General features: G+C 46.9%; 1 long non-coding RNA gene across 1 annotated transcript; it reads right to left on the bottom strand.

Moving 5' to 3' along the window:
- Nucleotides 1-17514: 17514 nt before the first annotated feature.
- Nucleotides 17515-36908, bottom strand: LOC126501250 (uncharacterized). Its single transcript, XR_007591602.1, has 3 exons — nucleotides 35126-36908; nucleotides 32337-32410; nucleotides 17515-20309 (listed from the first exon to the last, which is right to left on the bottom strand). It is a non-coding gene; the product is annotated as an uncharacterized lncRNA (long non-coding RNA).
- Between the last annotated feature and the right edge of the window lie 35181 nt (nucleotides 36909-72089).

The raw sequence follows: 72089 nt of genomic DNA, 5'->3' as shown, positions 1-72089 counted from the left end.
ACTGGGCTTCCTACTGCCTAGCGTCTTTGTTTCCTTTCCTATTGCTGCAATAAAGTGCTCTGAGGAAAGCCACTTAAGAGAGGAAGGGTTTGTATTAGCTCACAGTTCAAGACACCATCCACCACAGTGAGGAAGTCAAGGCAGGGACAGGTGACACATGCCCCAGTCAGAAGCTGAGCAGTATTTGCATAAGTAGTTAGAGCTCCCTTTCTCCACCATCCAGGATCCCAGCCAGGGAATGGCCCCACCCTCAAGTAAGACAGGCCTTCCACATCCATCTCCCACAGACATGTCCAGAGAGCCACCTCTCAGCTGTTCTTAACTCTATCAAGTCTACAGGTACCACAACCATCATCATCACACCTCTTCACTATGGAGTCAAGCAGGCACTCTGCATCAGGTACCTGCAAACTTGCAAGGTAAGCTCATGCAGTTTCCTGGAGACAGATTCTGGTAGGCCAGCTTTCGGGAGCAGGCAAGTCTCTGGGCCATTACGAAGTGCCTCATTCAGTCTGCCTTCTGAGGACATTCTAGACCAGGAAGTTGACAAACCAAAATTATATAGACAAATCCAAGGACAAGGTGCAAAAAAAAAAAAAAAAAAAAAAAAAAAAAAAAAAAAAAAAGATAGAATTTGAGATGATATGGGTCGATGGTCTTTCTCCTCGCATCTATGGGATTACCCAACCTCAGGGGTTCAGAAGACACCCCAAAGTGCACAGTATCACAGGATGAAGCCACTACCCTCCTCCGACCCATGTTTCTAAATCAGGTCCAGTCCACCAAGCGCTCTGGTCTCCTATGAGGTGTCAGTGGAGGTGTCTTGATGCTCATCCATCAGAGAGACCCAGGCCACGGCCTTCTATAAGTCTTTCCTGCCTGGCATCCTTCTATGTACAATAAATCCCATGAAGATCCCAGACCCCGACACTGCTTCCAATATCCTTGGCTCCCAAGTTCAGTTGCAGTAGATTTATATTTGTGTTTTGCAAACACTCTGTTGATGGACACGGTGTTCTTAGCAATGTCTCTTAAGGGCCAGACCTTTAGAACCAGCAAATAACCTTGTTTGCTGCTAGCCTGTGTAGTGTTCTAGGTGGGTGTGGACACTACAGTTGAAATCACAAGCCAGCGTTCTCCTCGCAAGTGTTTATAAGTGGGCCTCAATAAAGAATACATGGAGACCACCACCACTTTTCTCTGAAAAATAACACCAGGGGCATTGGCAAGCTGGGCCCCAGCCACAAGCAGATCTGGAAAGGATGCATTTCCACAGGTGACTTCCCTTTGTGAGAAATGGAACTGGATTTTGTGTACACCAGGTCCAGGAACCAGATATGGCTTGTCTCTCCTCACCCCTGACACATCCCAGCCTCTGGTACCACACAAGACCATCCACCTTAGGCATCCACGGAGAACACATGCCCCTGGCTCTCTGATACCATAGGCTAAATGGGCTCCAGGGCTGCCTTCCTGGATAGTGGGAGCTTGCAGCTCACATCATTTTAGTCCTCAGATTTGTTTCTTCCCTCAAGGGCTTAGTTGTCCAGAATCCAGGTATGATGGTCTCTGCCAGCCTGAGATGCAGGCCACCCTGTGAGTTTCCTGTCCTTCCCTGATCCCTCCCGCAGCAAAGCAGAGGAGTCCACAACCCATCCCACCAGCTCCCCACACACAATCGTTCAGAACCCACATGCGGGACCCCAAATACACTGGAATTTATTGCATTGCCCTGTGGAGCCCCAGAGCAAACACAGGGCCACAGACTGCATGTGTATCTCTACACTCTTAGCTCCATCCTTACCAGGAGGCTGTGTCAGGGCCTGCCCTGGAGGGCACCATCATGGGAGGATCAGAGCTCAGGGCTGCGTGGTTCCTTCCATTAGGTGAACTCCCCACCCCCACACACCCTCTTCTATTTGCTGTTGAATTTAATTTGCAAGCTCCTGGTCTCACAAAAGCCACTCTCTGTTACCAGGAATTTTCCAGCTTGTTTTAGGTTCTGATCTGATTGTTGTTTTTCTCTCCCCAGAGCATCTGTATTTGGCATCAGGGTTTACTGACAACACCCTCTCAAAGCAAAGAGGACTCACTGTCTGACAGGATGTCTGTTTCAGAAAGGAAAAGGTGAATGTTTCCGTCATTGGAGGCTTTATGCTCGCCTGTAGGCTCAGGGGCTCGTGCCACAGCCAGGATGGTTGGGAGGAAAATGCTACATCTGGGACCTCACTTGACACTGATTCAGGCAGCGCCACTCCTAGAGGAAGGCCTCTGGGCTGTTCATCCAATCTCTGACCATCATCCCATGCCGCTCTGGAGTGTGGCCACCAGCAGCATCGGGTATGGTTTCTGGAACTGAGCTACCTTCATGAAGTCTGGTCTCCCTCTCAGAGTGCCATGGCCTAGACCAGCTAGTGCCAGCTAGACTCTACGTGTCGTGGGTAACGTGCTGACGGTCACACTGCTTCCAGCCGCAAGCTTTCCAGCCAAGTTGCCGAGCCAGGCTGAGGGGTGATGTCAGATGTTCCTGCCCTGAGCTGAGCTGGCTTTTGACTAGACGGTAATGTGTAACCAGAGCTCAGCTTCCCATTCTCCAAGTGGGAATCCTGGTGGAGACTGGAACCCTTCAGGAAGCTTTTACTGACTTTTTCCAGAGATACAAAAGACAGCTGACCCTACTCATTGCAGCCTACATAAGAACTAAGCAAGAGGGCTAGGATCAGATGGCTCAGGGCGAGCACTTGCCACATCTATGCATACCAGGACCTGAGTTTGATTCCCAGAACCAGCATAAAAATATCAGAACTGGCAGCGTGAATTAGCAGCCTCAGTTCTGAGGATACAGATACGTGGGAATCCCTAGGCCTTGCTGGCCAGTCAGCCTAATGGTCCTGTCAGAGAAAAGCTGTATGAGCCCTGCGGAATCACACCTCTTGTACCCTGCAATACATACTTGTACATATACACACATATATGCATCCACATACACACATACAGGCATTCACATACATGCACACACAAATACATCCACATAGGCACACACAGAGATACATACACACATATGCACATATTCATACACATCTACATCCACACACATCCATACATACATACATACATCTATGTATATATGCATGTATATACACATACAAACACATGTATATACATGTACATAACATACACACATGTAATGGTGTTCTGTAGAGCCCATCTTTTCACACACACATGTACATCCACATCTACACACATACATACATATACGTGCACATATATACACACACATGCAAACACACAGCTAAGAACGTTATGAAGAATCCATCTTCTCACACACACATACAAAAACATCCACATACACCCACACATATGTACATACACATGCACATACACACACCACACACACAAACATACACATAAACATCTGTTATGTAGCATTCTCTCACCTGCCCTTATGAGTATAGTTCTTACCCTTCATCAAGGAAGCTTCATTTTGTAGCAGGTGAAGACAGAGAGGCCCACAGCTGGTCAAATGGCAGAGAATACGTGTGTGTGTGTGTGTGTGTGTGTGTGTGTGTGTGAGTGAGTGTGTGTGAGTGTGTAGTGCTCAAACCCAATTAACCATCTGCAATTTGGGCTCAGAGGAAATCACTGAAAAGAGTGCAGGAAGATTGTAAGGTCAGAGTGAAAGAGAGAGAGAGAGTTTTCTCTAGTGGCAATTCCCACACAGGATGTTCAATTCCAAGTGCTCATCTGTGGGATATGTATATAAGAGCAATGCTAAATGAATTCAGTAGTTTGAATATACATGATATACATATGTGCGCATCTATACATACATACATGTATATGAATATACATGTAACAAAAATAATTAAAGACGAGAACATGAATTGGGGAGGGAAACACAGGAAGAATTTGAGAAGGGGAGAAGGGCAGGGGTAATTACACACACTGTTTATCTAGGAAGTTCTCAAAAGAAAAATAACTTTAGAAAAATGTAGCTTTAGTATCCATCATCTGCTTAGGTCACCAAATGGTCTTAGCAACCATTTGAAGAAAATAGCTTCTACGCTCCCCAAGATTCTATGTGGTTTTTGGAAAGACAATAAAGTATGACGCTCCCTTGAGAAACCCACACTGTGCTCCCATGCGTGCCTTATTTCTTCTCTCATCACCTCCTTTTATAATTTCTTTTAAATTTTGATTACTTTTCATGTGTTCAACATGTGCACCGCAGTGTATGTGTAACAAGTCAGAGGACAGCCTGTAGGAGTCCGTTCTCTTCCTTCCGCCGTGTGGGTCCCAGAGATTAAATGCAAGTCATCATAAGGATGGTAGCCTTTATCTACGGGGCCATCTCGCCTGCTCCACCCACTTTCTAGTAACCTTCCTAAATCTCTCTTTTTTAAAAAAAAAATGCCATTTCTGAACATGTGTGATCCACAAGCCAACTCACAGCAGCTGTGGTCCCCTGTACAAGACCTGCAGAAGGTCAGTCCAGTCAACTTCCAGCACAGGTGGAGGAGGGGAACATGGATCTTCCCCACACACACACACACACCAGTGGAAGAGGAATTTGCAGTTGATGGCTGTTGTGTGAGGAAGGCTATGGTCCCTAGTAAGTTGCCTATTCCCAAGAAGATAGTCCCAAAGCCATTCATGCATGTTCAGCACTAGTTGAATCCAGGAGGCTATTGATGATGATGATGATGATGATGATGATGATGATGATGATGATGATGGTGGTGGTGGTAGTGGTGATGATGATGATGGTCATGATGATGATGGTGTTGATGATGATGGTGTTGATGGTGGTAATGATGGTGGTGGTGGTGATGATGATGATGTTGATGATGATGGTGACAATGACATCATGAAATCATGAGGAAAATAGGTTCGTGTGTCACAGGGCAAGTTAGAGGGAGGCAGTGGGTATTAGATACAATCAAAACAAACTATATAAATGTATGTGGTTTCCAAAGAATACATTTATTTTAAAATTATTGTTTTGGATTTTTTTTTAAATAAACTAACTTCTTTGAGGACTGGCTCCTTATGGAATTCTACTCTGCTTCAAAGTCAATGATACAACTGAGTCATGGTTCCTAAAGGGTTAAGGGAATGCCTCCGGCTGCTGTGCACAGCAGTTTAGGGCTGTGCATCTCCTGCCGCCACTGAAGAATGATGAGGAGCGAGAGCTGTCCCACCCTCCTTAGTGCCTCTCTCTCTCTCACTCCCACTCTCTTGGACTATATTAAGACCAGAGGAATCCCACTACCACAGGGTTTTGTTTTTTGTTTTTCTTACTTTGTAATTTTTTAAAAAATGGATTTTTTTCGCATAATATATCCCGATTACTGCTTCCTCTTAATTCCCCCTCACCTCACCTCCCATTCAGATCCACTCCCTTTCTGTTTCTCATTAGAAAAAAAAATAAGGGATAATAATAAATATAATATTAATATAACATAATAAAAACTAACACATCTGAACTGGACCAAAAACAAAAAACAAAAACTGATGTGGGAGTGTCATATATCAATCTGTTGATTTCATTGGTTAATTAAATAAAGAAACTGCTTGCCCTGATAGGTTAAAACATAGGTGGGAGGAGTAAACAGGAGGAAGATGAGAGGAGTAAACAGAATGGAATGCTGGGAGAAAGAGGAAGTGAGCTCAGACTCTGCTCTGCTCCCGGAGAGACTCGACAGCTCTGCTCTGGAGCAGAGACGCCATGATCAGCTCTTCAGGGTAAGCGAGATAGCTCTGCTCTCAGAGCACACGCGATGAAGCTCCGACTCAGGATGGACGTAGGCTAGAATCTTCCCGGTAAGCGCACCTTGGGGTGCTTACACACATTATTAGAAATGGGCTAGTCCAGGTGCGAGAGTTAGCCAAGAAGAGGCTAGATATAATGGGCAAGCAGTGTTTAAAAGAATACAATTTGTGTGTTGTTATTTCGGGCATGAGCTAGCAGGCGACCGGGGTTCTGGGGACACAGCCCCGCCGCTCCTATTTCAACAAAAAAATGACAAAAGGAAGAGAGCCCCAGAGAAGGCACAAGGATCAGAGACCCGCTCAGGTGCACACTCAGGAGTCCCATCAAAACATGAAACTGGAATTTATAACACGAACGAAGAGGATGTGGTGCAGACCCGTGTGGGCCTTGTGCATGCTGCCTCTGACTCTCTGAGTTCATATGAGCTCTGCTCAGCTGGTTTAGAGGGTCTTGTTTCCTTGCTATCCTCCAGCCCTTCTGGCTCTTACACACATTCTGCCCCCTTACTCACAAGGTTCCCTGAGCTCTGAGGGAAAGATTTGATGGATGGAGACAATCCATTTAGGGCTCATTGTTCCAAAGTCTCTCGCTCTCAGAAAGTATCTACCTGAGTCTCTATTTGATCCCATCTGCTGCAGGAGGAAACTTCTCTGATGATGGCTGAGCAAGGCACTGATCCTTTTCCCTAGCTGGAGTACTATCATAAAAGTTTTAGTTCCTAACTTAATGTGCCATGACAGTCACTGTGTGATCAACTTCTGCGTATGAGCATTGTACAGAGAAGAAAAATGATCATATGTGCTTTAGAAAACTGGACAATTAGTGCTTTGACCTTCAACGCTACTGAATGAAGCAGGAAGCAGAGTCTTAAGACATACTTTTTCAAAAGTAAAGTCGTCCAAAGGTGAGACTTGGGGTGAGGGTTAGGTTACATGACATGGGTTTCAGGTACCACCAGAGTCTGAGATCTGGGGTGGGGTGGGTGGAGGGACTCGGGTGGGAGAAATAGTCGAAATTCATTGTATGCAAGTATGACATTCTCAAAGGATAAAATATGTATTTTAAATATAGAAACTGGGTACACTCAAATGAGGTGCCTCTATGAACAACTTCCTTATTCCCTGCTCAGAGGGAGACAGCCAGATCAGTGCCCACATGTGTTCAATAAAATCCAGTTGGAGACACAATGTTGGGTGTCATGGGCAAGGTGGTTTGCCAGCCTTCCAGAAATAGACACCACAGTGATTAAGTCTCTCCCCACACCTACTCTTCATGGATAAGCTATCACCCCCAAAGGACTGCAGTGTGATAACAGCTCTCCTGCTTGTACCCCTAATATTTGACCACACTCTCAACCCCCATCTTCCCATGGGCCTCTCTTACCCAGAGCCCAGTCCTCTAGATTATAATCTCTCAAATGCTTTGGGCAATAACTTGTGTGGTCACATTGAGAAAAATGCCCTGGTTTTTTTTGTTTGTTTGTTTCCACACATAACTTGTTCAACTGGGAAGTACTAACTCTGACTGACACTGTGGAGAATTGCTTTAGCCCAGAGATCAGGAATAGACCCCTGATGAAGGAAGGTCATTGGTTAATAAAGAAACTGCCTTGGCCCATTTGATAGGCCAGCCCTTAGGTGGGTGGAGTAGACAGAACAGAATGCTGGGAAGAAAGGAAGTGAGGCAGATGCCATGCCTCTCCTCTCCAGGTCAGACACGATGAAGCTCCGGCCCAAGATGGACCTAGGCTAGAATCCTTCCTGGTAAGCTACTGCCTACTGCCTCGTGGTGCAACACATATTATTAGAAAAGGGTTAGTCGAGATGTGAGAGTTAGCCAAGAAGAGGCTAGATATAACAGGCCAGGCAGTGTTTAAAAGAATACAATTTGTGTATTGTTATTTCGGGTAAAGCTAGCCGGTGGCTGGGAGCCATGTGGCAGGAACACAGCCCGCAGCTCCTTCTACAGATCCCACTTATACTGACAAGTGACAGGGATCCAGCAGTGCCATGCAGAGACCCCTTCCCTTCCCATAAAACACTCTGGAGCTTGGCTATCCTTCATCAACTGGCACAAAATAGCGGGTAGCTCCCAACAAGAACTAGAAACCCTGCCTCTCTTCAGTCTCTACTACCTACAGAGAATCATTTGCTGGTGGTAGCATGGCTGGTCTCCCTAATGGACTTTGTGTCAACCTGTTTCTATGCAGTCAGTTCTTCTTGTCAAGACAGCATCCAGGCACGAGAGAAGGTAGAGATGACGGCTGCTTTTAGAGATAACTGTCTTGGGGCTGCCTACCTCCTCACACTGATGCTCCTGGAAACTGAGTACCATAGAAAGAGGAGCTCCAGAGAGCAGGGAACTTCATCCAGCACTATTGCAACCATGCCCCTTGGGGCTCCCTCCTGGAGCCCTTTATCTGAAGGACTTCATCAGCAAAGTGCAAAGTGCTCCAGCAAATAGCATGCACTGTGAAACTTCTGTGTCCAGAGACAAGCTGGTACCCAGCAATCAAAAGCATCTTCATTCGCTATCTTAGCTAGGGTTACTATGACTATGGTGAAACACCATGACTGAAAGCAAGATGGGAAGGAAAGGGTTTATTTGGCTTACACTTCCACATCACAGTTCATTATCAAAGGAAAGTCGGGGCAGGAACCTGGAGATAGAAGCTGATGCAGAGGCCGTGGAGGGGAGCTACTTAATAGCTTATTTCCCATGGCTTGCTCAGTCTGCTTTCTCATAGAACCCAGGACCACCAGCCCAGGGATGGCACCACCCACAATGGGTGGACCTACCCACATCAATCACTAATTAAGAAAATGTACTATTATCAGCTTGCCTACAGTCCAGTATTATGGAGGCATTTTCTCAACTGGGGTTCCCACCTCCCAAATGACCCTAGCCTGTGCCAAGCTGACTTAAAATCAGGCAACACACTCAGCCCTCTTGTCTACTTGACACAAAATACTTTTGAAGGCATAACCTTTCCCTTTCTTGGTTCATCCCTAAGATTTTAAATGAATATCACAAATATATTACAAACTTAAAAGTCCCACAGTCTTTACCAATTGAAACAAATTAAAAGTTCAGTCTCTGTCAAAATCCATAGTCTCCTTTAAAATCTAAAATCTCTTTTTAGATTTTAAATCTTTCAACTGTGGACTACTATAAAGTAAAAAGAAAAAAAGTTAAACACTTTCCTACTTCAAGAGAGAAGAACCAGGGCACTGTTACAATCTGAACAAAGTAAAAACAAACTCCATCAGTGTAAATACTTCAATTTCCAATACCTGGGATTGACTCGTGATTTTCTGGGCTCCTCGAAGGGGCGTGGCTCACTTCTCCAGCTCCACCCGCTGCAGCACACACAGCCTGTCTTCTAGGCTCCAGCTGGCTCCACTCCACAGCAGCTTTGCCTCCGGTGGTCATCCTGTGGTACTGACATCTCCAAAAGGCTTGGTAAAGTGCGCTGTCCCCAATAGCTCTCTCCGTGCGCAAGGCCTCAGCTTTCTCCAGGACCCCTCCAATCCCTCATCTTCTACCACTACTCCAGCTGTGGCTTCACCAACGGTCTCTCCTGGCCTCTCTAAGGGCCAAGTCTCAGCATTTCTCCAGGACTCCCTCTTGCCTTCGAAACCAGTACCACCTGGGAGTGACTCTTACACTTTACCAAGTTCAGCTGCTAGCATGAGGTACAACCTTGCCCCCCTCTGAGCACAGTCTGCGTGTGCTGAGCCTGAGGAAACACTTCCCAGAAGACTTCACCTCATTGATGCTGGTCTCTTCTTAAGCACAGGCGATTCTTTGACTCCAGCAGACCGACATCCATTGTCCCAGAAAAACAAAGCTTTTACTTCTGTGGTTCTGTGCTCTTGCTAATCACAGCTAATTCCTCAGCCTCAGCTGACTAATCACAGATTCTCCACAAGAAATGGCCCAACAGAGTCTTTGCTTCCTTCTGAAACTTCTCAGGCCAGGCCTCCATGGTCTGCACTAATCTCAACCTTTTTATCCAACATAACAACCCACCGAGCTTTTGACACTCAGTTAACTTTTCTAGCCCCACGTCCTTCCACAATCCTCCTCAAAATGTCAGTCAGGCCTGTCAGAACAATTCTCTTCCTTTCTGGTACCAATTTCTGTCTTTGCAGGGTTACCATAGCTATGATGAAATACCATGACGAAGAAACGTTGGGGAGTAATGGGTTTATACATCCATAGACCATCACTGAAGGAAGCCAGGACAGGAACTCAAGCAGGGCAGGAACCTTGAGGGAGGAGCTGATGCAGAGGCCATGTAGGGGTGCTGCTTACTGGCTTGCTCAGTCTGTTTTCTCACAAAACCCCGGAGCACCAGCCCAGGGATGGCTCCACCCACAATGGGCTGGGCTCTCCCCCATCAATCACTAATTAAGAAAATGCTCTACAGGCTTGCCTACAGCCTAAGCCAGGCATGTTCTCAATTGAGGTTCCCTCCCCTCAGGTGACTCTACCCTGTGTCCAGCTGACATAAAATTAGCCTGCGTGTTTGCTCTTACTGAAACTCGGGAGCCTGGGTCATCTTATTCTTATCTTTGTTTTGACCAAAGGTAAGTTTTTTTTTTTTTCAAAATGACACTGTTGGTTGATGATCTGCCTAATTCAGCATTTTTTTAAGGCAGGAAGGGTGTATACTTGCAGCATGAAACAGAGCCACCCAGGGCTCCTGTCCATCTGGCCAGGAGTTGGGCCGTCTTGGTGTGCACTACAACCAATGGAATCAGAAGTTTCAGGTTCATGGGGTGGGGGCTTCTCCCTGTGTCACTCTTGTGTCTCTTAAGTCTTCCAGCCTAACCTGCTATCACTAGCTGGGGCACCAGGGTGTAACAGAAGCATGGGCAGGTACTTGCTCATGTCTTGGGGATCCTACACCTCGTTTCAGCCTGCATGGGATCCCAGCCTAACCTGCTATCACTAGCTGGGGCACCAGGGTGTAACAGAAGAATGGGCAGGTACTTGCTCCTGTCTTGGGGATCCTACACCTCGTTTCAGCCTGCATGGGATCTTCTGTTTCTATGCTTTTCCAGATGGCATGGTCACTCTCTTTCCCTTCCTCCCTTTCTGAGCTGCAACGGTAATGTCTATAGCCTGGGAGCCATGTCTCTTCATGTGACCTTCCCTCCCCAGACTTGCCACCATGACCGAATCTACAAGAAATCTCTAAGGATACTGGTCGTGTTGAATTAGTGCCCACCTTAATAACCACATATTCACTTGCTGCTCCAGTCAAGACACTTTTCCCGACTACCATCACTTTGCAAGGTAGAAGGTAGATGATCATAACATGTGAGTTTAGGTGAACACATTTCAACCCCAGATACTTATGATATAGCCTCACTGGCACCTGGACCTTCCCAGCCATCTCTACCTGCTCACAGTCTACCCTGAGTCAAGCATGCTGCACACTGCTTCCTGCAGTCCCACAATCCCCCATAAGTTCCTCATTGCCATCTCCTTGTCCACCTAGGAACTCACCTCCCCCCCCCAGCAAGGATGAACCCTAAGGTTCTCCCTCTCCAGCATTGCCTGGACTCCAGTTGCCCCACCCCACCCCATCTCTCAGTTCATCACCCTGGATGACTTTGCATACATAGACCTGGGGGTGGGACCTCCTTTCCCACTGGCCAGCGCATCTCACTTCACCTCCCTTCTGACTGGTACCTGGGTAGTCCTCTTTCTCCAACAATGTGGATGATAGAGGGAATGGAAAATCACCCCACCCCCATCCCATCCCCCAAATCATGGAGAAAGGCTGTGGTTTCTCCATCTACTCTTCAGCAGCTAGAGTGGAAGATATTCATCCTGAGGACCAGATGCTGTTCTCTGTAGCGCTCACAATTCTGGGCTGTTCTGGGGAGTTACCTGCCAGGGAGGGAAGAGCTGGGGGGGAGGGTGGAGAGGCTGCCCAACTTGCACTCACTTCTTACCTCACCCTTACTCTGTGTTGTGCAAACCCTCACATTAATCCTGAGATTGGTCTTTCAACTCGTGGAACAGCCTGAAATCACTGCTGTTCCAGAAATGACAAGATGCTGACCCTTTCTGGTCTCAGCTCTTCCACAGAAGCCTGGCTTCACTGAAGGTACCTGTGCCTAAAAGAGACTCCGTGTTTCTACTGGTCTGTCCCTTGGAAGATCAATGACCTGGAGGTCATGGGTTCCCTTGGGGTTTATTACTGGCCATGCCAAACAACTGTTTCAATTGCCAAAATCCAGAAGTTTTTGCTCCAACCCAATCTCAAAGTGACCATTTTGTTTGTTTGGTTGTTTGGTTTGGTTTGGTTTTGGTTTTACCCGCTTACAACTTGCCTCCCCCTCACACCAGAGACGATTTGATACGAGGCACCAACCAACACGGAGCTCATGGGTGTCTGGTGGCAGGCACACTTCTAAAAAAGAAATTGGAAACTGCAAAGGAGAAATGAAAGATAACGTGGGAAGGATCAACAACAGGCCGAGAAGCTGAGTGCCTCTCCAGGCACAGAGACGTGAAGAAGGAGCCACAGTGACTGTCGCTATCTCTGGCTGCTGCACTGCCCGCTGAGGCCATACCCACGTGGTGGCTGCTCTGTGAGGAGCATGGTTCTCCCATCTCCCTTGTTTTCCCAGAGATAAGACACGTCCCCCTGCAGAGAGATGCTTCTCGCTGAAGGTGTAAAGCCTTTCCCGCTGGGAATTGGTGCCATGTGCCAGGTGGGTTCTCACTCTCCCCTCTGGCAAAAGGCACTAGGACACAGATCGGTTTCTGTTGCCCTCTCTGAGCCCATCTTCTCAGCCTTTCCTCCCTCTCCTTCCCCAGCAAAGGGCCTATGCTCTGGGGAGCTGATAGACAAGAAAAGCTTGAGCCGGTAGCACTTAAAATGCCTCAGGGAGTCCACGCTGCAACACCACCACACAGAATACATGCCCTTGGAGGGAAGAAGCATGCGGGACGACATGAACCTACTTGGAATTCAAAAACATCAGACTTACTCTTGGCTCTGAGGACAAGCCCCCTCCCCATTCATCCCTGTCATCAAGACAGCTATTTTAGAGGTCACTGTGCGGAAGAACATTGCTTTAATCTCTCCTACACCCAAGCCATAAATATATCTTCTTCGGGAAGGGGGCAAGAAAAGCAATAATGCTGTCTCTTTTCTTTGCAGCAAAAAAAAAAGCAGCTTTTTATTTTTATGTAAAAGAGTTGTCAAGACACTAATATTTTTCTAGCATTAAAAGTTATTTTTTATTCTGTTTAATTGTTCATTGAGATTTCAAAACCAAATCTGCCTTCTTTGCCAAATATCTTTGTAATATGTACATTTCCCACTGGCTTATTATAATAGGTTTTCTCATGGGATTCAACCACCCCGGCATCTGCTTTGTTATGATATTATAACAATAATTAACATTTCGCACTTTTACTGTATAGCCAGCCTTTGATCCATATTTTAACAAAAAAATATAATAACAATGCTCTTTCAGAGAGCATCCTTCATCCCAGAGCCTCAAAGCCCGTGGCAGCATCATATTATAACCAGAGAGAGCTGCATTCAGTCCTGAAACCCTCCCGACACCCCATGGGGTCCAGACACAGCAGGCGGCTTCCCTGGGGGAAGGAAGGAGAAAGGTCAGTGAGCTGCCAGGCAGTTCAGAGGGTGGAAGCAAAGTCTGGATGGAAAGGAGATAGGAGAGGAGGGTTCAGCGTTTGGGGTCAGGGATCCCCATTCAGTCCGATTTGCATTTAAAGAGAATTGAGAGGCACTGAGCTTCCTGGGATGGGGATCTGGACGAATATCACAAGTCTGACTCCGTAGGAGCAGCCTGTTCCACCGACGCAGATGAGCACCAACTTCCTGCTTGGTCCACATCCGCTAGACAGGACCCAAGAGACAGGACCAGCTGAGAAGTTCCTGAAGCTCCAAAGCTGATGTTCCCTCTTCCTCCCAAGCGCAGTTGGCAACCACCAGGAGGCACTGTTTGTACTCAGGCCCAGAGCTATCCCTGTGCTCTGAGCTTCGGAGAACAGTGACCTTAACTCTCTGGCTTCTTCCTGTGGGCCCTGGCCCCTAACTCTCAGGCTTCCTTACTGACTGAAGGAGTTAAGTTCTTTCTGAGGGTAATGCATTGTGATGACAAGCCGAGAGGGGCCAGGGGTCACTCTTAAAGCCAGAAAAGGTGAGTGTTACTATTAGAGAAACATGCGCTGTCTCAGCACTCGCCGAGCACCTGGTAAACACGGAACACTGTGCCTTCTCTTTGGCCTATGAAAAGATGGGCCCGCCATGGCGTACATGATGGAACCAGCATGCTCCCCAAAGAGAAGAAACTCAGAAGGTACCTGGTGTGAGCAGAAACAAGGGCTGCAGTGTGAACATAAAGGACAGCATGAATCCAGTATGAAGGTGGTACCTCAGCAGTCAAGGTTCCCAGGCGTCACCAGGGTTCCACGGAGCTCACCCTGGGCTGAGAAGCTGAAGGTGGCAACAGCCTTATGAGACGGTGCTATCGCATCCCTTCATAGATAAATAAATGGAAGCCTGCAAGTTTGAGATTCCCCAGGGCAGGGATAAGAAAAGGCACGAAAGCAGTAAGGTACACCAGAGCTGTGGGTTTCCACAGCTTCTGATGACATGTATGCAGACTCCAAAATGCTTCAGATATGAGTGAGGGAGAGAAGGAGAAAGAGGGAAGGGAGGATTCGAGGAGGACCGGTGAGGGTAGAAGGAGAGGAGATGGGAGGAAAAGGAAGGACCGGAAGAAGACAGAAGAGGGACGGGAGGAGCAGGAAGAGAGTGGCTAATAGCACGTTTCCGTTCTAGCCACCGGCTGGCTCTCTCTCTCTCTGTCTATGCATTGCCATAATGCCAATTCCGTGAGCCCTCACTGTCGTCCCCTATTCAGGGAACAAAATTCCAAGTTAGCTCAACTAGGAGTCATCTCTAGAGAAGACACAGCTGCCTGGAACCATCTCTTGCCCCTCCCATTCTCTGTCAACAAGGACAGAGGGAAAGTGTCAGCGTGTCTGAAATGATTGTGGTGAAGTAGAAGCTGGTCCATCTCCTGTCGGTTCTTCAAGAGTTCCAACCCCACACAGCAGCAAAGACACCCCTCTACTGAAATAAGAGCAAGCATCATGGCACGGGTGTTCCCATGATGGAGGTTTCAAGCCAGTCCAGAAAGCAAACACTTGGCTCGATTTTAAAACCAACTTAACCCATCTCTGCACTTCACCGTAGGTATCTCAGTGGGGCCTTCTTTTAGTAGGTTTTTATTTCACGTGCAAATAACAGTAGCAGGGCCTGGCTGAGCAGACAGCCCAAGAGAGCACCTCTCACAGCACAACACACAGTAGGAACGGGTTTGGCTCTCCTCCCACGCCTGGAGATTGAGGATGCCCATGGCGCTGTGCGCTTCCAAAGCCACTGTTCGAGTTTTGTTTCTGTCGGTGCGATAAACACCAGGAGAAAGGGGCTCCTTGCACTTACACTTTAGGGTTACACTCCATCACTGGGGGAAGTCAGGGCAGGTACTTGAAGCAAATATCATGGGAAAAGGTTCTTTGAAGGCTCCCTTCCAGCTTAGCTAGCTTTTTCTATACAGCCCAAGACCACCTGCCCAGGGAATGGTGCTATCCACAGCGGGCTGAGCCATCCTGTGTTTATATCAATCAAAACAACCTCCCACAAACACACCAACAAATCAGTCTGTACCCCCTCTCAGGTGACTCTAAGGCTGTGTTGCACTGGGGGATGTAACAGTCACCATCCCACACACAGCCCTGGCCACTTGGCTCCGCAAATGAAAGCCCGCAGCATTGAGAAACTCAAATCCATTGTCTTTTCTTAAAAGTTGGAACAGGAGGCTAAAAGTGTATAAATATGTTAATTTACACCCTGGTGCCAACAGGAGATGCTGAGCCAAGTCTGTTTTCACTGCAAAAAGAATTCTTTTCATTTGTGTGTAAATGATTCCAATACTGCCTGTCCCCGTGGGGTGGGTCCCTAGCTCTCACCCTCCTCAGCCACATGGCCACATGGCCTGACCTCAAATACTTTTTTTTAAAACCATTGTCTTTCTAGAAAAGGAGCTAATCCAATAACAATGCTGGATCTCAAAAGCTTTACCGTAAAAGCAACAGAGGGAATCTAGGATTGTCTAAATAAGAACCACGCGCTCTCAGCACAGCTATGCCGAGAAGGCCAGTCCTAGAAACACATTGGTGATTAATTCAGTCAGAAGAAAAATAAAACCTGCTGCAAAGCCGCATGTTGGAATGGAGGTGGTGTCCTGGAACGCGGAGTCCTGTGCCATCAAACATCTGAGCTTCCTGTGTTTGAAGCTCAGATACTCATCCAGATCCTTTGGAGAGGTGTGAAAGTTCTGTCCCCTCCCCGTCAAACGCACACCAGTGACATTGGCTACATACACAGCTGGCAGTGCCTTCCCCAGAGCCTTCCAGGGCTGAGTCCCATCTTCCTGGCTGAAGAAGGGAAATGAATACATCCGGAGAATACCCAAAGCACCCACTGTCTCTCTGGCTGCTCAGACATCCTATGGGGAAATGCAAACACGTGCATGGTTCGCTCAACTTTCTGTAGTTTCAGAGGGCAAATGCTAGCCAGTGGGAGAAATGAGAGAAAACAGATGAAAGGGAATGAAATGATAAAAGCACGCGAGGCCCGGGCCTCCCTGAGGATCTGCAGGTAGCTAATGGTTTGCTGGGTAAACGGAGACATTTTCTTCAGTGGTGTCGCCACTGGTACATCACCCGTGTTCCTGCAAATAACCCCCAGCCTGGAACATGAGCCTATAAACCAACCCTAAGGGAATCACTGGGATGTGCATACAGATACACACACACACACACACACACACTCATACACACAGACTCACACAAAAATAAACCCATGAAAATTAAAGGGGTCTAGTTGGGAGGAAAGGGTTAAAGGGGGTGAGAAAGGGTGGTGGGAAATGACCTTGACTCTGCCCCAAAGCATAGCAACTCCAGTGACGCCAGAGGACACCCAGTTTTCAGCAGTCGATATCTGGGTGTATATATAGACCTCAGTATTCTGGTCATCTACATGGCTTGAGATCTGGGGACCCCAACTCCTGACATACTTCCTCAGCAGAGGGCAAGGTGGGGTGAAGGAGGAGGAGGAGGAAGCTCCCTGGCACATGACCTATTAATAAAAAAAAAAAAAAAAACCGTGCAGTGTGAGAGAGGAAAGAGCCTTAAGATATTATTTTGTGGAATGCTACTGCTTCTCTCTCCAGTTCATAGCCCTGGGGAGACTGGGGGAAAGTACAGCTTCTGATCTGAGCCATAACGAACTGGTAAAGGACACCGCTCCTGGCTATATAACGGCCGCATTAATTCACCAGCCCTGATGTTAAAGCCTCAGCAGAGGCCCTGAGGTGACAGGATGGTTATCTTAGCAACAATTAATATTCTGAAAACGTGGTTCAGAAATAGCCTCACTGCTTACTCTGGTACTGTGAGAGTAAGTTTTGTTCTTGGGCATCTTTATCAATTCTCATAAAAATGCAGTAAATGTGATATATGTGTGTGTATGATATATATATATAATTTACTACATTATATGTGTATATATACATATGTATGTCTGTTATATATGTATATATGTGCATGTATATGAGATATATGTAATTTACTACATTTATATATGTATATATACACATGTGTGTCTATGTATATATGTATATATGATATATATATCATTTACTGCATTATATATGTATGTCTATTTATGTGTGTATATATAATATATATACACACACATAGAGCAGTTCCTATTTACAAACAAGTACAGTTTCAATTTAATTTCTAATCTCCAACCTGAAAATCACATTGAAAGTAAAAAGACATTTCTATATTATTTTCTTGGCTGTGATGAAGAGATTGGGTATCTACCTGAGCTTGGCATTTCATCAGCTGGCAGACCCTTATCTGTTAATTCACCCAAAGATTATTCCCCTACCATGACACTTTTTCCTCCTCGCAGTAAGAGAAACGCCTTTCCAGTTTGAGAGTTGAGAGACAGTTGCCTGCCCACGATGCAGCTGAACTTGTGTGTGATGAGGTTTACCACACTGTTGGCCCAGTTAACAGAGTCAGTATAGACAGGGCTCCTGTGGGGCTGTTTGAACTTTATAGAACTATGGGGAAAGACATCCTGACCTGCTCAAGGGGCAGCAGGTCAACCACAGTCACGTGGTGTGATTATTCCTTAGAGACAAGGGGGTTTCCATCCCTGCCTGAGTTTAGCTGGGTTATGTTGAGAGTGGCCTACCAAAAGACGTGTTAGAGCCCCAAGTGTAGAGCTGCGCCCTTAGGAGGGTGGTGGAAATCAGTGCCTAAGTTGGGCCCCCCTTCCTGCTTCCAAACTCTGGTCAAGGTCCTATTTTAGAAGTCCCCTACGAGGATTCCGCTTTCCAGGCTACTGACAGTGGTCTCAACAATCTTCCATCAACCTGCCTTCCCTCTAGAAGGATCAATCACAGTCAAAAACAAGGTCTTTCCCTGGGGCCTCACCAGGACCCCGTGAACATCATCCAGGACAGAGTGTACGCTGCAGCAACAGGAGACCACTCGATCTCCTGTGGGCAGAAAGATCAGCATATGTAACAAAACCAGTTTCGAAACTTAAAATCAAACCCGAGGTCTGTCATGATAACCAAGTTATTCTATGCTGCTTATTCTAAGATGAGAAGTCCATGGTTTTGGTTAAAATCTCAGGAGATGGTATGTCTTTCAAGGAGCCATGCATATAGTCAGCATGGAACCTTCTAGGTTTTAGTCCCAGGGTACTCTTCCGCACAGCTGGATGGACGGAGCACTAGCTTTCTCTCTGGCTCATCCAGTTTGGCACAGTGGGTATTCTGTCTTTAAAATTCTGGATTTTGCATTAAATTAATTGACTCCGGCAGTTGACTGATGTGGGAGGTAGTGCATCCTGTGAATATGTCTTATTGCCATTGGTTAATAAAGAAGCCGCTTTGGGCCAATAGCTTAACAGAGTAAAGCCAGGCTGAAAGAGATATAGAGTAGGCAGAGTCAGGGAGAAGTCATGTAGCCCCAGAGACAGATGCTGGACCCAATAGGCCATAGTCACATGGTGATGCACAGATTAATGGAGATGGGTTAGTTTAGGATTTAAGAGCTACCAAAAAATGTGCTTAAGCTATTGACCAAACAGTATCACAAATAATATAGTTTCTGTGTGGTTATTTCTGGGCTGGGCATCCAGGAATGAATGAGCAGCCTCCAACAACAGTTGACATGACAATTTTTCTTTAAAAAAAAAAATCATTAAACTGTCTTAAAAGAAAAACAACTTCATTTGATGAATGTAATCAAAGTGTCAATTAAAGCACAAATGTGAACACATGCTCTTGCTACAACGCCAGCCCACAGGGAACTGTTTCAGAGCGCACCAACCAATACAACAAACAACACCTTGACTAAGAAAGTCTCATCAGATACACACAGCGTACCTGGGCAGAGTGCTGCACCTGAGTCCTGTAAGCCACGACACAGGAAACTGCTTAAAATTAATAAGTAAGTGAAAGCAAACTCCTCGCAGCTCCTAAGATAATCGCAGAGGAAAGCAGAGCAAAAGCACAGGTTTCGTCCTACGGAAATCCTGAACGGAGCAGGCGCTAAGGCCTACTCTTTCTTTACTTGATGCTCAGTCGTAGTACAGGAAGGGAAAACAGAATCATGAGATGACGCCGGCGGCAACCGGTTTCAGGTACCATCTGTATATATTCCTGGCACTATTAATTTGCAATTAACAAGGGCCTTATGTTTTATCCCCTGCAACTCCCTGTCTTGAAGTGTGAGGGAGGGAGCTTAGCGAAAAGGAACATGCAGGTGGTTGGCGAGCCTGCTCAACAACAAATAATAGTGAATCACTGGTATGTAAGCTGCTCTCTCCAGCTAATAAAAGGTCATCTGTGGATGGGGGATGGAATTTTCCGTTATGCTAAGACGTGAAACAACCCTTCATAGTGGAGTCGAATATCATAGAGGTAGATGATACACAGTCCCACTTGGGTCGGGGGACGCCCTTTGCTATACCAGACACAAGCCCTGAGAAAAGTCTTGTTGAGTATCCAAGCTCCTCCCCTCCCAGAATAGGCAGAGAGGACCCAGATCTTCTGGGAGTGCAGAAAGAGAGGAGTGAGGCTAGAACTTCAGTCACCCCTGGCTTCTGAGTCCCAGTCTGTCATTGGTCAGTTGTGGGACCCTAGACCAGCTGCTTAACCTCCCAGTAGGTCCATTCCCTTGTGCATCTAATCATATAAATGTTCACTTTGAGGATTTACTAGAAAGATCAAGAGGGGTCTGACACAGAGGTGGAGCAAAACTGTGAGTCACTGCGTCATCATGCTTGCATGGCAAGCATTTTATCATCTTAAGCCGTCTTCCAGATCCTGGGATTGCACATACCAAGAGAATAAAATGTTGAATCACATCAATCTGGGACCTAGAAGTAAGCAGAGGATGGAAACTGATCATTTTTTTGTATGACATTGGTTATACATGAGCATCACAAGCCTGAGAGAGTTGATTGGGTGTGAAAGCCAAACAATTCATCGTGGGCTAGAAAATCATAGCCTACTGTGACTCAAGAAAACAGAGACCCCCTTCAAGGCAAACCCGGAGCTAAGTAATACATACAGCTTAGTAGTGGAGGACCTGCTTAGCATGTGGAAGGTTCTGGGAACTGCCCCCAGCACTGAAGAATAATAAAATAATTGTATCATGTTCTGAACAAGCTGAGAAGCTCTGTCCTTTGGGCGTAGATGTAGCTCAGTGGTAGAGTACTTCTGGGGCACGCACAGAGCTCCAAGTTCAATCCTCCCCACTGTGATGGTTTAGATGAGACAGGCCCCAGTAGACTCATACATTTGCTGGCTGAGGCCCCAGGTGGTGAACTGTTTGAGAAGGGTTAGAAGGCGTGGTCTTGTTGGAGGAAGTACGTCACTGTGGGTGGGCTTTGAGGTTTCTAAAGCTCATGCCAGGCCAGGTGGTCTTCTGCCTGCTGCCGTATGGGTCAGGATGTAAAACTCTCCATCACTGTCCCAGTACCATGCTTGCCTGTATGTGGCCATCCCTTCCACATGATAATGGACTAACCCTCTGAAACTATAGGAAAGCCCCTAATTAAATATTTTGTCTTACAAGAGTTGCCTTGGTCATGGTGTCTCTTCACAGCAATAGAAACCTAAGAAACCCATCCAAAAAAGAGAGAGACCAAAAAAATCAGAAAATATATATATTGGACTTTCTGTACCATCCCTCAACTCAATCTCACCACTTCGAAAAAGAGTATTTCACAGTTGATCGAGATGGGACACAATTCTCTAGAACTTCCAACCACTCACTTCTGGGCCAAGACTTGGAGCCACGACTCATCCCAAGTGAACGAGGCCCTATTCTGTGGACACAAAGTCTCCACACCCCAGATGTCAATCAATTCCTGCTTAATGACCTGAGACTCTGCACTGGCACATATCCGAGCAAAAGATTCGAGTTCTGTAAAAGCTGTGAGGAAGACAGGAGAGGCAATGGGTGTGTGTGTGTGTGTGTGTGTCTGTATCTGTGTGTTATGTGTTTCATATCCATGGGGATCCTATGAGTCTCTATGGACTCACGGGAGAATTTTATGTTTTACAATGAAGTCAACTGAATTCAAGATGTGTTGATGTATCATCTACTCTCTACAAGAAGATTCTAGGAGAAAATGTGGGAGGGGACTGATAGGTAGAAATGTAGTGAGCTATAAAGAAAGAAGATGGGAAAATGTCAGTGAAACAATCCTTGAACAAGAAATGCTAAACACTAGAGGATGCAGAAGGTCTGACTGCAGGTGATGGACACAAGATGTTGTGAAAGGAGATAAAAGTCATTGCTTTTCCAGTTCTAACTCTGTCATGGTTTTTTGTTGTTGTTTTGGTGGTGGGTAAGCACATTTGATAGTGAATGTGAAGCTGACTTTGGGAGGGTTATTCTACCTGTACAGAAGTTTACCGGGATATATAGTCTTTGGGTCTGGTTAATTTCGGCGTGTACTGCTTTTTAGTTGCAAGTTTTTTATAATAAAGTTTATAATAAAGAAAGAAAGTGATTCTTTCTACCAAGCTTTCTTTGTTGTGATAATCTACCACAGTAACCATTACACATGATCAATATGAGGGAGATAAAACGTAACGAGACCTTCCACAGAGGGATAGAGGGAGAACTCAATAGTTCTCACTAGAAAGAGCTGGAGGGTTCCAGGGAGAGCATCACACGAATATGGCCTCTGCTGCTTGATGTCTTTAAAACCTGTGGCTACTAGCTCATGACTGCAAGCATCGACATTTTCAGATGAATCATTAACTGACCCAGGACTTTTGAATGAGATTATCTCAACAACGATACACTGAGATCCCTGTCTCCAGAGCCTTCGATTTGCCTGTATTTGGAAACAACGTCTACAGAGGTGGTACAGTTAAAATAAATGATCCAGAGTGGGTCTGGATGGAGTGACATTTCAATTGTATTTTAATAAACAAAGACTGCCTGAAGATCTGAGAGTAAAACAGCCCCACTGGTCAGCCTTACAGACCAGACTATGGTAACTGACACACACCTGTAATCTCAGCAGCCACACTAGTTGCCATAGAAACTGGGCCCTGCGTGCCTTTAATGATGATGCTGCATTCCTTTAATCCCAGCCCTAGAGAAAATTATAAAATGGGAGGAACCATCTCTCAGGCACACAGTCTCATTCCGAGAGATTCTGGGAGGCAGGATCGCCATTTCCATCTGAGGTCAGAGCTAGTGGCTGGCTGTTTTACTTTTCAGATCTTCAGTTGAACCCCAGTTTCTGACCCTGAGTTTTTATTAATATGCTTCATCTGAAGAGGAGATAACCCGTGTCCTTGCATTAGTCTGGTGCTCTAGAGGATCACAACCCACATAATGAATCTATGTGAAATGGGGATTTATTACATTGCTTGCACGACATGAGCTGGGCAGTCCAACAGTGGCTGTCTTCATACTGGAAAGGCTGAGAACCCAATTCAGTCTATTGGGCTGGATGCCTTAGCACTCCCAAGTTGATGCTGAAAGCTTAGAAGGATATTCGGGGAGCCACTGGTCTTCAGTTCATACTGAAAGGCAATGAGGCTAAATAAATAAATAAAAGAGGTGAGTTTTTTCCCTCTGACTTCCTTCTATTTGGACTGCTTGAAGGGCTACTCATTCTCAGGATGGGTCCTTCCACTTCAAATAATCTGGTTAAGAAAATGCCTCCCCGGTCTACCCAGGTATCCTTTCCAGATCCCATCAAATTAAACCAAGTTTAATCGCAGTTCTCATGGAAGGGAAATCGGATTGCAGGGACAGAGCTGCACAGGGGGATGCTGGTGGGTGAAGCAGGAAACCCTCATGGAGATGAAGGCACAGAAGGAGGTGATGCCTACAGTCAACAACCACCAGAGACAGCCAAGATGCCACCAGAAGCCAGGGGACAGGTTGCAACTGGTTCCTCCTTGGATTCTTTGGAAAGAAACAAGGTCACTAATCCTTGACCTCTGACTTCTAAACTCCATTCTGCTGCATAGGTGACCCAATCTGTGGTCCATGCGATGACAGAACTAGCCAACTAACACAAGAGGTTTGCATTCTGGAAATCCATCCTCCTGCATCTAAAGCCCAGATCAGTGTGCTCTGAAATCATGTGAGGGGCAGCATCTAGAGCTTTCCCAGGCTCTGCACAGCTCTTGGGATTATTATCTCTAGCACTGCCTTTTAAAGTCCTAAATTTCCCCTTTGGTTATGGAGTTTTGCTCTGTATTTTGTTTTTGCATATTGCAACCAAATATTGTGTTGAAATCTGTCTCATTTCATCTGTCGTGCCTTCCTTAGCTCTTTTAACAAGTTGATTGACAGTCCTTCGATGTCCTGGTCTCCTAACTTCATCCATTTCTTTCTGCCAACTGCTTATTTAAATATTGAGTTTTGACCCTTTCTCCTGTTATTTTGTTTTATTGTCGTTACGGTGTGTCTGTGCGTGCACACGCACATATATGCACACGTGCCTAGGAATTGGTTTGTGTGTACAATGATAGTCCACACAAGTCTGAATGAAACCCCTTCCTAGAGGGTAGAGTTTTGTTCTAATGGACTATCAACCACAAGCCCAGCAAGTCTGTTTCTACCTGGGCTTACATCCTGGAGTTTACCCCTTAATCCCACAACCATCCTTTCTGGCACTTCATATAAATATCTGGGCATATTCGGGCAAGTCTTATCCACAAACTGAAGATATCATCTTTCTTGCACATCTATGATCAATTTTATTGAACAGAAAGATTTATTTAAACACAGGAAACCAAGGTCTATATGTCTATTCCTTTGCCTTTCAAGAACTTGCTTCTTCCAGATACACACAACCTTCTGTGCATCTATACTCTAAGCTTTCATAGTCATGGCCCTAAAATCTATTATGATTATGCTTTTAGTGACCAAATTGGATGAGCATTACCTCCTGGAAGACCTAAGAATGCATACCAGGCTGTTCCTCAATTTCTGGAAAGTAAGAGCAACAATTCCTACCTTGGAATAGAGCTCGAAGAATGAATACAAGACACCCCAGTGTCTGCCACAGACCCTCTCTTCCCCCCCAAAAATCTCAGAAGGCAACATAAAAGACACCCCCATTGAGTCAAACCTGTCATCTCTCCCAAGTCCCGCAGGCTGCTCTGAATTCAAACTTAAGTCTATATATCTCAGCATTATCGTATTGTGAATGCCAGGACCCCGTCTCCCAGCTGGCCTCAAAGTGTTGAGAAGCAACTGTGAACAGACAAAGCTGTCACCTGAAAACCCCACCCACGGAGTGAACTTGTTCTATACTTTCAGTTACCAGAAAGTGAGCGACCTGTGGAACCAGAGAAGGGGACACTTTGCCTCTACACACACACACACACACACATACACACACACACACACACTCAGACATCGACCTGTACTGTGGCCCTCTGGAAAACGGGACTGAGCATAGAGGGCTGGAGGGACATATTCTTCGTTCTCAGATCGATGTTGATATAAACAGTTTCTGCAGAGTGACTGCAAACCCAAGAATATTAAACATCCCCTCTGGGAGGCTGCATTCGGAACAGGCTCTGAATTTGACGTAAATGAAACTAAATAGCATTGTTTTTCATCAAGATACAGGGCCAAATAGTTGTTTCAGAATTTGTGCAAGCTTTGAATTAGTTCTGAAAGACACAAATTGAAAAATATGAGATCCAACAGCTCAGCAGTTACTGAGTGTCTGCTTTACTCTTAATTCTAGGGAGTCAAAAGGATGAATCTGATCCAATTTCAAGGTGGCCCTAAAGAGTAAGGACAATGATACTGTGTAAGGAGCCGGTCAGCAAGGGGCCCACGCGCTTCTCCGCTCCCACGTTCCTGTCACCCTGAGACGCACATGTTGACATGACTCACCATCTTGCCTTCCATAGTATTTGTGTCTGGTGTAAAGTTGGTATCATGGAAGGCCAAGAAGTGACCATTGAGGACAAGGTACCTCGGATAGCTTGTGGAACAGACAGAAGGGGCTAGAAACAAGAAGACTTAATAGCTGACCTCACCATCTCAAAATGACACTTTCAAAGATTTTATTTTTAATATGCATATGTGCAGGAAGGAGTAGCCATACATGACTAAAGGTGCCCGTGGAAGCCAGAAGAGGGCGTTGAGTCTCCTGGAGCTGGGATTATAGGTGGTCGTGAGTCACCCAAAGTGGGTTTAGGGAATGGAACTCAGGTTCTCCCTAAGAGTGGTACACAATCTTCACCTCTGGGCCATCTCCAAGTGAGTCTTGAAAACCAAGCCAACTGTGGTTTACATTTGCTGTTATTGTCATTTCACCCTTGTGGTCAGGCTCTCTGACCAGTGCCACTGCCACCAACAGAGAGACTTGTGACTTTAAAAAGCTGTATGTACCCACAGGACGACTGGTGGACGTGAACCCTTAGTTTGTCTCAGAGTTCTGGCCCGTTCATGACCTACACACACAAAAATGATCAGATCACCCCCAAAACATTCAGGACCAATTTGATTGAGAAAGCTCACCCACTGCAAGCTCACAGAAGCCACTGCCCTGGCTTCTAGTATTTAGCCGGGGTACCCCCACATCCCAGTCCCCCCCCCACACACACACCCGGTGGATGTCAATGGGGAGTTGTTTGGGGAAGACAAAAAAACACTCTTCTCGGCTCCTGTCAGAACATTTGCATTTCTGGAAGAATGTCTTTCTTTTTAAGTCTCGGAGAGAGTGAGAAGCCTTTAGAAAAGCTAAAAATATCTGTTAAACAAGAAGGGAACACCCGCCAGCCCGCTGTTCCTTCCGAGCAAAAGGCTCTCGCCAGCCTGAGTGTGAAGTCCTCTGCTGGGCTGCAAGGGCCTAGACGGAGGGAGCTGTGTCATCTGCTCGGTTTCTTAGAAGAAACAGGGAGGTGAAGCTGGAGGTAAATAAAGATAGCTAACAGAAAGCCACGAGTGGCCACCAAGTCGCAGCCACTAGAAGCTGAAAACGGCCTGTGGAGCTCACTGTGTGCACATTCCTCATGCCATACCCAACAAAGCCAAGATAAGAATGGACTGAGGCCTTCGTCCAGAGCCTCCACAGGGGGAACTGCACCTGGTGGGAAGGAAGACCAGGCTACCCTTGCCTGTGGGTCTCACTGTCATACCGGAGTACCCACAGCCCTCAGAGGACTTACGGAGAGGAGGAAAGAGATAACCCTGACTGGGGGGTGTACTCATTTTTGCTTGAGTTTGCCAGGTAGCCTGGATGGGCCATAGAGACCTGCAGTTAGGATTCTGCTCCCAGGGATCACAGGGACAGACATTTTTGAATATTTGAGGTCTTCCTCTGGCCTATACATGGGTGTATCTAGGCATAGGTAGCCTTGAGTGTGTACATACACGCATGTGTGCACATGCAAATACACACACACACCTACTTTCACAGACACATCAAAAATGGTGTTTTACCATTGATCTGGGCATCCCTAACCCATCAGATCCAATTATCCTGCCAACTCTAAGTATTAGCAGAAGCCCAAGGAGCCCCCTGCATGTCTGCCCAACACTGATCTAATGTGACAGGGAAACATTTGGAAATGGTGTCCTGGGTCTCACAAAAATGTCAAAAAGGAGAGGCAAGAGGAAAAAGTGACTGAATTCCTCAGCAGCCCTATGTGCCCTTACCGGCAGGGCTTATCACTTTTAAGTTCCTCATGGTGGATTGGTTCATGACCCATTTGCTCACTAGGGGCACACACACACACGCACACACACACACACACACACACACACACAGCTTAATCCCCGTATCATTGGCTGCCACTGGTTCCCTAAGAAGCTTAACAGGGTCACTTCAACAACGACCCACTAATAGCTTTACATTCCTCCCCAGCCTTACAAGCTCCTATCTCCTAATGAAATCAAGAAATCAAGGGGACAGCAGGAGAGCAAGCAAAGGCACAGCAGAGCAAAGGACACGCTGGGACTCTGCGGAGCCACAGATCACCTGCGAACAATGGTCCAGCCTTAGCTTCCTCTTAGGAAAAGAGAGTTGCATCTCTTGGGGTGAGGCAAACGTCTTTCCACTGTGCTTGAAAAAGGGTAGTGCACCCACGGGGCTGTGATCTGGCCAACACCGAGCATGTTCTCCTCCGTGGGGAGGGTTGCTCAAGTGGCTTTCAGTTGGCTGTCAGTTTACAGTGTCTGGGGCCCAGGTCCTCCTCCGGGTGCTCATGTGACCAGTGCCCGGGACAGAGGCTCAGGGCTAGCTAATGCTCACTTTGCCTCAACCTTTGCAAGAGGCTCGTTCTTCACAAATCTCTCCCTCCTGGTTACACTTTGGTTCTGACTTCCTGGTGTTCTCTGCTTGTGTTTTCCTGATTTCCTTAGCCATGCAACACATCTGCCGTGCGGCTGCTAGCCACCACCTTTTGTTTCCATTCCCTCGGTAGCTGCTCGCCACTGTGAGAGGGAACAAGAAAGGTTTATCACAGGGCCCTACCTACTTCCCCTGCCCAGTTCCCCTTCCACCCCCAGCCGCATGCTGCCCTGTCCACCATGAGACCTGGCTAACTGATACTCTCGCATCTCCATCGCCCAAACCAGGGTAACTCCCTCCATTAACCCCTAGCCCTCTGTACCCGTCTCCTGCATTCCCCCTTTCGCCCCTCACAGTAGCCATGGTCTCCCATCGACTTCATCCTCTGCACTGGACATCAAGTGACCTGTAGATCGTGTGGTAGACAGATTAGGTACAGATCCAAGCGTGGAACGTAAGGGCAAGCTCAAAACCGGACAGAGACTTGGGACTCTATAGCTTATAGACAGTGTTTGGAGCCTTAGTGAAGACCTTTGGGAAAATTTGCCTAGAGAAGACTATGGGGCCAAGGACTAAGTTCCATGTGTTCCAAAGTTGATGGGGGAAAAAAAATCCCAGGGAGAAAGACAAGTTAGCGTCTGACTGAATAATGAACCACCACAGATGTCCACACACTCATCCTAAGAGCCTGTCACTGTGCTATCTAAAAGGGCAAAGGGATTTTGCAGACTTGATCAAATTAAGGGTGCTGAGGCAGACCTGGTGGCATAAGCCCTGGCAACATGGGAGTCTGAGACAGGAGGATCCCAGGTTCAAGTCTTCAGTGAGTTGTTGGGTGAGTTCAAGGCCAGCTGGGGAACTTAGTAAATAAGCTTGCCTTAAAAGAAAACCACAAGCAGAGGGTTGGGCATCCAGGCCAGTTGCAGGGTGCTGGCAGAGCACTGATGAGGCCCTGAGTTCAATGAAATAATAAATAAATAATAAGTAAAATTCAGGGTGTGAGTATGGGGAGGTATCTGGGGTTGTGTGTGAGGGTTAAAAATAATAGCAATATTCTGAAGTCCCCAGAAATGTGAGCCAGCATAGACCCTTCTCTCCCGTTGTTTGTGTTAGTGGTCTGGCCACAGTGGCTCAAAAGTGCTATAGTCTGTGTGAGCTGAAAATAATGGTAAAGTTCTCTGTAAGGAACTTGGAGAGCCACAGACAGACAATGACAATGACGTAAGCGGAAACCGTGGTTGGGGAGGAGAGACGATGTTGGGTCTATACAGAGACTGTTGATAGCAAGAGGGGCAGTCCTATAGAATGAGTGCACATAGCGGACTCACGATTCCTGAGGCAGCGTCAAAACATTTTAAACTTATTTTTCAATGTAACCGTATTTTTAAAATCAATATAAAGCACAGTCATCAGCCATATAAATCTATTATCTTTTCTTTCTCTTTAGAGATTCCATTTAATTTAGATGTTCAACTACATTTAATTTCCCTCAGCCTGCATTGCTGACCGTATGTTTCTTGAGGGTGAGGTTCTATTTTCACTGCCTCTCCTACCTAACGAACTATTTTACAACCATGAAAAATGTGGTCAGTTTATTTATATTTAAGCAAAATATGCCACAAAAACTCAATAACTTGCTCCCAGGAGCTTTGCATCATTGGTGACAGATGAAGGGGAGAGGTGGAAGCATTCGGCAACTTAATCTGATTTTACCATCATAAATATTCAGATCATATATATTTGTTTCACAAAATAGTTGTTTAAATGGTTTTAATTTATTTTCAATTTTATTGTCTCAACTGTTTTGTACAAATCAATTGCTGAAATAGTTTGGTAACATCATCACCCAATAAATGCTGAAGCCTCTCTCTCCAATTTATCTATCTATTTATCTATCTACCTATCTATCCATCTATCTATCCACCTATCTATCTCTCCTCTCTCTCATATATACAACTGGACCACCTGGAAATTCAGCAAACATTGACCAAAGGTAACTAGGGGAGAAAAGGATTTCTTTCATCTTGCCCCTTCCCTTACAGTCTTCCTTGAAGGGAAGTCATGGCAGGAACCCCAGGCAGGAACCTAGAGGCAGGAACTAAAGCAGAGGTCACAGAGGGACACTGCTTATTAGTATATTTCCTCCTTGTTTGCTTAGCTTGCTTTTTTATACAACCCAGGACCCAGGGATGGCACTGCCCTCATTAGGCTGGCCCTCCCCCACATCAGTCATTAATCAATAAAATGCCCCCACAGACATGTCTACAGGCCAATCTGATAGAGGCAATTCATCAAGATCCATAGATGAGGTTCCTCAGGTGACTCTGGTTCATGCCAAATTGACAAACATTGATCAGCATGGCATCCTCACAATCTAAAGTGGTTGCTATGACAATACCTGCTCCCTACAGCATCCATGTGAGTAAGATGTTAAATCTCAACATTATCAATAATTGGGGGGCTAAGAATTCGCCTCTGGGAATTCCGTGTTGTTGTGTGTAAGGCTGTGTACTCACAGTAGCACTACCTATGATGGATAACTTAGGGAGTTTTTTTTTTGTTTTGTTTTGTTTTGTTTCATTTTGTTTTTTCGAGACAGGGTTTCTCTGTGGCTTTGGAGCCTGTCCTAGAACTAGCTCTGTAGACCAGGCTGGTCTCGAACTCACAGAGATCCGCCTGCCTCTGCCTCCCAAGTGCTGGGATTAAAGGCGTGTGCCACCATCGCCTGGCTAGGGAGTTGTTTTAATTCTCAAAATAAGGACACTCTAAGAGGAAGCCAGAAACAGAGGTGAAGAGATCCCTGAAGTCACTGTTGCCTCAAGAGTGACTGGTAAGCTGTTATTTTCTCTCTTTTTAATTTTAACATTTATGCATTGTGTGTGTATATGCAGGGGCATGAGAGAGTGTGTGTATGTGTGTATATGTGTGTGTGCACACGTGTGTGCGCGTGGGGGGTGTATGTATGTGTGCATGTGTGTGCATGTATGTGCATGTGTATGCATGTGTGTATGTGTGTGTGCATGCATGTGTGCATGCATATGTGTGTGTGTGCATGCGTGTGCATGTGTAAATCAAAGGACATCTTTCGGGAGTCATCACTTTCCTTTTACCGTGTGGATACCATCAGGGCTAGCAACAAACACCATTACCTACTGAGGTATCTCTGGCCCAAGTTGTCATTTTTACAGCCACTGTGAGTAGAATAGAATAGGAGATTCCCATCTCTGGGAATCTGGGGTCCCAGAGGACTTTAGTCTCAGCATTAGGGTATGAGAACATGCTTCACGCTTACACACAAGAGCAGGGTGCTGAGAAGTCGAACCTAGACAAGGAGGCTTTGAAAATTTCTAATAAGGCAGAATTTCCTACCCAAATAAACACTAACTAAAGCAAACCTTCTAACATGAAGTTCCTTGGACTTAGAGCAAAACCCCTCAAGTTCCAGCAGAGGAGCTGTGTTAATATCAGACAAAAGTAGATTATAAAGAAAAAAAGCCATTGGGAGCACAGAAGGGAAGAACATAAAAGAAACGTGACTGCAGGATTTGTCTACTAAGTTTCAGCATTTAGTTGCTAGAGAGGGTCTATGGTTACTCTTGCTTGTGATCTGTCCCACCCTAAACCTTATACATTCTACAAACCTCTTACATTCTGAAGGCCTGGCCTTTCAAACTCTGAAGCCAGCATAGGGTTCCTGGGAATGGATTCTGAGATGCAAAGCTACAAGAAAATCTCTTGGGAATTCCTGTTCCATCTCCTCAGGAGAGAAGAAGGCAGATTCAAGCTAAGGAAGATGGCTCTGGGGAAGGCCAGACCTCAGAATTCTACAATACACTCTGGAGCAGGGGAGCCATAAGATCTGCTCCAAGCTGCGAAAGAACCAGGCCTCTCTATCCCTTCAGCAGCCAGTATCTGAACATGGTGCACGCTCTGGAAGGAGATTTATCCTCGACTGAGGCGCTTCCTCGTCTCAGTGGAGGGAGCTGAGCTACCAGAAGCCTGCCTGTCACCATGGTGCAGTGGGTGTGGAGGCTGTGGAGACAGGTTTGGGGAGATCCCATAGTTTGTACCTGTTTCTTCTAACACATGTGCTCCAGAGGGGAGCAGCTGCTTAGACTCTTGTTGGGAGTAGTTCCCAGAGAGCTCGCAGCTGACTAGCAAAGGCAATGGCAGCCTGCCCCCCGCCATTACCACCCAGCTCTCTCTGATACATGGCATCGCTTTCATAACAAGTTCAAATCCCTGTCCCATGGGCTGGGAAGACAGAACTGTCAATGAAGGGCTTGGCATGGTGCTTAGTTGTTGCAAGGTCAGGGTCAGGGAAGAGACAGGCAAAACCCTGAAACTGGCTGGCCAGTCAGCTTAGCATACTTAGCAAGTGCTAGGTCAATGAGAGATTCCGTCTCAAAATAGAAGGTGGGCATAACCAGTGATGAACCACATCTAAGGTTGTCTTCTGGTTTCCACACTCAGGTGCACACATTTGCGCACGTGCGTGTGCACGCGCGCGCGCGCACACACACACACACACACACACACACACACACACACACACACACAGATTCCCCCTTCCTTCAACTTACACTATGTCTGGTCTAGGACACTTACCTGTGGTCCAGATCATCATTTCTGACTTTTGGTTATCCCTCCAATGCTACTTTTCTTCTGCTGTGACCAAACACCTGAAAAAGAAAATAAAGAAACAGTGATGTATGTGGGCTCATGGCATTATACAGAAGGGCAGAACCTTCCGTTATGATGGTGGCAGAGGCTACAGTCTATGCTGGCAAGAGTGTAAGGCTGCTGCCAACCAGGAATAGTGGGCAAGATGTGGGGCAGAGATGTTAACCTCAAGACCCTCCCACAGTGATCCACTGTTTCCCATCTAATGTTTTCCAAAACACTGCCACCTATGGGGGCATTTCATGTTCGGAGCTCAGCAGCTCCCTTCTCAGGCTCTGGTTCCTGTTGTTGGCCATCGTTAGGGGCAGCTGGGCCTGAGGACAGAGAGGAGACACCTGGTTTACCAGCTGAGCATAAAACGCATCCCCCTAGTGCTTAGGACCAGATCTGTCTGCCAGATGACATCACCTTTTCTTGCCCACTGGTCATCATCATTGGGGGACTCTCAGTGACCAGGTGGCTGGGGTAAATTAAACTTCAATGGGACTCTTACTGCATCTTCCTCTGGAGGCCTTGTCCTTGCAGAGAACTGTACCTCCCCACCCACAGAGTCAGTCTTGGCAGAGGGGAATGGGCAGATCCTCACGTAGGGCCCTCGGGGCGATGGTGAGCATCACTGGTCCACTAGTCTCCCTTGGTTCCCTGGCCCATGTAATCTCCCTCCCAGGAACACAGCCAATACGGGTATCATGTATACACTGTCCAGCAGGGTAACAGCTACCCTTCATGGGTAGCATTCCTGCCTTCCTTTCTCTTCCATTTGCTGTAATGAAAACTACTCCAATAGAAGCACTTTAAAGGAGGAAGGGTTTGTGGCTCACAATTCCAGATTGTAGTTCAGCGTGGAGGGGAAGTCTACACGGCAGAAACTAGAAGTCACGGGTCACCTCACACTCACAGGCACGAGCAGAGACAGATGACTGAATGGGTCCGAGCTGCTGCTCTCTCCCTTCTTCTTAGACAGTCCACGAATGGAATGGTATCATCCCTGGCTAGGGGTGAGGGGTCCTCTCTTACCAAGGTAATCCTTCATAGACATTCTTAGAGACCCTTCCCCCAGAATGTGTGTCAAGCTGGTGTTTGAAGCTAACCAAGACAATCCCTAGCCTGGCACCTCTGTGCCATTTCCAGAAAGCTCTCCCCACATCCCGGTCAGGCTAGCCATTTCCAGGTAATGCCACAGAGAAACCGTGGATCTTGTGGCCATGTGTCTGCAGCTGTACTTCCCTTGTGATAGAGTGAGTCACTCGGCCCCTGTTGATGGAGAGTGGTGGTAAGGATGATGTCCCTGCAGGCAGGAAATGTAAACCTATACCAAGACAAGCTGGTGACCCCAGTCAAGAGGAGTCTCTATTCCTCACACATATTCAACTTCCTCCTTGAAGACTGATGTGGAAACTTGGCATTGTTGGTCTCTGTGGCTGGCAGGTTAGACATTTGGAAGCAACGGTATGTGCAGATAAGGCCTACATAATTGAAGCCTCTACCAGTTACCAATGAAGTCATGCATAGCCTTCCTCTCCGCCACTGGGACACCCAGACCTGTGCTGGGGTGGCTGATGACAGACAAGACGGTATCAGCTGCCAGTCGGCCTGTTTTCTTGATGACTTGTTGCCATTTCTACAGAGGCGGCACACGTGTGGCACACAGATCTTTACACTCTCTGCTCACTTCCAGGGGTTTTTGCCAAGACCGCTTCGCTGTCTGCTTTCTATAAGGTTCTGTCTTCAGAGCATTGCACCGACAATAAGGTTTGCTACAAACACCTCACACATATAACCTTAGCTTGAGGTACTTCGTTTCTCCTACAAAGAGGATGATCAGATGACCTCCCCAGATACGTGTCCCCGGAGGATTTCTCCTAGCCACCATCCTTCCTGGCAGTCCTTGGGAGGAGCTGCACGCGGTCCATTTCCACATACACAAATGAGTCAAGCCACCATCCTCACAGAAGCTGATGGGGATGAGCTTATGGGGAAATACCAAGACCAGAGTGGGTGATAGGAGGGATGGACCAACCCTCTGCAACTTCCTTGTTCTCTCTGGCTTGCCTTGTTTCCAGTCCTGGAGAACTTACTTCTCTTTTTGATGGACCCACCCAATCTTCCAATACAGTGATTCTGACAGTTCCCAGTGCAGCCGTGTGCTATTTAACACCCCAAAGTTACATGCGACATCACTGCCACGGCCAAAAGCCATGCCAGGGGCCACTCATCACATGGTGCTTCTACTTTACTGGAGCTGATGACTTGGCCCTTCTCCAGAATGCAAGTGGTTATGTTGACTTATCCTCCAGGCTTGACCAAAGGCTCCCTTTGGTGTCCATCATGGTTCATATGGGTTGACAGTTTGATACGAGCTTGGACCACCTGGAGACAAACTTCTGGGTATGTCTGCAAAGTGTTTCTAAATTAATTGAGGTGGGAAGAAGCACCTTTAAAGTGCCCAGCCCCATTCCCTGTTCTAGTGTCTCTGACTTAGCAGAATGCAGAAACCGAGCCGGGTACCTGCATTCATCTCACTCTGCCTCCTGACTGCAGACCCGATGTGACCAACCGCCTCCTGTTCCACTTGTGATGGCTTCCCTGCGATAGCAGACTGGAAGACCCAACTGCAAGTCAGAAGACGTCTTTCCTTCCCTGCTTATTTTTCAGTGTGTTGTCACAACGGTGAGGAAAACAGCTAAGGTGGTGTCCTTTCCTAGTTTCCATACCCTGAGTGCCATTGGGATTCGCCGCATCGTCACACGCCATCCGAACAGAGCTGGACAGCATCCAGATGGTGCTACCAGTAGACTGGTAAAAACAGCAGGCTCCCTGTACCCGCGGTAGGAAGTGGTGCTCTGTCCTGATCAGCCTCAAGTTTCCTAGTGACGAAAGAGATTCACAATTTCACAAAACTTTGCAAATATAGAGTGCCTTGAATTTTCCTCAGGCCTTATCCTGCAGCGCATACAATCAAGCCTCTTGGCCGCTGCTTGCATCTCTGCTCCAACCGCACAATACGCTCATGTTCTAGACATCGATGATGTACAGTATAATGTCCAGACAGCCCCCATGGCTTCAGATGAAAAAATACCAGACTCTATCAAACATAGAAAGCTACTGGTAATCCCATACTCCCTAGAGACAAAGAAATTTGTTTTAAAAACTACAGGCACATCATTTAGAAATGCGATCTCTCCCAGTCAAAGGCAGATTGCTAGGGCTTTATCTGTTGTGTGGATTCTACTACAAACAAACAATAGATGTTTTAATGACCAAAGTAAGAGAGTTTATGTGAACCTGGAACAAGACCAGAGAATTACTCTTTGTTCCAGATCAAGTCAAAAGGCGCTGACCCTCCTTTCTTCAGAGATCTGAACTATCATTGTCTTAGCTTGTTGTGATGAGATATCCAGCAAGAAATGGCTTCCAGAGGGAAGGGTTGCTTTGGGCTTCTAGTCCACGATGGGAAGAAAAGCATGACACTGGGCTTGACAGGCTGCTGGTCACATTGCATTCACACCCAGGAAGCAGAAAGTGAACAGGATGTAGGGTGGGGTTACAGGAGCTTAAGGCCCACCCCCACCCCCAGGGATCCACTTCCTCCAGCCAATCTCCACCTCCTAAAAGTTCTATAATCTCCCCAAATGGCACCACCAGCTGGAGATGGAGTGTTGAAACTCATGAGCCTACAGGGGCCTCTCACATCCAGGCCACCACAGCCCTGGGCCTGCCAGCTACCGTTTCCCATGTGTTAGCCATGCTGCGCTCATCCTGTCCCGTCATGCTCTCCCCTCCATCTTCCTATGTGCAGTGGATCATCAAAACCGTGTTCACTGTCTCTGGATCATCAAAACCGTGTTCACTGTCTCTGGATCATCAAAACCGTGTTCACTGTCTCTGGATCATCAAAACCATGTTCACTGTCTCTGCCCCGGATGCCGTCTGTGCGGGAAATGGCCGTGTGCAGAGGGCTCCCCAGGACCACCTGGAAGATGTGAGGAAATAAGAACAGCGGGGTGAGGCACCTACTGAGGACACCAGTCAAGTGTTCTCGCGTTCTCCAGAGTGGAAACGCTCACAGTGTTGCCTTGAGCCAGGTGAGGGGCTGAGCTTTACATGGCTGCTTCAGCCAGACCCTATGCCAGGAAGACCAGGGCCATTCGGGAACTGCAGCAGAGGGTGACAGCCGAAATGCAGTTGAGCAAGCAGGAGCCAGGAATCTGGACTCAGAATAGGAGAGCTAGATAAACCACCCTAGTACTTCCTGCAGCCAAAAGAGGGCAGGCCGCTTTCCTCTCTGCTGCCTCTACAGAGACTGCACGGTTCAAGGCTGTGGAATAGGGGAACAGCAAGGGTTTCAGGATGGCCAGGTTGGAGGGGGAAACTCCCAGCCTTGGTTTTCAGAGAAAACCCATCAGCTCCCTTCATTTCTGAGAGCTCTATCTTTGTTCCACACCCTCTGCCACCACCCTGACTGTGTCTGTGCTGGGGTCTCACACATCCCTACACTTAGTGCCTAGCCCAGCAGCACCCAGTGAGTCCTGAACAAATAATAAAACTATTGGGCAAGTTACCCATTATGATTACTTACATGGTCAGCTTGACCCTTGCCTGAGGCCTGGTGTCATCACCAGGCAGAGACCGAAGTTCTCAAGGAAAACCTGACCTTGTTAAATAGGGAACCCTGCTAAACCATCCCAATACTAGTACAGTCCCAGTGAGCCAGCACCCAGGGGACCCACCCAAAGGTTGCTACATCTGACCTATCCAGAAACTATCTGGGACCCTGCTTCTGTGGCAAGTGACAGGAAGCTAGGGACATACAGAGGTCTTGTCGGAGTTGACAGGGAGGGTCCTGTTGAGGCCAGACCTCAGGTTTCTGTTCCTCCCAGCTCGCAGCCTCTCCTGTGAGTCAGAAATCACAACAAAAGCAAGAGGCAGAAGAGCCTCAGGGGCTGCCCTGAAGGGAAGCCAGGACTACATCAGACCCCCACCCCACCCCGGGCCCACAGTAGGGAAAGTATTTTGGGGGATCTTCCAGTGAGGTGCCAGGGTCATGTAGGGTGGGCATGACTGGGCATTCCTGGAGTTGGGAAAGCTCTTATTTCATGTTCCATGAGACAGGCAAACTCAGAGGGGTTAGGGTATACATTGGGCAAAAGCAAATAGACAGACAGACAAGGGCAATGGATTTTGTGTGTCAAAATCTTTACAAACCCTCATTTTTGAGCTCTGACTTGCCTACTTACTAATCATGTCATTTCAATAAGTTTCCTCAGCCTTCCAGAACCTACATCTACTATCTGTGAAGTGTCAAGGACATGAGCACTCACTTCCTGCCTCTCAGGTGTGGGGGGGGGCTAGCCAAGTGCTCCCCCTGCCCTGTCTCAGCTGCTGGGTCAGAGGCTCCAATTCACTGTGTAGAATGGAGCTTGTGATCAGCAGCTACACCCTCCAGCGCTGTCTTTCAACACCGCCCAGGCAGTCCCACATTCCTAAACCACAAAGCACAAGGGACATACTCTGCCTGGAGGCCAGGACCTTGGGTTCCGGCCTCTGACCTGCCACAGAGTTGCATTGTGAAGCCTTTAAATGTCACTTTGGAGGAGGGAGATGGCACTGTAATATCTTCTCTTCTGGCCAAATAACTTGATGAGCCACCCGGCAGAAGTCAGCCTCAGGATGGCTCCTCTGCATTGATACAGTCCCGCGGGCGGGTGTGCGTTGATACAGTCCCACGGGGGGGGGGGTGTTGATACAGTCCCACTGGGGGTGGGGGTGTTGATACAGTCCCACTGGGGGTGGGGGTGTTGATACAGTCCCACTGGGGGGGGTGTTGATACAGTCACACTGGCGGGTGTGCGTTGATACAGTCACACTGGCGGGTGTGTGTTGATACAGTCCCACTGGTGGGTGTACAGGGTGTCCCACTTTCACCAGGCTTTCAATTCACAGCTGAGAGGGGGTTTCAGTCCATACTCCTTGATTCAAGGCAAGTGCCCACCTTCTGCAACAACTCTAGAAAGCTAAGCCATTGAGCAAAAGTTTACCTTTTCCCCTCTCTCTGCTCCCTGTCCTGGGCCTCTGTCATTTGTTCCCGAGACATCAGCCAGAACGCCCAATCACACCTAGGGACCCCAAGTGTGGCAATTTTCATGGCCGAGAGGAACTACACTGGAAATTCCCATGGGCCAGGGTTTAATTATGTGAAGGGCATTTTCTGGATGGTCCTAGAGGATAAAATGAGAATACGTCTTGGAGCGAACCACTCAAAAAGGCCAATATAAACAACGTCCAGTTAAAACCTCCCACGTCATTCCCACTGCGCAGGTATATCCCCCAAAAGTCTGTCTGCTGTAAGGTGAGGGACAACAGAGGGTGCCTCTGGGCACAGGGTGTGTGTACAAAAACTCAAATTTTTACAGCAGACTTCCCATGTATTTTGTTGACCTGGAAGAAATGATGGTATCTCCCCCTAGCCTCAGTTTCTCCGTCTGCAAAATGATTGGAGGGAAGATGTACCCAAGGTCTATGCCAGTTTTGAAATCCTGAGAAATTTTCAATGACAGCGCATTCCTGATGGGGCCTGGGGTCAGTTTAAATATCTGATAAAAATGTTAGCCCAACCATGTCTGCGGAATTATCTAGTAAGTTCATGAACATGGGTGAGTGTGTGCCTCACATGTGAGAGAAGATTCAGACATGCCCTGGAGTCTTTCTTAGAAGGTGGGCTAAAGCTTCTCAGTCCTGGAAGATGCTGAAGATGGGGTCTTTGGAATTGAAGCAGAAAGGGGGGCAGCAGCTAGGGAGGGCAGTAGAAATGGGAAGGCTCCATCTGGAAATCAACACAGTTGTGAACTTTTAAAGACTGGGCCGCAGTTCCATCTTATCCTTGGAAACAAGATGTTCAAGGAGATTCTCGGCTGTGATCAGCCCCATGCTCTGCCTGGGAGGCCAGGTGGAACTACAGAGGCAGGTTCCCAAGGATTGGGAGCCATGAGGGTGGCCAAGGCAGTGACCTTGGTTCAGCGTTCCCCCCCAGATGTTCTAGGTATGTTCCAGAATAAGAAGGAAGCTGGCTGAAGACCAAATCCGATGTTTTTATTCCTTTAAAGGGGTGACAGGCTAGCTCCAGTTCATCCTGTCTCTGGAACCAAGGCACCAGGTCAGAGTCGGATAGATCTCTGTTCAATTCCACTTACTGAAGTAGCGGAGCAAATGAACTCAGACAGTGGCTCGTGTCAGAGTGTAATTTAAAAATCTACACTTGCCTGAAACATAATCTAATGCAAGAAGAGTTCATAGAGTCCAAAATTCTCCATGTTGAATGCTGTTTGGGCATTTAAAAAAAAACAAAATGTAGGAGGGTCGCCAGTCACACATAGTCACAATTTAAATACTGCCCACTCTAAGAAAGGGGAATAGAAAAAGAGAGAGTAACTAAAAACGTCCATGTTATTTAGAAACAAAGTACAATCATCTCAGACATGTGAGCTGTAAAGTGATGCATTGATGAGAATGATCTGCCACCTGGTCACCCGGCTCTCAGAATGCACTTTATAGGAATATCTCTTTCCTAAGTCACAGTGCCATGTTGACAGTACCTATCTGTCCCTAGCATGGTAGTCATGAAGCCATGAGCACCAAATAGCAGTAAGCATGGAGCCTTCTCCATCTGGACATCAGAGTGCTCACCAGGGCTCTGCAGCCCCTCCTAGAATAGCCCCCACCACACCTAGAATGATACTCGTGTGCAGACAACCACAAATGATAAATGCCGTCAACCGCTGCTGCTCAGAGGATCCCAGACCCTGCAGCGTCAAGAACTCAGCTGAGAAACAGGTCAGTGAGCTCCCCTGTGCCACAGTCTTGTTGCTTCAATTCTTTGGAGTTTCCTTTCTTGGTTTCCTCCCCTTCAACACTGAGAGCACAGACAAAATGCAATAGCCCTACTTAGCCTCACGCCATGCTTCAGAAGGGAAGGGCCTGTAGTTCCTGCCAGCCAGTCTTCACTCACACAGGGAATGAAGTGGTAGACAATTCTCCAAGCCTTCTTCTCTGAGGGGATCTGAAGTCTGAACAGGAGACCATATGCATTTTCTTTCAGACATCTAAGGACTGCACTGGAAACTTGCACTTGGGCCCACTTTGCTTCTCAAAGACTGTCGGCACTAAGGCCTGCTGGGAAATAAAATGGCCTCCTCCAGAGGAAGAAGCCTTAGGAGGACATGACAGCAATGGGGACAGCATAGAGGAGTGTGGGGTTGCAGCGCGGGCCTTTCTTAGAAGGTGCTGATAGAGAAAGGGGGAGAAGACAAAGGGGTAGAGAGGCAGAGGCCCAGCTTCAGGAGGGCTAAGTGACCCCTGGGAGCCAGAGCAGGGGGGCTCTGATGCGAGACTGGCACCCAGAGAGGAAACACTATCCAGAAAATGCTGCTGGTGGTGGCACTTAAGGAATGGGGACTTGGGAACCTACTAGGGCCCTGATCACTGACTCTCTTTCCTGGTGTGATCTCTTTCTCTCCTCCGCCCCTGTATATGTGTACTGCTCTCTGCTGTCTCTCTCTGTTTCTCTGTGTGTGTCCCTTTCTGTCATTCTCTCGGTCTCTCTGTCTCTGTGTGTCTGTGTGTGTGTCCCTCTCTGTGTCTATTTCTCTGTGTCTCACTTTCTGTCTCTGTGTGTGTCTTTCTCTGTCTTTCTCTGTGTGTCTGTCTTTGTCTGTCTGTCTCTCTCCCTCCCTCCTTCTCTCCACCCATCCCCCTCACTCTTTTTCCTCTAGAGAAGCATCTCCACCAGCCAGCCCTTTACCCCCCTCTCCTTGCCCTTCACACCCACCATGCCTGGCTCTTCTGGATGCCTGTCTGGCCTTGGGTGTTGCTCTTATCTCATTGGTCAGACTTCCATCTGTTTGGAATGAGGGTTCTCTGAAGCTGAGTATGACTCTAATGGACAGCTAAACATTCAGCACAGTACACAGCTGGTGCATAATAAAAGCTTAATGTGAAACTAGACATGGTGGTGCACCACATGGGATGCTGAGGCAAGAGGATAAAGAGTTCAAAAGTGTGCAGGCCTGGCCCGCATAAGACTCTATGTCAAAACAAAAGTCTGATGAAAGACTAAATAGATGGATGAATGAATGAATGAATGAATGAATGAATGAATAGATGGATGGATTAATGAATGGATGGATGAGTGGATGGATGGATGGATGGATGGATGGATGGATGGATGGATGGATGGATGGGTAGATGGATGGATGGGTGGATGGGTGAATGGGTGAGTGAGTGAATGATGGTGATATTCTAGCAAATTTGAAGAAGCAGAGGTGACTCAGAAGAGCCCTCATCTGCTGGGCACTTGCTAAGGGCCAACACTGCTGTTAGACCGAGGATCGTAGGTCTCACAGAGTAGGGGGACGGGAAATGATCAACCTCTACCCCTCTGAGGAGGCTCGCCCCCCTTTCCAAGCACTCTTTACTTTCACACATGCCCAGTTCTGTGTCTGTCCTCTGCCCTCTATCTATGTGGCAGAACCGGAAAACAGAGCAAATGTTGACGTGGAGAGGGGGACCCTGATCACTGAGGGCTGTTGCTAGGCTTCCATGGGTAAAGGATAAGACTCCCCTAGGGAAAGGGCAGGGAAGCCCCCAGAACCCGCTCCCTCAGGGAAAGCAGGAATGTTCCCCAGAGGACAGGTGAGGTCTGGGTAGGGCCAGAGCAGCTAGCACACTGGGCTCCCACCCGTAAGTCACTCAGAAAGGACAGGGATAGCTGTGCCAATGAACAAAAATGCAGAAAAAAAAATCCCTGCAGCAGCAGCCTGCTGGGTGGGGAGAGAGAACACACAGCTGGAGATGAACCCCAGGAAGGAGCCAGGTGCTGGCGCACAGGGGCCCACGCATTTCATGTTGTCCACGGACATGGATTTTGAAACCTCCTGAGCTCAGACTCTCACTGTCATGAGCTCTGAGACTCCGAGCAAGATCTCCAACTTCTCTGTATATCAGCCCCCCCCCCCCCATTAAAGACTGGGCTAGTGACAGTACTTCGCCGGCAGATTTTCCCTTGGGGACTAGTAAGTTAAGACACACAAAAGGTACAGAATTGCCTCCGGCATTCAGTCAGTACTCTGTGTGTGTCCTATTCCTTATTATCATATTGTATGCTATTATCATATTGTGTGTATCATATTGTATGTTAATATAGGTCACACTCCATTTCATTAAGCAAATGACAGAGCAGCACATGTGCCTAGTTAGTGATGATAAGGTGAACAAAGACAAGGCACGCTTCTCCTCTGTGTAAACCCAGCTGCAGCCAGTATTGGGCAGTGGTAGGTAAGTGTACAGGTGTGTCTGTACTCACGCTGGATGTTCACACGGAAACTGGTTCCAATCATTTGCGAGTATGAAATTGCTTACCTGCAGAGTAAGTGAGAACTGACCAGCCAAGGCACCTGCGTTTGGGAAGCCTTATGAGACATCAGGTCATCCTCCCAGCCCCACCAGCCAGCCTGAGTATGACCTGGTGATAACACATCTCTGGATGTCAGGTTCCTCGTGCAAAATACCAGGACTTCCAACCAGAAAGGACAATGGTGCTGGGTTATGGCCTGGAGTCTCTGGACATCCTTGAGGGTGGGTCAGGCAGCTGTGTGGCTCATCTGTCTAAATGACATACGGATCAGAAGTCATTTGCTCAGGCTGCTTTGGACGTAGCAGAGTTAGTGGCTGAGTTTAGGCATCTTGACTCTTCAGGAATAGAAGACTCACCCTTGAAAGGGGCAGGGGGATTACTAAGTTATGCAACTAAACAAGAGAGGCAGGGAGTCTTTCTGCCCCTCTTAGGCCAGTGTGCAAGGCACTTGGCTTCTATGATTGACAGCAGCACAGCGGTATGGGGTGGAGTTTTCTTTGATGACGCACAGCCTTGTTCTGGGGTGGAGGGGCTGTGTAGGTGGGGGAGAGTGGCATTTTGATGGCTTTGTGCAATAATTTTCCAAGGCTAACAGGATGCTTTTCTCTTCAAACAAGTCTGATGTCCTTGTGTCCCGTTGCCCTTGGAGCCAATCAGTTGCAAAGACAACTCCGCCACGAGATGAGCAGGCTCACAGCTCCCCCCTGCAATCGACTTTTAGAAGCCTGTGATGTGCTAGCCAGCAACCCACCCCCAGCCCCGGGCACATTTTTCTTGGCTCAGTTATCAAGTCCGTTTTGAAGTAGTGTCTTTCCAAAGCGGTTTCTTTGAAAAGTGGACGTTTCAAAGAATATCTTCGGCTCACATGTCAGCAAACATCTGTATGGACATTGAAGTATCTTATCGCATCAGCCATCGGGCTGCCTCTGGTAGCTAGAGGCAATCCAGGGTTATCACGATCTCCAGGTCCTGCCCATGCAGAGAGGGCCAGCGCCGTAGGTCAGTGTGTGAGAGTTCAGCCGTTTCTATTTTCCCATTCCTTCACTACAGAAAGACAGTGAGCTGCAGAGCCAGGCTGCACTCTGTTCTAGAGAGGAAGAAGTCAACTCCTGCCCCAAAGAGGCTTGCAAAGTACAAGGAAAAGCGACATTGTTACTGTCCTCAAGACAAACATGTTCTAAAGAGGATGGGTGGAAGGTATTTAGAAGCTCCAAAGGAGAGATGGGCCATCAGTGGAGCTGGAGAAGGATTCCAAGATGGAGACCTGAAGGCTCACTGGGTCTGTTCTATGTCCCTTATCTTTAGAAGTTAGCAGCCAGAGGTGTGCCAGAAAGAAAACACCATCATGATGACCTTAGCGTTACATTCCCACTTAACACAGAAAACTTCAGACTGCTGATAAACACCACAGTGACATGGCTGAGGAGGAGCCGTCAGCAATCGGCACGTCACCTACAAATATAAAGGACATAGTACCTTTAGGACAATGGATAAAAGTAAAATGACTGTTGGGAAATGGCTAATTTGAAGACTTGGCTTCCTTAGAGAAATTTTCCCAATCCCCAAGAAGACACTCCCTCTTCGGTGCCCTCATCGGATCCCAGGCATGAGGCTTCAAAGTTTCTTCAAGAGGACTCTGTTACCTAGTCTGGCATTTCCACAGTGAGCGTGAGACATGATTCAGACTGCATGAGTGTGACCCTGGCTCTGTCACCCACTAGCCGTGTATCCTGGAACCACCGTGCCTCTGTTCCCTCTGTGAAATGAGAAAAGGGGCCGAGTGGAAGAATCAAGCTACATATGGTTATGTGAGCCTTGAACAACATCACAAGCAATGAGCGTGTAGCCACGGATCAGGCCCACAGAGAGTCTGAAATAACTGGGTTGATACCAGCCGGTGCTTACTCTTATGTGGGTAGGCCTGCCCGTGTCGACTTGCTCCTGTCTGCAAAAGTGTAGCAAGTGCTGGGCGTACAACAGGGGCTCAGCACCCCCTCTGGAGTGAGACACCCAAAGGTTAAATGGGTTGGTAGAAGGCAAAGCTGCTAGACTCTGACTGCTGAGGGATACTGATGAAGGGTCTGGTCGGAGACGGGCCTAACTGGCAGGGCCCAGGGGTCAAATGGAGGGGAGTAGGTGTGTGGGAACTAGGTCAGCAGCGGGAAACCCCCCAGAGGGCCCATAGACAGTGTCTAGCTTTTGCTATTCTTTTTGGAACACACGTCTTCGTTCCACAACCTGTATCAGTCATCTCAGGCTGCTGTACCAAAAAAAAAAAAATACCGCACACTGGACAGCTTAAGTCACTAGGCTTTCTTTCTCCTGGTTCTAGAATTGAGAAGCTCAAAATCAAGATGGGATAAAGTGAGTTTCCAGGGGCAGCATGAATACTGGCTTACAGAGAGTTGCCTGTTTCCTGGATCCTCAATCAGCCTCCCTTGGTAGGTAGGTATAGAGAGAGAGCACCAGAGTTGTTCTGAGGACACAAACCCTTTCCGACAAGGCCCTACCCTGAGGGCCTCATTTATCCCTAATTACTTCCTTGGAGACGACAGCTCCAATTCAACCTACACTGAGGATTAGAGCTTCACCTTAGAACTCAGAGGGGACACCAGCACTCAGCCAGTGGCATCCCCTTGGTTCCATGTGATCTGGCTCTTTGCTCAGGAAGAGCAGCCCTGCCCTTGCTTCTGCTCGATGAAGGCGGTGTGGAGAGGGGAAGAAGGGAAGAAGTTTCCCAGCATGCCTGCTTGGCCATCTGCTTCCAGCCTAGCTGCTAATGGCAACCTCAGTGTGTCCACCGTGACCACAACCTGAGTAGCGGCTTCTAAACTGGGGACCTTATTAGCTGCTAACCTGCTGTGCTGAGAAAGCAAGGTGGGGCCTTTGAGGGCTGGCCTTTCCACTCAAGTCCCCTCTCTGGGGTTTGCCTGGGCCACTGCACACTCCGAATTTTCTATCCTGCTTCGTTTCTGTCAAGCAATTACTTACAAATTAGCCTCCCAGGGAATACATGAGCAGAGGAGGCAAGCATTACATATGTAAATAATAACAAATGGTTTTCCAGTAAACAGCAGACCTTTCTCCAAATGCCCACTGGCATTAGGGAACTTGGGGACCTGCCACAGTGACATCCCTCCAGCTGAGGGCATGGAACTAGCTCCAGGTCATCCTGCCTACAGAACAGGGGTTGGGGGAGAGGGGCAGGGGAGCTCATGTCATGAAAATGACCATCAGACTAGCTTACTAGACTTGGAAGGTTCATGAAGCAGGGTATCAAAAATCAAGATCCCTGCATGCTTGGTGGAAAGGGAGTTTCCTTGTAGCTTTATTAAAACTACAGCAACTACGTGCTTTAGAGTGTCTATTCTTTTCTGTAGGGATGCAGGCTTAGTCTCTGAACAACACCGGCAAGATGTCACCCAGTGGCTACCCTTTCATGTATGGACTTTGAGATTATCTGTGCCCAGCTGATAGATTACAGGCACAAGATGGCAGGTGAGGGATCAAAGAACTTCCAGAAAAGATGCCCAATTCAAACACGGGAAAGAGAGTCAGGTGCTTTTCCCTCTTCCCCTTTCTTGCTCTCTGAATACGGTGTGACATCAAGAACACCCCCTCACATAGTTTGAGCAGGAGCTGGCCTCATGATTTAGGCGAGGACAAGGGCTGTACCATCAGAAGAAGGGTGTGGTGACCGTGGAGCGGTCCACCCTGACTGCGGTGACCCATACCAGCAGCAAACACCTCATTTTCAGTCTACCATTGCTCTCTCTCTCTCTCTCTCTCTCTCTCTCTCTCTCTCTCTCTCTCTCTCTCTAAGGCCACCCTGGACATGGGGTCCAGAGTCCATTAGGTAGTGCTTTGGCGGTCTCTTTTTCATTTGATAATTACTTGTGGCTACAAGCTTCCAAGAGGTAATTCTGTCCTGTGGCATTCCCAAAATAGTTTATATTGTAGCATCAGCCTGGATGTTGTTAAATTCCGAGGGGTCATATCCTGAGCAGGGCTCAGCTTGCTGGAATTTATGAGTGTCAAAGTTGGGTGTGTGGATTCAGCCTCTCCTTCTTTTGGAAGGCTGCAGAGATGGAAATCTTCAAGAGATGTGACTGCAAAAGTACACAAATATGCATGCATGTGTGTGTATACGTGCACATGTGCAGACATATAAGCACATGCAAATGGGTGAGTGTGGATACATCTGTGTATGTGCGTGCTGTGTGGGTGTATGCACATGTTCACATGTGAGAGCAAGGCTTTGTGTGTAACTGTGTTCATATATGCATATGTATGCTTGCATCTCTGAGCTCTTTTGGATGCCAGGGTGTTGAAGAAGAATATATACAGCACAGGGCATGTGTGAGGCTCTGTGGAGAGGTGCAAACAAATTAACACTTCCTAGCCAAAGCCCACGATTCTGTGGTTTTGTTTTTTGTTTGTTTGGGCTGACGAGGGAGGGGGACTTGATTGGGGGAGGGAAAGGGGAGGCGGCGGTGGGGAAGAGGCAGAAATCTTTAATAAATAAATAAATTTTTAAAAAAAGAAATAAATCTCGAGACAGGGTTTTTCTGTATATCCCTGGCTGTCTTGGAGCTTGCTCTGTAGATCAGACTAACCTCAAACTCACAGAGACCCACCTGCCTCTGCCTCCCACGTCCTGGGATTAACGGCGTGCGCCACCACCCATCACCCAGCTCAAAGCCCATGATTCTTAACATTCACATCTTAGCACAAACTTGTCTGCATCTAAGGGCTGTTAAAAACACTCACCACCAAAGCAAAAAAAAAAGAAAGAGAAAGAAAAGAATAGTATAATGGCTCAACTCCATATAATTTTATTATTTCCAATAAAAGCAAAATAAATGTTAAGCATACAACAAAGTGTGATTGAGTTTTTATGTTTATGTAAGACGCTGCATATAACTAGACTCTCGACCCCTAAACTTCACTTTCTTCCTTGCCTCCAGTCTCAGTGTGAGATGGAAGACACTAACATCATGGTGTGGCAGTCAGTGCAGAGCGAGAACACCATCCCAGGAAAGGGAAAGCTAATCTTTACGCTGCTCCGACAGGTCTTGTTTAATCATCTCACTTAGTCATACCTGGTTGTCCCATTAGGTGGAATGAAATAAAAGCCGGTGTTCGGTGCCTAGAAAACCCACTGCCATGTGCACAGCCCAGAGCAGGCAGCGATCACATGTGTTTCTCTTGAACTTCACTTTCTTGGGAGTGTGTTAGTGGCCTCTGCCTGAAAGTCTGGGACCTGAACTCTTTTGTCAAAAAAAAAAAAATGACAATAATTAAAGCAGGCAGCTGCTGCCCCAGCCATAGGACAACCTCTCTGCTCCCTGGAATGTGCTGGAATCGCCCTGTCTGTGCTCATCCTGTTCGAATTAGCGGCTCCCTCCCCGTGTCACAGCGATCTGGGCTAGTTCCCATCTATTAGCTGAATTATTCAGATGTTTCCCCACAATGGGCACAGCAGTCACATAACTGGCTCCTAAATCATCAGCGAATTACATTATTGACAATCTGAGCAGATTAATTAAGAAATCTGTCACCATGACACAAAGAGAGCTGGCTCCTTTTCAAGGCAGAGCTGCACCGTCTTCAAGACAGGCACACCTGACCAGATTCCAGAAGAGAAAGAACGGCCGTCATGGCCCCAGCACCGGCACCGGCACCGGCACCGTGGCTGGAGACAGTTCCTGCTGGAGTTGGCAGGGGAGGCGAGGGCAGAGAATCCCCGCCCCCGTGCTCGGGCAACTGCCCTTTTGGGCAGACTGAAGATGGGAAATATATCCCATATTCGCCGTACAGGGAAGTCCTTTTCAGCATGAGCCTCGTTATAAATGTGTGGTGTGACATCCTAACCCTATGAAGAGGCTGCTTGTCCCCTGAGCTCCCCAAAGCCGGCATGATCTGAGGGTCTAACGGGTTCCAAAGAGCAGAGCTAGCCTACGAGAATCTTCCCTGTGGCTCAGCAAAGAGAAAGCAATTTCTATATTCGTCTATTTTTCCCACACGTAATGAAAGCTTTATTGGTTTCTCCAGAGTCTTGCAACAGAATCCAACATAAACACTAATGAGTAAGTAAATAAACATCAAAATCTGAATAGCACACTTCGGGCCGATTTAACTGAGAAATGGCTCGATAGTCTGCTAGACCCAGCAGCCATAATTTTGCAGGTTGACAGCGGATCCTGTCCATTTTCTAAGATCTGAAACCTTTTAAGGTTTTAACTTTGTTTTAACAAAGCTGTACTCAACTCTTCTGTAACCTGGTGGGTGGCCTTGGGCCTTTCACCCTGAGCCCAACAACATAGACAGCAACAAAGCCTGAGGAAGGGTTGGGAGATCGAGGACATTTGGAGAAACAGTACAGTTCACAGTGACTCTGGCAGCCAGTTCATGTGCTGAATGCGGGCTTTCAGCTCAGGCTGATGCACTCCCAAGAAGCTTCTGCTCAGGAAGGCAGCAAGGGATTTGGTCAAAGCCACGCATGGGAAAAGGATGCTCTGGAGGCACCCTATGGGTGAGGATCACAGAGGAGGAAGAGGTCCTAGATGCCTGCCTGCATGTCCAGAACCAACAAGTGTCATCTCAACCAAGCCACATCACTGGAGCCAGAGCAGAGAGAGTGGCTGTGGCTGTAACACCAGCAATGTAACAGGGGCAATGGCTCGACACTGCCTGAAGAAGTCTGTGGGGCTGGTACCGCTCTGGCTACCCTGCATGGGCTCATCCAGCCAGAATGACCGTTTACTGCTTGTGGTTGATACAAGGGACACTCGCGGGGCTTTGGGCTCTGTGGCTGCACTACGAGAGCCTGTGAGAAGAGGGGAACATGTGACTCCTGCACAGCCTGAGATGACATCAGACGGGTCTACTGCCTGGTGAGTGCTACCTTCTGATTCCCTGAAGATGACAGATCGGCTCTCCTCACAGCAGCCAGAGGCGAAGATGCCTAATCTCCCCTACCTGCATCTTGCTTAGAAGTAGGACAAGTCTCAGGACTGCGGTTTGTCACCGTCTCCATCTCTCACATCTGATCTAGCAGATCCTGGGATAAAAAACTGGATGGACTTCAAAACAACACCAAAAACACAGAGATAAACTTCAGAGGGATTTCTTCTTAGGCCAGAGAGGGCCCTGTCTAACCCACGTGATGTGACAGATTAGAAGAATGAAGACAAGGGTCATAATTGTACGTCACAGGACACTCGCCTGGAAGGAGGGAGCAGGAGAGAGATGACCTTGCCAGACTGGCTCGGATTAGATCAGCGGGCCATGACTGGGAACAGCCAGAGAAGCAGCCCTACCGCCGTAAAGGCCTCATGTGCCAGCATTGCGTTCTTGCCATCCTGAAGACCCCTGTAGTTCCAGTGACACAGACATCATTTGACTGACACACCCAGGGCTGTGGAACTCATCTTAGAATCAACCTAGGGCTCCAGGCATCCTTCCCCACTGCTCCAGCCTCAGCCAGAGCATCATCTCAGGGAAACTTGACTCACGGGGAGGATTGCCCTTGTGCTAGCGTTGAATGAAATAGCTATGAAATATCTTCTTAGCATTAATATCTGATAATTGTTGCCAACCAACCACACACACACACACACTCACACACACACACACACACACACACACACACACACACACCCTTAATTTCCTGCACTCTGCTGAAAGCATTTTGACAAGAAAAAAAATGACTTTAACAACGGTCAAGAAAGACAACTTTAACAGTGGTCATTTGATTTCACCTGGATGCTTAGATTCTGTAACCCCACCCTTTCTAACTGCTCAGATCCCCAAGTCCTGATCAGGTCGTGTGATAGGTCATACCCACTTCCTCACCAAGATTTTGCTGCTAAAAGCATTTCCTCCCTAATGAATTGGAAGAATTTTTGAAAAATGAGAGGCTACTAAATTTTCACAGCCTAGATACAGAAAAAAATATTAAGCCCTGGGAACAGGATGAAGACCCTCTTTTGCTTAGTCATATGTTCCAAGTACGGTAGACAGTCTAACCTAATGCCTCCCTCAGTAGTGGGGACAAGAACTTAGCTCCTCACACAGGAAGGCTAACTACCATAAGCCCTCCTAAGGCTTTCTATGGAGGAGATTGGATCCATCCTGAAGGTACTGGGGTTACCTTTAGCCATCCCTGAAGATCACTTCGACCAATATGGGTCATAGACCTTTGGCATTCAATCTGAGCTCAGCACTGGATGCTCATAGTACAAATTCAGTACTATTATGGTTTTTCATATTTCAGAGTGAAAAGTAAATCCTTAGGAAGTCACCTGCAGGGAAACCAACCATTCAAAGGAAGCATTTCCTTGTCCCTAAAGATTTCTGTCTGCTGTCTCCTTTAGCCTTTTCATAGAAGAGTAACTCTGATCATCTAGATTTGTAGATGTAAGAACCAAGGCTCTGCATGCGTACATGAGGTGTTTGTCTAACAAACCCTTAATGATTTTGTCCAATTCACAGAGCAAATACAGTGGTACCCCGAAATGACTACCCCTCACCCAAGACACCTAAAGCAAAGGGATCTGAGACCCCGCCTCAGAGCTACTGAATTAGACTCTCCAAGAGAGTCATAGGACGGAAGTTTAGAGCAGAAGGCTTTAAGAGAGCCTGCCCACACTCGTGGTGGCTGGTGGACTAAGCAAAGACCACAGGCAGCCCCACTGATCGCTCACACTGACTTTGAAAGGCTCTAACTTCAGAGGCCTCATGTTTCCATTGGTTTGTCCTCATTAACACTGTGCAGTTAGTTCATCAAAGGCTTTTCTTACTATAACACTGCCTGCCCCATGGTGAGACAGAGGTCACTTATGGTGGTATTGATTTTGCTTTCCTCCATGAGAAGAGAGATGGAGGTATCTTTGCGTATCGAAACTTGTCAAAGACCAGATCATTCCTCTGCGATGAACCCCAAGGGGAATTACATCCTAACAAATGCTCGCATTGACAGTTTTCATTGGCATATGCAGGTGTTCGGCTTTAATGTCCACGGGGAGCGCTTGCTCACAGTTCACACAACCCTGGTACACCATATATACTTTATGAGCCTATGTTTTTCTCATCCATAAAATAAATGTCGCTGTGCTAACATCCTCTATAAACTGTGTAACCTGCCTGGTAATGCTGGTGTCATATTGGTTGCGTGGGTCTGTTCTATGACATTCAGATAATGACAGAACTGTCTTGTGATGCATTTATCAGAATGCTTGCCCATAAATCTATGGGACACACACACACAAAGAGAAAAGTCGACTCACATCTCTATTTTAATCTTGATTGTCAACCTGATTGTATCCAGAGAGTTCTGAATGCATACACTACGGTTTTGGGAAATGCCTATGAGGTCACTTACAAGGTCCCTCTTAGTAAGACAGCAACCAAAAGGAAAAGCCCTTCCTTCAATGTGAACGGTGCTACCCATGAGTAAGGGGTGCAGGGAGAACAAAAGTAAGAAGGAGAGGGAAGTAGACACAAGCAAACCCCACTCTTCCTGGACGAGTGTGTCTAAGTCTGATTCCATCTTCCAGGGACCTCAGACACCAACTTCTAGATGCTTTCCAGGAAGGGTAAGCCCAGCAACTCTAGATCCTAGGCCTTCAGCCCTGGACTGGGGTTGAATCATTGGTTGTTCTGGTTCTGTGACTTCCAATGTCTTGACATGAGAAACTTCCGGGTTTTTTGCTTCTCCAGGATGACAAAAACCACTGGGGGACTACCTGTCCCCATTATGTAATCCAATCAAATAAGTGTGTGTGTGTGTGTGTGTGTGTGTGTGTGTGTGTGTGTGTGTGTGTGTGTGAGTGTGTGTGTGTGTGTGTGTGTTTTACTGGTTCCATTCCTCTAGTCAACCCTGATTAATAGTTAGGATCTCATTTATGATGCCTGAATTCTAAAATTGGGGAGGAGTATTACTTTATTATTCTCTTTATTTTTAAGCTTTTCCACAACTACCCCTTGCTATTTGATAAACCCAAATGTGGTCATTTGAATAAAAGTGAACATCAATACAAATGGCTAAGAAAAAGCCTCAAATGCAGGGAAACTGACGGTGGAAGCCCCACAGCACAAGGAGCGCTTGCTTAATGTCCGCCTCCCCAGGGCTGGGACTATACAATGCTGCCATACCTGGGTTTTCAGACAGGCTCTGGAGACTGAGACATCGACTCAGATGTTCATGAGCATGTGGTGTGGTGGTTTGGAGGAGAATGGCCCCCATAGGCTCACATATTTGAGCTCTTGGTTGGTGAGCTTTTTTGATGGATTAGAAGGTGTGGCCTTGGTGGAGGAGGGGGTGGGCTTTGAGGTTTCAAAAGCCAAGGCCATTCCCAGTTAGCTCACTTTCTCCCCCACTCCTCCCTTTCTCTTTGCCTTGGGCTTGTGGATCACATGTAAACTCTCGTCTCTTTCTTCTTTTTTACAGAACTTTTTAACCTTATATTTGATATTATAATTACTACATTTCTCAGTTCCCTTTCCTCCCTCCAAATCCTCCCATCTACCCCTCCTTGTTCTCTTTCAAATCCATGGCCCCTTTTTTTCATTAACTGTTACTACATTCATATATGTATATGTGTTCCTAAATATAACCTGATCTGCCTGTATAATTTCTCCGGTGCCATGCCTGCCTGCCTGTTTCCACGCTCCCCACCATGACTGTTACAGACCCACCCTCTGAAACTGTAAGCAAGCCCCCGATTAAATGCTTTCTGGTATAAATTGCCTTGGTCATGGTGTTGCTTCATAGCAACAGAACATGGCTAAGACATATGGCAAACATTTCACCAACCGAGCTAAGCTCTCAGCGCTTCTCCCTGGTTTAATATAAAACTATAGATTATTTTCTCAGACTGTGAGATCCTTCAAGGGGAACACTGTGCTCCAAGAAGCTCTCGGGTCTCTGGGAAGTTGTCTTTTATCCTTATGACCTTAATATATCCAAATGAAACATTTGGTTTTCCCTCACCAAGTTTAATCTTGTTCAGAAATGCTAAAACATAACCATGTCAAATCGTAACAACCCTTTATATTAATTATTATTACTCCGTAAAGCTGCTATGCAGAATGTTTTCTAGCCCCACACTCCAAATTATAGCAAAACATTGTGTAGAGCTTCTTAATTTATGATTAAAAAGCATGCGGTTCCGGGCATGAAGTCTTGTGTTGACTCTATAACTGAAAAACAAGAGCCTCGTCATTGAGTAGTATTGATGAGCCCCAAAGTGGTCATGTTTGTCAATTTCATTAACCTTTCAAATTAGGTATTCAAAATGTGTTAATGACAGTGAAACAGTCCATCACATTATTCAATGTAATTTCATGGATATTATGTATAGCTGGTAACATTAGCTCTTGTCTTTACAGCTGTTAGAAAACATTATACTTTCCAAATCCGTCAGGGAGGTGTGAATACCAAACAGCTAACTCCACAGTCTGAATAATGACCCCTGGCCAGCTCTGAATCTAGATCAGGGCATGACTACAGCCCCTGACAAGAGGGCTTTGCTCCCTTTGGGGGACAGAGAGCAGGAGAGAACCAAGGAGGAGTTTGAGAAGCCATTCCATTAAAATCCCCTTCAGACTGGCATGTGAAATTCAATTACTGCTTAGCAATCAGCCATTACCCATCCCCTTGGAACAGAGCATATTTGCTTCCAGTGACCATGGGATTGGGCACCAGTGCGTCGTCGTGGCCAGTGCGGTGCAAGGAGGCAATGGGGATGAGAGGTGCAATTGTGCCCCCTGTGGCTCCGTGACATAGTGATGCCCTAGCACAAGACCTCTTGAAACAAGCCCAAGTCCCACTCAGGCCCGTATCTAAGCCCATTCACACCTAACAGAAACAGCAGAACTCCAACCCCATCACTGGGAAGCATAATCTTTATCACAGGCCAACTGAGAATTCAAAGTGTCTTGTTACACAGCAGTGTTATCAAGGCAATACAGACTAAAGCAGAGGTAGAATTATTTAACTGTTCTAGCTGATCGCTGCTTCCCTGTGGACTAACAAAACCTTCCGAGGGTTGACTCTTGGGTGCTAAATTTTTGCCCCTTTCACTAAAATCATGATATAAACACCAAGTGGTCGTGTGTGTCATTCCTTAATGTTCTGTGTGTGCTTCAGTTTCTTCCTAATTCATTTGGCCAATCGGTCACTCGTTCACCTAACTACTCTGCAAAGGGTGCTTAATCCCTAGGACTCATTCACAGCTTCACAGCCTATAAAATGACTAACGCCTACGCTACTAACATCTTAAGTGGGAAGACAAACTCAGACCATGACCCTGACCCTGCTTGGAAGTACTGTAGTCATTAGCAACATTGAGAAATCTGATTTTATGCCCAGAATCTGTATTAGCTACCAACTGTTAGAAGATCCACAAGTCTATCTCGAAAGGGAGCAAAGCCTGCAGTCCCACTAGAGTTTAAAGGAAAACAGACATGAACTTGTGTCTGTGTCGGTATTTGGGAGTAAGCGTCTTCTGAACTTAGCCAGAACACAAATCTCTTGTCTCATCCCTATTGCAAAAGTCTCTATTGCAAAAGTGCAAAGATGAATTTTCCCTTTCCTGTTTCTCCTAATTTGTTTATAATTTTTAAATTTATGTGTGCTCTGATGCTAATTCCTCCCCTTTGGCAATTGTGTAACAGCAGAGATTCGACGTGAAGGTGTTTGGAGGGTGACGAAACGCTTTAGTTAGTGAAAGCTAAAGTTAAGGACTGGGAGGGTGGCCTAGCAAGCAGCCTCTCATGCTCTGCAGAGGACAAAGATGGCAGGGAACAGCCTGGCACTACGCTTATCAGAACCCAGGCTCTAGAAGCATGAGGTCCAGGCGGTGTGGGAAGTACTTCTGACTGTGGGAAACAGGCTCCTGGACACCCCTGGAAGTCACAAGATCAGGCCAAGCTGCTGTGTCAGGCCAATTTGCACATCTGGGAGTCTGGGGTGGGGGCATCAATCTGTCCAAAAGAACCAGAGCTTCTTAAACCAAGCACCAGAGTCAGAGCAGCTGGAGTGATGGGGCTGTCCTAACTCTTGACCTTGTGGGGACAGTCAGTTAAGAGCCTAGAGCTGCTGTGGGCTGCCCTCCCCACACATGGGATGAGTCACTCCTCCTAGGCAAGAGAGCCATGAATTGCAGATGAGCAGGTGCTGGAACATGGTCTCCTATTGCACACGCGCCTGAGGGGGAGACCCTGAGTGTGCAAGAGCAGTCCCAGCCAACCCCCACCTCTGCCTACTCACCTTAGAAATGGGAAGTGTCCAGTCCAGCCCCATGTGGTAATTTTCCCTAAGGATGGAAGGAGGCTGGAGTTGGTGGAGGAGTCCAACAGTTCTTGCAGAAGACCAGGGAGAGTTCACACCCATGGCCTCAAAGTTTGTTCCCTGCTTCACACCTGGGGGAGACAAGCCAGGCTTCTGAAGGCTCTTCCTGCTACATTCTGAAGGGATATGCTTGAAGACTACTGGTCTCCACACCAAAAGAAGACAAAGAAGAAAAGAAAGGAGGGAAGAAAGAAAGAAAGAAAGAAAGAAAGAAAGAAAGAAAGAAAGAAAGAAAGAAAGAAAGAAAGAGAAACAAGGAAGAGAGGAAGGAAGGGAAAGAGAGAAAAGGAAGAGAGAAAGAAAGAAAGAAAGAAAGAAAGAAAGAAAGAAAGAAAGAAAGAAAGAAAGGGAGAGGGAGGGAGGGAAAAAGGAAGGAAGGAAGGAAGGAAGGAAGGAAGGAAGGAAGGAAGGAAGGAAGGAAGGAAGGAAGGAAAAAGATAGATAGAAAGAATTCTCTAAGTCTCTTATGGGTTAAGGCATGTCTACCCTGATCCTGCACCCCAGTCCTTAAGAGCCAAGTACAGCAGATTAATAGGGCTGGATGTGTACCTTCCCAAGGACTCTAATACCACCTAGACCAGGTCTCCAGAATTCCTGGTCCAGATGTCACCAAACCATGGCCTGAGTCTGCCTCTGGTGATACGGAGGCCCAGTAGAGTCTAGGCACAGACGCTAGGGTATTTACGCTGAGGCACAGGCCCTGGAAGTTGGGGGGCACGGAAGGTGCCCTGCTCCCCACCTCACAAACTCAGTGTCATGTATTGGCAGGATTCCACAAGAAGTCTGAAGTGCTATCAAGGCCAACAGAGGAGGAAAGCTGCTTCTTTACCCAGGGTCTCATTAGCAGTGTGTCATTGTTGACTATTAAGAGACAACAACTATTATGTGAGTCTCCTATGCACTCTCTCCCTGGAGACCGGCAGCGTGTGGGGACATGTGTCCTCTCTGCTCGCCCTATCTATGACTTTCTACCCTAGCAGACTCTCTTGTCAGTGGGGATGAGGATGTCTCCATGGGTGCCGACTCTCCCAGGCTCCGAACATTTCCTTTCCCCAGCTGTGTATTCCTAGAACACATTGGCCTCACTCTGATAACGGAAAGAACGGGCTTCCAGGAGGCTGTGTTCCACAGTAGACCCTACCCGTCATTCGCTCAGTCATTATGGCCGAATCCTTGCTGAGTATCTGTTCTATGCTGGATGGGCTGTGGAAGGCCAACAACGAACCAACGTGCCCCCAACTTCTTCTGACTTAGAGGAAGAAGCCACAGGGCAAACCAGGGAACCTACTGCCCCAGAAACAAGTGCCCAGAATCTGCACACACAAGATTGCTGACCTACACATTTCTCATGACAGGATAATGAAGCCCCCAGAAGTCCACAGAGATTAAGATGCCTAAGCGACCTATCAGTCAGGATTTCCACCCAGATCCAGCTGAGGCCAAAACCCACCACTATGTCTGGGATGGTTAATCTCCTAGGAAACAAATCTCTGGGCATGCCTATGAAGAAGTTTCTAGACTGAGTTCATTAAAATTGGAAGACTCGCCCTAAATAGGAGCAACACTTGGAACACAGGACTGAACAAGAGCAGCAAGCTGGGCACAAGCCTCTACCTCTCTGCTTCCTGATTGCAGAGGGAACATGACCAGCTGCCTCATAGCCCTGCTGCCCTGTCCTCCCTGACCCTTTGGATGCACCCTCAAACTGTGAGGCAAAACATACACACCCTCAAACTGGGATCCACAATAAACGCTTCCTGTGTTTTGTTTCCTGTCGAGTATGTGGTCACGCCAGAGAGAAAGATGCCACAAAATCCCTCCTGAGTTAGAGCCTAGTATTGGTTCTGGGATAACAGCATTCAGTAGCCACTCTCGCCTCCAAGATACAATAGCCACTTCCTCTGGCACACTGTTAGGAACATACAGTAGATAAAAAAAACAAAAAAACAAAACCACGAGCCCTACATGGTCTCCCAGGCTTAGAATTACAGTTGCTTGGGAGGCTCAAGGCCTGCTTGCGTCACAGACTGAGTTCAAATTCAGCCTAGGCAACTTAGAGAGATCCTGTCAGGAAATTCATAACTAGCTCTCAGGATCTATGAAAAAACCATATGGAAATCTAATGTTTCATATAGATGGAGAAGTTAGGGGGTTGCACTAGACTCACCCTACACAGGAAATTATGATGGTCACAGAAGCCATAGGTTGTCAAATACAAAGGGCAGTGCAGGGGGTGGGATAAACTCCCCTCCTGCTGTTGATCAAGCGACCTCAAAGACCCCTACAACAATATAGGCTACTGCCATTGTTCTTAGTTGCCCCTCAGAATTTGATGGAAAAACTACTGCTGGAGACACCACACACCACAAGGAGAAGCCACACTGGTCCTGACGCTTTCTCCCCACTAGCCGGCTCTCTCGGCACTGGGTGGTGGGGGGAGGCTGGGGTCGGGGGAGGCAAGCAGCAGACTTACCCAGCTGTGATGCCTATGAACCACAATAATGAACAGGGCGGCGAGGTGTTCTCACACATGCAACACTGCCACAGGGTACACTGTAACACCCTGTGTGTCACAGGGTCAGCAGCCACTTTCTAACGGGATCTACGGTCCACAAAGAAGGAAACGCATGCCTGGTATTGAAGATCTTACCAAGAACCCACGGATGGGGAATTCATAGGCTCTAGGACGCTGTATTGAATTGTGCTTGCTCCAAATTCATCTCTCTCTACCTAACAGCTGAGCGGTCTCGGCAGAGGAGTTTCTTTGTACAGCAGGTGGTTAAGGTGGAAACTCACAGCTGGCCAAAGTGTGGAAAATACATGACAAACAGGACACCTATCTCACACCTCTTCCCAAGGCTCAGGGACCGCGGTAGATCAGAACCACAGCAGAGGAGCCAGAGGTCAGGGGGAACTGGAGCAAAACAGTGCCTTCTGGATAGGACCACTGCACTCATGACCCCACAGCAACTGCACTGGATCAAACCAGTCAACCTTCCCGCATGGAGTGAGAAGGCCTTCATACTCCCCTACCCTTTGCTGAAGAAATAGGGACAGCTGATGGCTTCTGAGGAAGGAAGAATTCATTTTGTAAGGGTGTGGCTCCTAGTAAGTCAACCACACTTCAGTAGAAGGCCCACACCCAGAAGAATATGGATAGCATAATCACAGTTAATGAGTTACTACATTTAATTTTAAAAAAATAAAAGTAAGAAGAGGGCTAGAGATATGGCTCAGTAGAAGAATACTTGTTTGGCAAGCACAGGGTCCTAGTAATCCCCAGCACCCATGAAGCAGAACAACAACAACAAAAAAAAAAAAATGGATGAACCACCACCCACAAAGATAGCCTGGTACCAAGGGTAATAGTGGTAGCTTTAAAAAAAAAACAGCTGATAAACAGGAAAGGAGTTTGGGTTTTGAAAATCAACCAGTTTCCTTACTGTGGCTGTATCTAGGTTGTGTATCAAAGAAAACAAAAATAATTCTGGGCACAGAAGAGAGATGGAATATTTCCGCACTCAGCACCAGGCCAGCTTGGCTCCTTCCCAGGCATAGAATTCTGGTGTCTCTTTTTAAAATAATAATAAATAAAATAAAGCAGTTCAACCCCATGGTGGGTGCCAGCACATGCAACAATGCCTGGGGAGTGGGTGGGAAGTGTGAACATTTGGCAATTACTGACAGCAGCCTTGTTGTGAAGCAAACAGCTGGGAGCATAAGGCAGCCGTGCTAACACAGCTGGACCATTCCCACGCCCCCCAGCCCCCCCCCACAAGCCTGGGCTCGGCTGTCCACAGAGTTCCCCCCCCCAACAGACTTAAGAAGCCAGCTACCACCCAGCCAACGCCCCCCATGGGGGTCAGTCCCTGCCCCTCACTTGGATGCTCTCCCAGATCCCCCCTCACACACACAGCCCAGAAGACCCACACACCTGCTCCCAGACCAGAAGTTCAACTGTCTATTTCTGTTGTCCAGACCATGGACAGGCAACTCAATCCGGTGAAAACCACTAAAAGCCCGACATGCACATGGTCTGGGGCCTTGCAAAGGCGTGTGGAAATTTCCACGTTCAAACTCCGGCTGGGGAAAGCTGGTGTCTCATACTCCACCTTATGAGATTCTGGGTACTATACACATTTGGGGGCGGGGGGGGGAGGGCGAGCACGACTAGGAACAGGCGTAGCCTCTGATCAGCCGTGGTGCTGAGAAAAGTGCTAGAAGAGCTTGCGGATGTTCAATCATAATCTAAACCTTGTCCCTGATGATGAACCTTTGGATGACCTTCCAGGTTCCTTCCTTATGAGGTTTTACAAAAAATCTCAATACCATCAAAGCAGGGGAGGAGAGCAGGTAGCTGTAAAATATTGGCATTCCCAGGGTCATTTTGTGTGTATGAATGTGCATGCATGTGCCTGTGTGTCCACTTGTGAATATGTACACACACACCTGCATTTGGGCTTGTGTGTGCATACATGTATATGATGCTTATGTGTGTGCGTGCACACATATGTCTGTGTGGCTGAGTGTGTGTTTGGTGTGCAGGTGTATGACTGAGTGACTTAACCTCTGGGGATCCTGGGTTTCCCGTCTGTAATGAGGATGCTTCTGGACATCAGAGGCTCATCGTGAGAAAGCTGTGGGACACCTGGTTAGAGTGCAGGTGCAGGATGTACACACACAGCATGAATTCTCTACCTCTGCACAGATAGCATCAAGGTTCACGGATCCCACAGGAGTGAGTGTCTTCTCTGGGTGGTGATGAAGCGTACCGCAGGGAGGCAGTCCGCACTGGTACCCAAGCCACAGTGCAGAGCAGCAATGCCTGGACAGCTGAGGCCTTGGCTGGGGGACAGGCAGGCCACCACATGCCCTAGAATCAGGGTAGCGTGTGAATGATGCATCAGGAACCGAGCTGGCTGCAAACCGTGGAGGCCAGGGGAACATCTGTGACCGGGAAGCAATTGGTGCCAGAAAAGATGGCCCCAGCTGTGTGAGGGTTTCTTTCCTCACCCAAATCCTACACCCCTGCTTGCCCTCAACACTCTACCCACCCCTGCACACACCCACTCACCTGGACTGTCCCACCACGTGCTCCCAAGCAAGCTTGCTCTATGGCTATCACTCTGGTTTTTACAGCCAAAAGACAGTTATGGAGGCATTTAAGTATATAATGTTATAAAGGGGGCAATATCGGGAAATTTCTCCATGGCAGCAAGTGCTCTTTACTCTGCCTAGAGGAGGTTTTAGTAGAAAGGTCACCCTGCCTCTTATTCAGACATTGAGCCCTGTATGCTCACTGTCACCCACCACCATAACATTAGCACACCTAGGAGCACAGGGCGGGGCCAGAAGACACTAGCAAAGCGTTGTTATGGAGCCAGTGACATGAGCCCATGGTCCTTTACCAGAAAGGAAGCATTGTCAGCTGGGACGCAGCTCACCCAGTGTTCTCTCTGGGGGCCCTTCATCATCCTGTCTCTGTCCAATCTGTCTGGATGAAACCCCTTTTCTTTTTCATCAGCAGTTTTAATCTCAGAAATAAGAAGGGACGCATGTACTACATGTGGGTGGGATATATGCCAAAAATAATAAATATTCCAGCTCATCTGCTGCGGAAGCCACACAGATAGTGAATATCTAGCTCTCTGTCTTCAGTCATGCATAAAGAACATGCATGATGATCATATGGCTGACCTTGAACCACATGGGCTCCATGATCCACCAGGTAACCCATGATCTGCTGGGTTCTCTGTATGGGAAGTAGGTGCCCCACCATGACACTGTATGGCTATGATCATGTGTTTTGTATACATGTGTAAATATATGTGTACATGATCATGTGTGTGCTTCTGTGTGTAACAGATGCATGTGTGCATAGATTTGCATACACCCCTTCGAACCCGTGTGTGTGGAGATCAGATGTATTCCTCAGGAAGCCTTCCATTTTTTGTTTGAGACATGTTCTCTTAAGTTGCATGCCTGCAACTTCAGCAAGTGGGCCAGGCTGGCTGGCGAGAGCTCAAAGTATCTCCCATTCTCTGCGTAACACCTCTCCATCCCTGCACTATAGGGGTTTTTCATCATCTGCCTACCACTTCTCCATCTCTGCACTATAGGGGCTCACCATCATCTGCCCACCACCTCCCCATCCCTGCACTATAGGGGTGTGTCATTGTCTGCCCACCACCTTTCCATCCTTGTACTATAGGGGCTCATCATTACCTGTCTACCTCTCCATCCCTGTGTCTATACGTGAATGCCATCGTGATCAGATTTTACACAGGTTCTGAGGATCAAACTCAGGCCCTCAGGCTGCCAAAGTGAGTTCTTTACGGACTGAGCCATCTGTCAGCCCTTGACCATGAGTCTAAGATGAAGACGATGCAGTGAACAAAGCTATGGAGCCCTCTCATAGCTAATCTCTAAAGTGGGAGGAAACATCTCCACCTCACAGGCTTGCACTGAGGACTAAAGGGATTCGTCTGAGAAGGCACTACCTGTTCCCTAGAATTTGGATATGACTTTCAAGCCAAAGTAAAGCTTAATATTTACACACACACACACACACACACACACACACACACACACACACTGCACAGCTGTACACCCTCCATGTAATTTTTATCATTATTTTTATGGGGAATGCAAAGGAGAATGAAAATGATATATTTATTAGGTAAGGCTAATGACGGTTAGAGACGTAATGATGGCAGACTACGAAGCCGGCTTTGTAAAGAAACATCTTTTCTTTACAAACATTCTTTGTAAAGAAAGCACGAAGGCCTGAGTTTGGATTCCCCAGCACCTACATGAAGACCAGGGATAGTAGCACACATCTGTAACCCCAACACTGTGGATCCCACACAGGCAGATCCACAGAAGCTCATTGGATAGTTCATCAAAATGATGAGACTCAGGTTCAGCCATCAATGCCGGCCTCACCAAACAAGGTGGGAAGTGGCTGAGCAAATAAATGTCTTCAACCCGTGGCCCAAAAACCTTTTGGGGTTCAGACGACCCTTTCCCAGGGCTCACATATCAGATAGCCTGCATACCAGATATTTACATAGGAAAATTACAGTTATGGAGTGGTGATGAAATACTTTCATGGTTGGTAGAAATGAAGAGATGAAGAACTGTATTAAAGGGTCTTAGCATTAGGAAAGTTGAGAACCACTGTCCTAGAGGAAGATATTTGATGTTGGTCCATGATTTTCACACAAGCATCCTTATACAAACATACCAGCATACACACACACACACACACACACACACACACACACAAATACAGAGTGTGTTGACAAGCCCTAAAAACATACATTTCTACACTCACCCTTTCACAGAACGATGGAACTACATTAGGTAGAAATCTATGTTACTCACCCAGTAGTCAAATAAACCTTCAAGCCCTGAACGTGACTCAGATAACTCAGTAAAAACTAAAAGAAGATAAAAATTTCCCGTGGGCTAACACAACGGATAGTTTCAGTCTTGAATTTTTAATTCACAAAATTATTGAAAATGTTCACTTATCCCTCCATCTGTATAATTAACTGAAAGTTAAGAAAACTAGGTCATGCATTCAACAGAATGGAGACTCGGTGACACGAGCCAAGGGTGAAGTGGTTTTAAGACAGCTTGGGTGGGTGGCCTCAACGCCTAAGTGACAAACACACAACCCAGAGCACAGTGGATAGAGACATCAACTTTGAAGGGTCGCAAACAGGAAGTGTCCATTTCAAAGATGAACAGAAGCTAGAGAGGCAGTGGGACTGAGACCACAGAAGCCAAAATGTGCCCTGCCAGAGAGGCCTGGCTGCAAGTGGTGCTGCAAACCAGGGGGCCTGAGATAGTTATCTGCTCAGAGTGTGGCCAGCGGTCACCACAGCAAACCCACAACCAGCTGCATACCACAGCAGCATCGCCTCTCAACCACCTCTGTGTAATCCCTTCCTGGAAGACCGAGTCTTGTCTGTCAGACTTGTAAACATGGTATTTCATCCTGCAAGGATGAATTCTGACAGCCACCCAAAGTTGGGCTAATTATTTCTCTGTTTCCAAAAGAGAGACAGATAATCCCCACAAAGAAGACACAGTGAATTTATACCAATCTTCACTCACACACCAGCCATGCCTACGTCTATTAGCATATGCCAGAAATGACCAAATATTTTGGTCTCAGGATCCTTGCACACTTAAACTCTGAGAAATACCAAGGGGAGATATGTACATATGCAGGTTAACACGGGGAGATGCACATGTCTACAGACGTGTGCTTGCACAGAAGCTGTTGATCATCTCAGGTGTCATTCTCGGGAGCACTGTCTGTTGCTGGGTCCTGACCTCTTCCTCCAGGGAGAGGGTGAAAAGGTGTGACATCAACAGACCCAAACGCCGGGAGTCGGTGCTTACAGAAGACTCTATTTAACAGGGAGAAAAAACTTATATACCCTCCCAGCACCCAGGCTGAGTGACAGTTGACAGTTGCTCGTCTCTCATTGGCTAGGCACAATCAGGATCTCTGACTGTGCCTGTTGCTAAGCACTCAGGAAACACTGCTTGGTAGCCCCTTATTGGCTTGGCACAGACAGGACCTTTGAAAGTTCCTGTCAGACTCGAGATTGGCTCCTTTTTGTCTGGACCCTAACAACTATCTACCCCCTTTTGAGACTGGCTGGCTCACAAGTCCCAGGATCCTCCTGACTCCGCCTTCCTGGAACTGTGATTACAAGCATGTACCTGGCATTTTTACACTGGCTCTGGGGGTTGAATTCAGAGCTTCATGTTTGCAAAGTAAGAGAATCCCCCTCCCCCATGGGGATTGTTAATAACATCTTAGAAATAAAAGCGACATAGAATGGACAGTAAAGAGCTCAACGTTAAACCAAGCTTCCTGTAGGCAAAATGAATAAACAAGACATTCCTGGAAGATTTAGATACAACCTTGAAAAACAAAAGCCAGTACCTTGTTGAAACTGCCTGGGACCATTTAGTGTCCAGCTTGAATAATTCAGAAGGAGGACACTACAGATGCTAGTGTCCCCTCCATCATCAGAAACCATGGAAACCAGGGAGACGGAATTAAGGTTGAAAAGCTGACAGAGGCTTACAGGGGTTCATCCCAAACTCTGTGTGTCTCCCCTGGATCAAGCTATTTCCCTGAAACAGACTGTTTCAGTCTCCCTTGCCTGCTGCCCTGACTACTCAAAGGTGAACAGTTCCTAGCATCATACTCCAAAACGTTCTTTCTTTGGTCATTGTTCCTCTCCAGAACATTGTGTTAGCAGTGAACAGGGCCATCACTCAGGGAGCCTCAATTCAGAGCCTACAGCTTTAAAATGCCCGAAGCACAATGAAGTGGCGGAGCTAGTTACTGAACTTGGACATCCTGGTACGTGTTAACCTCCTCCAGGGCTGGAATCATGGCTTGTCCATGTGGCCTTAGGGTTACATGGTCTTGGGATGTAGATAGCTTCTTTTGTTTGTAGAGTTGTCTGATAAACATAGGTAATATATACAGAATATACATGTATGCAGCTGAATAAGCTGTCTGCTTTAAATTGACTTCTTTTTCAACTACATTAGAGTCAAAGTGTATGGAAATGATGGTTGATACTGATCTCATAAGGACAATGAAAAGTTTTCAGGAAAGCATTCTAGTGTTCCTTCTCCTTTACATGTTTCATTTATGCATAGCATGATGATGGGTGGTGAAGATGGTGAAGGTGATGATGATGATGATGACAGTGATGGTGTTGTTGATGATGATGATGGTGGTGAAGAGAGTGAAGGTGATGATTATGATGTGATGATGATAATGATGGTGATGGTGCTGATAATGATGATGGTAATGAAGATGGTGAAGGTGATGATTATGATGTGATGATGATGGTGATGGTGTTGATGATGGTAGTGGATGATGATAGTGTTGATGATGATGATAGTGGTAGTGGTGGTGGTGGTGGTGGTGATCGTGATGGTGTTGAAAGTGATGATGTTGATGATGACAGTGATGGTGTTGATGATGATGATGGTAGTGAAGATGGTGAAGGTGATGATTATGATGTGATGATGATGATGATGGTGATGGTGTTGATGATGATGGTAATGGACAGTGATGGTGTTGATGATGATGGTGGTGGTGGTGGTAGTGGTGGTGATGATCATGATGGTGTTGAAAGTGATGATGTTGATGATGATGGTGATGGTGGTGATGTTGATGATGGCAGTGATGATGGGATAACGGTGGTGGCAATGATGATGACGATGATGGTGATGTTGATGATGGTGGTAATGATGTTGATTGTGGTGGTGATGATATTGATAGTGGTAGTAATGACAATGATTCACAGATAGCATATTTGAACCCTTCTATTTGCCAGTTCCCTCCCACCCATCCACTCCCCACCCCCAATTTGGTAAAATAATGTCTCACTATCTGGCTAGGTTGTCCTTAAACTCACAATCTTCCTACCTCAGCCTCCCAAGTATTGGGATTATAGATGGGTGCCACCATACCTGACCTATTGTCATGCATTATTTCAACACATTTATGTTCATTTTTGCTGTCTGTTGTTAGCCTAGACTTTCTTTTATAAACTAGCCAAGTATGTTTGACTTGAGAATAAATATAGAAAAAAAATTAGGCATAGAGGAAGAGGGCACTCAAAATCCTAAAATAAAAACAATATGAACAGAGCATTTTGCCAATACCTTAAGATGAACATTTCCTTGGTTGTGATAACTAATCTCACCTTAGTGAGATCTAGAAGTACCTGGAAGATGGATCTTTTCAAATGCCTGTGGAGTATTATCTTAACTGGGTTTTTTGAGATGAGAAAGGTTGCCCACTGTGGGTGGCACCATTCCCTGTGCTAGGGTCTCTCTGCTCCCTGACTAGGAATCACAGCAACCAGAAAAGCAGCTAAGACCCTGGCTATTGTCCAGAGGGTTCCACAGGAGGGAAACTCATCTTCAGTTAAATTCTTGGGTAGCAGAAGCCCTTCAACAGAAAGAGCACCTTAGATGGAGGTGAGATTGCTTCAGAGAGATTAGAAGCTTATCAATGAGCCAGGTACCCATGCTTGTGACCCCCCCCCATGAGTCAACATTATTATCAGTGCTGACAGAAGAGAGGGGAGAATATTGGGGCTCCCTAACAACTAACTATCCTTTCTTGAATATTTCTAAACCTAGAAAGAAAACAGATCATACCTACAAAAGAAAGATAGAGGGGAAAAGAAAAAGATGATTCATCTCGAAAAAAAACCCTCACCCTTCATTTCCTACCGTGAGGCGTTTGCTGCACCCTTGCTGCGATCGACTCTGTTATTTTAACGTCATCATTCTTTCTCTTTTCTCTCTTTGATCCAGAGATTAGCGGAGCGTATTCTATGTGTTTCCCACATCCTGCCCACATCCTTTTATCTAAATGTCTTCAAGGTCTCAAAATGAGGTACCAGCAACTTTTCTAAAACACCTTTGTCTCTTTCTTAGCCAGCCTTTCTGGAAATATCTTTTGTCACTGCAGATGGCATAAGCATTTTCTTCCGCTCAGCAAATGTTGGACAGGGTGACAGGAGGGCTCAGAGCTGAGCAGGCAGCAGCCCTTGCCCTCAGGATGCTTGTGTTCTTGTTGCGGGATCAGCTAATAGAAAAGCTAACACTGGGATCCAGGAAGCAACACATGCTCTAAAGAACTCACCAAGCACAACAGTTTAGCCCAGAATTCTGTTTCACAGGACGATCTAGATCCAGAATGGGGAGAAAGAACAAACCACGTGACAGACTGTAGCAAGAGCATGCCAGAAGAGATGGATACTACAGAAACACTCTGAGCAAGGGACCAAGTTTGGCATATTCAAAACATCTGAGATTCAAATATGGATGAAGTACATAACAAAACCCTCCAGAACAGGATGGAGCAGGGAAACAGGCTGTGGGCAGATCTTCCAGGGACTCACGAGTGTGGAGTCCACAGCAGAGCCATGGAAGCAGGAGCTATCTTAAGCCATGTAGGAATGAATAACGACTTATCTTGATTGTTTGGCCAATGCTGCTGAGAAAAAATGGTCCTAGGCCCAACTTCTGCCATTAGGGAATCAACAACACCAGTGCCCTATTGGTTATGGGAAGTTAGAGGGAGCCATTGGGACATAATAGTCAAACTTCCATTTTTAATATATTTCTGATCCCCCCCCACATACACATACAAAAAAATAGCTCTAGGCTCCCACTCAGTTTTGGCATATATTAAAAATCTGTTTGGAAGCAAACTGTTTTTTTAAGTACCTTTGGTTTTAATTAGTTTAGCATTTTAATTTTAAGAAAGGACAAGAAGTCTCAATAAGAAGCATCTTCCACTCGTGTGTCTGAGTCTGCAGCACGATGCTGCACTGAGACACTCGCTGTCGCATTAATTAATAATTATCTGAGAACCCTGCAAACGTGGAAGGCTGCTGGGACTCACACAGCTTGCCTTGCGTTCAGTCCACCTTGAAGTCCTACTAATTCATTACAAATGACAGGATCATTTAAATTCTTAAATGTGACATTTTTATTACCCATAGGGCCTTTTATCTCTGTGACTTTATGAGTTTTGACAGGCCCTATTAGGGCCCATATATATTTTTCAAAACACATTTTGTTCCATGTTTTACCTATGTCTAATTTGACCCATGTTTAGGCTCCATATGAATCTAACTGATCTGCTCCAGATCTCCCAGGGTTCTAAACAGCTTTCCATGGAGCTCAAGGTGGATGGGAACAGGAGTAAGCAGGTGTCAAGTGTGAGGTATAAATGCAGACTCCCAAAATTACAGCCAACGCAATTTTCCAGAAACGTACTTTGTGTGCAGAAATGACTGGTCTTACTTTTTTTTTGTTCATGGCACAACAAACTTTCCTAGAGAAACAAGAAGGGAAGGGTTTTGTTTTGGCTTGCAGTTTGGAAATGCAGTCCATCACAGCATGGGGAAGGCATGGTAGCAGGAGGCAGCTAGTGACTGGTCACACTGCATCCACAGACAGGAAGTGGAGAAATGAATGCTGGGGCTCAGCCCACTTCCTCTGTTTGACTCAGCTTGGGAACAACACTGCCTTCCCTCATGGAGGGTCTTCCTACTTCAGTGTATCCTGCCTAGAAAGACCCTCACAAACACATCCAAAAGTCTGTCTCCTGGTTGACTCTAAACCAGTGTTTCAAGGAGAGGGCCCACTTGTTTGTCTCCCTGACTCTGCCTTCTTCCTCCCAGAATTCAGTTCTATCTTCCCACCCACCTAAGTTCTGCCCTATCAACAGGCCAAGGCAGTTTCTTTATTCATTATCCAATGAAAGCAACACATAGACAAAAGGACCTCCCACACCAAACCAGTGGTTCTCAACCTGTGGATTGTAGTCCCTTTGAGAATCTAAGGACCCTTTCACGGAGATCGCCTAAGAACATCAGAAAACATAAATACTTACAATTCATAACAGTAGCAAATTTACAGTGATGAAGTAGCAACAAAAGCAATTCTATTGTTGGGGGGGGTGGTCACCACAACATGAGGAGCTGTATTAAAGGGTCGCAGCTTTAGGAAGGGTGAGAACCGCTGCCCTAAGCCTATCAAGCTGATTATCAGTATTAACCGTAACTACTCATACACCAGGGTACACAAGTGACATTGGTATAATAAACAAAATGGCACCATCTGAAATGCTAATAAGCAGTCTGCATTCACAATAGTCTTTGGAATTTTGGAAGTTATACTAATGGTTAAAGAAAATCCACATACTCTGAGAGGCCATGGCTCCATCCAGTCTTTTGCCTCTACCATCAATGATTCATATTAAATTAACAGACATGGACTGGCAAGATGCCTCAGTGGTAAAGGCACTCACTTCCGAGCCTGGTGGACTTGACTTAAACCCTGAAGCCCCAAGCGGTAGAAGGAGAAAACCAGCTCCTTCAAGTTGCCCTCTGACCTCCACATGCAGGTTGTGACATGCATGTGTGTGTGTGTATGTATGTGTGTGTGCAAGCACTCATGCCTATACAAATATAACAAAAAAAATCCTAAAATAATGTTTAAAGTCCTGTTCCTGCAGAAATCCCTTGGAGAAAGACTATAAGAGCGGTTGAAGTCACCTAACTTCAAGGCACGGGCAGTGCAATCAAGCCGTTGGATGAACTCACAGACTAGACGCTACCATCACTCACAGGTGGCTCCGCTCCCCCTCTCTTGGTCAAATGGCAGTAGACACAGCAGCTCCCACTGACGGAGCACACCATGTACCACACTACCTAATGGGTTCAGATGTCTGTCCATCACTTGGGACGAAGGGTGCCTTCAAGTCATTAAGAGTTTTAGGCCCTTAAGGAAGGACACAGAGAGCTTCAGCAGGGTAAGATCCTGACTCCAAAGAATGACAACACACAGAGAGAGGGCACTGTTGGCGGGGAGTTAAAGGGGCCACATAGCTTTCAGCCCTTCTCCCGTGTACAGCTGGGTCAGAAGATGTCAGTGAAGTCCTGCTTGGATTCCTGATCACCAAAACCTATTTACCAGCCAATGCTTATTAGGCATTGCCATTCCCTGGTGGGGGAGGGGTCACAATGCCACAATAGAACTGAGCAGAAACAAAGAAGAGAAGTCAACGCTGAGGCCCACAGACGCCAAGGTAATGAACACCTCAGCTGTCTTCAGGCATTCACACAGCTAATTATGCCGCCTGGATTTTTAAATGAAAGGGTTTAATTGATGGGAGCTCAGCTCCTGCGTTAGCATTTTGAGGGAAAGTTGATCATTCTCGGATACAGTCTCTAGAAAACACCCCGAAACATAAAAATAATTCCAAGGAACATCCTCGGTCTTCTCTTGCACGAATCATCCTTCTACGGTGCGATTCTTCCTCAAAAGCAATTCGGAACAGCTTGTTGACGAGGCTGCAACAGCTGTTGGTCCGCTTGCTAATTAATGATTTGGGCAAAACCAGTGTAGATGATCCAGCGACAACCAGTTTACAATGATCGGTTCTTTCTTTGCCACAGACTTATAAATTATAGACAGTTCTGGAATTTTTACTCATCATTTGTTAAGAAGGAGATGCTTTTGATGTTTCAGTCACTCTTTTATCGATTTTATCAAAGCCAGCAACCTAGCATCCCCTCCTTGTTCCTCGGCGGCCAGTAGATGTGGATGAGACCCTACCTCCAGGCCAGTCCACGCTCTCCACTATGGCGCAGGACTCTGACGGCACTCTCTTGCATCTGGACATCATCCTCTGTCCCTGAGGTCCAGTGAGCCACTTTTCACATCCTAACCCTCAGCATCTGTGTGTATGTCCCTCCCTTTATTACTTTGTCTGTCGCTGTGACAAAATCAACCTAAAAGAAAGAGACTGACTTGGAATTTGAAGGTATGGTCTATCGTGACCAGGATGAAGCATGAGGAAGCTGGTCATATCACATACACAGGAAGTAGAGAGAGACAGGGGCTGGTGCTCAGCTCACTTTCTCCTTTCTTCTACGTTAGAGACTCCAGCCCTATCAGACAACCCTCCTCAATTAAATCTCTTTGGAAACGCCCTCACAGATGTACCCAGAGGTGTGTCTCCTAGGTTATCCTAAATCCAGTTGCGTTGACCATGACGATGAACCACCACGCTTCGCATCCAAAGGGAATTGGTGACAGTAACTAAATTAAGGATCCGGCAGTTCAGTTTAGCCCCATCTATTTGGACCTTGAGTCAATACAAGGTTTGGAATGGATATTGTACGGTTGAGGGGTGGGGATGGGGAGGCAACAGACCAAGAGTCAGAAACAATACATTCTGAAAATGATGGCAGGAACTAGGAGCTGAGGGACTCAGAAGGCCTCCGGGAGCTAGAAGAGGCAAGGAAACAGGCTCTTCCCTGAGGAAAACACA

The sequence above is a fragment of the Alexandromys fortis genome, unplaced genomic scaffold, assembly GCF_014885135.2.
Source record: "Alexandromys fortis isolate MF-2015 unplaced genomic scaffold, M_Fortis_MF-2015_v1.1 scaffold_30, whole genome shotgun sequence".
NCBI lineage: Eukaryota > Metazoa > Chordata > Mammalia > Rodentia > Cricetidae > Alexandromys > Alexandromys fortis.
The sequence above is the reverse complement of the archived record's forward strand: the minus strand, read 5'-3'. Positions and strand labels throughout refer to the sequence as shown.